Source organism: Gastrolobium bilobum, unplaced genomic scaffold (assembly GCF_033153095.1).
Source record: "Gastrolobium bilobum isolate Gb01-03AN ecotype WA unplaced genomic scaffold, APGP_CSIRO_Gbil_v1 utg25181, whole genome shotgun sequence".
Taxonomy (NCBI): domain Eukaryota; kingdom Viridiplantae; phylum Streptophyta; class Magnoliopsida; order Fabales; family Fabaceae; genus Gastrolobium; species Gastrolobium bilobum.
Genome location: NW_026899689.1, coordinates 5,325 through 77,413, shown reverse-complemented (window position 1 = coordinate 77,413; position 72,089 = coordinate 5,325). Strand labels below are relative to the sequence as shown.

At 38.5% G+C, this 72,089-nt stretch overlaps 3 protein-coding genes, 1 long non-coding RNA gene and 1 other non-coding gene across 5 annotated transcripts; 2 read left to right on the top strand and 3 right to left on the bottom strand.

Annotated features, from left to right (window-relative positions):
- Positions 1-14,890: 14,890 nt before the first annotated feature.
- LOC133292590 (small nucleolar RNA R71) lies at positions 14,891-14,997 on the bottom strand. The gene has a single exon (XR_009748942.1). It is a non-coding gene; the product is annotated as a small nucleolar RNA R71 (small nucleolar RNA).
- Positions 14,998-27,575: 12,578 nt separating this feature from the next.
- LOC133292588 (uncharacterized) lies at positions 27,576-39,204 on the bottom strand. The gene is made up of 11 exons (XM_061491017.1): positions 39,025-39,204; positions 32,377-32,505; positions 32,008-32,256; positions 31,653-31,965; positions 31,202-31,517; positions 31,020-31,090; positions 29,884-30,551; positions 29,599-29,730; positions 29,367-29,555; positions 28,776-29,008; positions 27,576-27,642 (listed from the first exon to the last, which is right to left on the bottom strand). Exons 1-11 carry the CDS (start codon positions 39,202-39,204, stop codon positions 27,576-27,578), a joined length of 2,547 nt encoding a protein of 848 aa, XP_061347001.1.
- A 20-nt stretch (positions 39,205-39,224) lies between these two features.
- LOC133292587 (uncharacterized) lies at positions 39,225-40,973 on the top strand. The gene has a single exon (XM_061491015.1). It carries the CDS (start codon positions 39,225-39,227, stop codon positions 40,971-40,973), a length of 1,749 nt encoding a protein of 582 aa, XP_061346999.1.
- Positions 40,974-41,774: 801 nt separating this feature from the next.
- Positions 41,775-43,526, top strand: LOC133292586 (uncharacterized). Its single transcript, XM_061491014.1, has 2 exons — positions 41,775-42,235; positions 42,326-43,526. The coding sequence occupies exons 1-2, from the start codon at positions 41,775-41,777 to the stop codon at positions 43,524-43,526; spliced, it is 1,662 nt and encodes a 553-aa protein (XP_061346998.1).
- A 13,741-nt stretch (positions 43,527-57,267) lies between these two features.
- LOC133292589 (uncharacterized) lies at positions 57,268-59,565 on the bottom strand. Its single transcript, XR_009748941.1, has 3 exons — positions 59,369-59,565; positions 57,860-57,931; positions 57,268-57,291 (listed from the first exon to the last, which is right to left on the bottom strand). It is a non-coding gene; the product is annotated as an uncharacterized LOC133292589 (long non-coding RNA).
- Between the last annotated feature and the right edge of the window lie 12,524 nt (positions 59,566-72,089).

Genomic DNA, 72,089 nt, shown 5'->3' with positions numbered 1-72,089 from the left:
TTGGACTTCTACAACTCCAGATACGTTAACAGTAAGATAACTACTCGACATTGTCAACTTACGTCAATAGCGAGTCTGCACTATTTTACAGCGGTCCATACTGCAGCAAAACCACTTATCTTTTTTCTCTCAGTTTTGGATATGTTATGGTTGACACCTGGAAATTCAATTTCATATATTATAAGCCCTGTTTTGAAACAAAACGAATGAGTCTGCACTATAATCAACTCTTACCGTCAATTCCATAGCAACTGGGCAGCGAATACAAACAGCAACTGCCCCATGTTTTACCTCTCATTGTTGTCCCATACTTTAAGACATTAAAGCTTACATCCTAAGCTTCGCAGCGACAGCTCATACATTCAATTTGACAAAGAATTAAGTGAGATATGACCTAGCAAAGTCATACACACTACACATACGTTTTCTTATAAATTCTGACAACATCTCCACTATTTTTTTAATAATTGAGAATTTCACAATTCCACTTGGTTATCAACACCTGATTGACACAATATTCATTCCATTCAAAGTATTTCTCAAAGATGGCTCCGCGCCATTTTCATTAAACTATCCTACAACATTTACATATATCCATTATTCTTTACAAAACATTTACATAGGAAACATAGGCCTTTCAAAACATTATCACCACTAGTTATCGCATCAAAACATATATATACAGAGATTTCACAAAACATGTAACTTTTCACTAGCAGCTCCAAGTACAACTCTAGTGTTCATCCACAGATGTCTTACCCTTATCCTTATCTTCCACTCTAAAAGTACCTGAAATATATCCCATAACGCGGGATGAGATAAACTCAATAAGCTCGGAGTTTATGGAGAAGTCTCCACCCACGAGTTCACTTCCTGCATTACATGTTAAATTCCCAAACACAGACAAAACCATATATTTTCAAATGATACAATTAAGTATTTTCACACCATTTTTACCTTTCATTTATAATACATAACTTTATAAGTTATAATTACATTATCTTACTTCACAAACAGATATTTCACAACACATACTTAAGGGTGATAAACGAGCCAGGGGTCTTTCAGGGGCCTTTGGCTCGGCTCGTGAAGGCCTGAGCTTACATGCCTAATATTGGTTGTTGGAACCAGGCTTGGACTTGTATAAAAGCTCGTTGAGTAAAAAGGCCTCAGGCTCCAATTCAAAAGCTCGGCCTTGGAGCCTCTCAGGCTGGCCCAGTATATTAATTTTTATTTTATTTATATTTTTTATATTATTTGTAATAGCCCTCTCTCTCTCCTCAATCTATTTCACCCCTATTTTATTAGTTAAATAGACTTTTTGAATGATTTTGTTCTATATTATACTGTTTGGATATACATTGAATTTATGAATATTTATGGAATTACTAGTGTTGTTGATTGTGTATTCTGTTTGGATAAATTTTTGTTGTCTTATTTTTTTTAAATAGGCTAAATTAGGCTTTTATTTTTTATAAATAAGACAGGCCACAGGCCGATAATTATATTCATAACAGGTAACAGGCTTGGTAAGGCCGACATATTTAAACACAGGCTTAGCCTTTTAAGACCAAAGCTCGGCTCGGTCTTAATTTCATAATTTCATTCTAGCAGTTATAATCAGCAAGAATATATTTCTTTCACACAATTAGATTTTACTTCAGAAAGCAGAAACTCACATCAGAATTATTCATAACACAATTTTCACAGTTAAAAAGATTAGTACTTCACACTAATCAAAATAGCCATAACCTTCAAATTACACATTCATTACAATCATAAAATCACACCAGAATATCATTTATCTCTATTGTATAGAGTAATCGGAATCAACTGAAAATCAGATGTTTTCATAGTAATATTTATTTTCAATAATTCCACCAAAGCTATCCTTTATGGATACACTCAACTTGTACGACCAAATTATTAAATGGCCTCGTATTAGAATTCTTATATATATATATATATATATATATATATATATATATATATATATATATATATATATATATATCACAACACTCTTATTCCAAATCATAACTCTTTAGATCAGCGTACTATATTTATACACTATTCTTTAATCTATTTATACAAGTAGGAGTATTCCCATTCCAATCTCTTCCATTTTGCTTCTTAAAGTTCTCATTTCTCTTAGACTTGTTTCCGTTCTGCTTCACCTGCAAGCCCTTGCTCTTCCCGTTCCAGGGAGAAGTCTTCCCATGGAGACTCTTACCTATAGTATCCTTGCCTCAGGTCCTATAATACTCTTGTATGTCCTATAGTGGTGATGGTGGTGGTGGAGGTAGTGGAGGTGGTGGAGGTCCTGCTCGAACCTCAGCCAATAATAGTCTCATCATCTCCACGTTCGCCAATCTTTTCTGAGCCATGAGATCCTCACTGGTCTTCCTCATGTACTTTTTCTCTCTCTTTATGGCCTCAGCCAACCTCTGTGGATCAGCTTCCTGGCAGTATTCAAGGTTTGCTGAAGAACTGCTAGAGCAGCTTCTACGGGATCCGGTGATGGATCATCCACTGCCCTACGGCTTCTTCTTTGACGAGCCATGATTACAACACATAACTACACCCGGAATGAGTTAGCTACGCTCATACCAGTGATGACATATGCATTATCAAAGCACTCAAAGAAGCACTCTATAGCTAGTTAACACTTAAGCAATAAATCAGTGAACATCCCGGTGAAACTGCTCTGATACCATAAATGTGACACCCCGTTGTACTCTGGTTGTTAACATACAAGATATTTAGCATACACAGCGGAACACTTTATTTTAAAAGAATAATAAAACGTCTTACAAAAATACGAGTAAACTTTTTCCAAAATATTTCTAAAACATTTTCAAAGCGTTCATCTGATATATTGCATTAGCGTAACGTTTTCGTCTAAGTCTACTAATTAAAACCACTGGCCATCACTAGTGGCCGTTGATCATCAGAATATGACATCAAGTGTAATTCCTGACGAAGTCTCTCGGACAGCATAACGGCTGTGTTTCGGATAACTAGGAACTTAGTCCCACACATACACACCTGATAGATACAATAAATTAAACAAATAGCTTGCAAGTCCCACATGGAATGCAATCCCCTCAATGGGTCAATACAAACAATACGGCTCCATGCCCAATTTAACTGAATGCATATGTAAGAACCCGCACCGTTAATTTAAGAATTAATTAAGTAATTATTAGATTAATGAAATAATTCCATAATTGACCCTAATAGTTATGATAAGGCTTAAATAATTATGGTAAGTGCTTAATATTGTTGAAAGTCTCTTTTCTGACGAAAAGTGCAGATACTGGTTCTGCCTCACGGTATAAATGCGTACCGATGAAGTATCCCGCAAAATTATGAAAAGTATGTATATGTCACTAGAAAAATATATAGGACTAGAATAACGAGTTTCAAGTCAAAATAATGAGAACTGGTGTCAGAACTGATACTGGCTATGTAAAAGTGCGTACCGGAAAAGTGCTGCGAAAAATAAAATAAAAATATGAAAAATCCTAGAAAAATAGCTAGGTTCAGAATCCTAAGTTTGAGATTAAAATACTAAGCGTAGCTATTAGTGTTAATACAGTGTGCTTAAACTTAAACCGCCTATATATATACTCTTTTTGCACACAACCGTAGGCCATCATCAGCCTCTCTACGTGGGTTCTGAGTGTGAGCTGCTGCCCTCTCCTTCTCCACCATTTCTTGACCTTCCAAGTAGCACTTCTTCATACTTTCTTCACCAAAACTCCATAACTAAGTGTGATCAAGCATTGTGTGGGAGGAAGAGGAAGTCTTGAGGGTGTGAGTAGGTTGTGTTTTCTGAGTTTGGGGGATACCACATGGTTGAGTGCTGTGAGGCCATTGTTCCTTGCTTATGTGACTTCAAGAAGCCAACTTTGAAGAGAAAGGACCATTGTGGTGTGCCATTTTCGTGCACCTTCAAAGTCAGAACCTTTGGAGATGATTGGTGAGCTCTAAGAGCAAGCTTTTCTGAGTTTTGAACCTTGGGCAAGCTTCACCTACCTTGATCATGAGTTTTCATTACTTAAAGGTTGAGTCTTGGCTTGTTAATTAGTTATTTAAGTAACTAACATGATCATGAACCTAAAAGGGTATAAAAATGCATGCTTGGACATCCTTATGTATCAAAAATGGAACCTTGGGAGTGATATCTCGCGAAATGCAGAAACTGCATTCGGTCGCGAAATATCCGGATATGATATCCGGATATTGATATCCATATATGAGGTTGTAAATATCCGGATATTGATATCCGAATATGGGACTTGTGATATCCGGATATGGATATCCGGATATGTCCCCGACAAATATCCGGATATTATGGAAATTTTGAGAAAGTGATTGTTCTGTGTAGACAGAACTGTATCATGGGTTTATGGACCCATGATTGATTAAGTTGAACTTCTGTAATGATTATCTAAGTCAGAATCTAAGTGATTAAGGGCTTATGGCTTTGTGAGAAGCCTAAAGACATGAAATGTAAAGGAAAGCGTTGTCTTATGTTATATGCTTGTAAAGTATGATTGTTGATATGATTGCTGGTCTAAAACAGATTGTGATTCTGTTGTTTGTGGACTTTGAGCTGGTTGGACTCTTGTTTGGATAGTTAGCTTGCGAGGTAAGCTTTCGTGTCCTCGGTTTAGCCATTGTTGGTTCCACCATACCCCATAGGGGGATGGTTTATATGCATAATGTGTTTTCATGTATTGATTTTGAGATGCTGTTGAGCTATTATTGTGCAACTGCTTATAATATGCATGTGTTGTTCCACCTATACGATAAGCCTGTGTATGTATGAGACATGCCATAGGGTGATTCTGTGGGTGGGTGTAAGTAGTGACTTGCACTGAATGTAGGCAATAGACGTATTTAAGTCCTGCATTTCTCTGGGAGTGTTCTTCCAAGACATTCTGCATGAGAACAATTCTCTAGAGGCCTTATACCTCTCATGCCTGCCTTTAATATCATACAACTCCTTGAGATGCAAGACAATAGAGGGAGCATCCATATGCTCATGCTGCTTTTGCAGTTCAGGCGACATGGATGCCAACATAATGCAGACTGTCAACATATTGTCATCCATGTGCTGTTTATGAGCTTCGAAATTGAAACTCTCATAACTAGCTTCCCCTTCCTTAGGAGCTACGGGTAAATCAGCATCCAGGACGTAAGCTATCTTTTCGGCCCTAAGAACAATTCTTAAGTTCCGATACTAGTCCATAAAGTTTAAACCGGTCAGTTTGTTCGTATCGAGTATTGAGCGCAGTGACAGTGGATTAATCATCTAAAAATTGAAAAAATGTAAAGATAAATTAATTAATATATTGTCGTGTAATAAGAACAAATTATTAAAGACTTTAAATAATTCACCCCTCCCACTATTTTATCTAAGTCAACGACCCTTAAAGTTTGACTTAGGGTTGTTCTACTTTTAGATTTTACCTTAGTGGGATTTTAAGAGTGCGATTAATTATTTTAACCCTCGTCTGAGACCGCAAGATTAAATTAAATAATGGGTTGATCTTTTTCAACAGTATCTCATACCCTTTCTTAACATTAGGTTGACAACTCCTTGTCACATAGTGGTGCATCTCATGCAACCAACCTAACATTATTACTCTAAGCACATGAGCCCGGCTGAGCCTGCAACTCATGTTCTCAGTTAAGCACTAAACAACACCCTAAGTGTCTAACACTTCTAATACTACTCTTACTCAACGAAACAGTGGGTCCCAACTGAGTTGTAGAGCACCACTATTTAGAGGAGGTTTGAGTAATATTGGTGGTGGGAGGTAATCATGCGCTTAATAATTTATTCCTTTTAAGGGTTCCTTTTATTTAGGGTTTATTAAGTCTCATCAAAGGCATATGTATTATTATCATCTAGTCGTAACCTATGTGAAACATCTATCGGATTACACTAGTCGTAATTGGACGTGCACGATAATACATACAAACGCGATTTGTCCAATTCATGCATACTAGTCGTTTAAAAACATAAAAGCATACATCCGCGATACACTATCTCATGCATACTAGTCGTTTAAAAACATACAAGCATATAAAACAATTTTATTTGAGACAGTCATGGTGCTCGTGCATTCGTCCATCTTGCTTCTAAAGCCACGGCTCCTTGTCGTCTAAACGCCACTAGCCTAATTCTCTAATTACAAAATAATTAAAGAAACTCCAAAACATCTTTGGAGGGACAAATGAATATACAAAATTTAAAATTCAAATTTACATCTTTAATTTAAAAAGAGCAAAATTACACCTTTAATTTAAAATTTAAAATTTGAAATTCAAACTCGGGCACCATGACCACCCCCCTTCCAATTTGCACCTGAAAAGTTAAATAACTTGCAAGCACATAATATCAAATATTACAAAACATGTTCATCCATACGTCTTAACATTTTAACAATTAAAATATCATTACAAGAATCATGATTCAAATTTTCTTAATTTTTCTCTTAATGGCCGAATTATAACAATTAATATAATTCAAATTTTGATGACTCTTTCTCAAAGAACACAAAATTAAACCACACATGCAGACATTACACCTTGTATGGCCGAATCACATATGCATATATATGATAAAATTTTGCACAAAATTTTCATGCTATTCTCATGGAACATTCATAGAGAAAAATAAGAAAACAATCAAGGCACTCGAAGTACCCCTCATGGCCGAATCATCCCTTTCAAAAAGGTGTTTCTTTTCAAAACTTTCACAAAGAAAAAGAAACAAAACCATGAACACATATAGATATATGAACCTAGCAATCACATTAACATGTTCATAAAATAAAAACTTTAACAATTTAAAGCATTGTATTGAAAATCCATATGCTAAGATTCAAGTTTTAATTCTTTAAAGAACTTTTGACCGTAAAGAACAAGTTTTTACAAACAAAGTACCATCACCCGCCGATGGTAAAGCGAATGGGCTCTGATACCACTTGAAAGAAAATGGCCTTGAAGGCCATAGGCATGTGAGGATGAAAACAAAATTTTTCAAGAGCGGAAACACACAAGCAAATAAAGATGCGTACTTTAGGACGTGATGATACCTTTGTTCGTGATTCAAAACTCCAAGATGATCAGTGTTAGGTTTGAAGGTTCAAACCCTCTAACGTTGATCCACACCACCTTACGTCAAGATGCAAGAACCCTTCTTGAAAAGCCACCAAACGAACACCACAAGGAAGGCACTTTAGGCGTCCCAATAGGAGAAGAATGAGGCAAGGTTAATGTGTTTAGATGAGTGAATTTTCAGCATGAAAAATCACAAAAGTGGCGCATGGAACACTATGAGAAAAGGCTAGGTAATTTTCAAAAAACCCTAAAGAGAACCTCACAAAAGGAAGCACACCTTGGAGATGAGAGAATGATTGAATTCAATCAGATTTTGCTCCCAAAAATCTGACCTATGTAGCGCCCAATGGTGGAGGAATAAGTGGAGTTGTTGTAATTCAAATCTAGCCAACAACCTCCTATCATATCCTCATGAGACTAAGTCTATACCTAGTCAAAAATCTGACTTAATAACCATCATATGGCCAGTCATATGGTGCGCCCTTATTCACCCCAAAAAGAGTCCAAATACATTGAGTAGTTTAATTCAAATTTGAACCAACTCACTCACTTATTCTCTCAACCAATCAAATCTGATTAGAGCCTATTTGGTTGATCATATGACCATCATAAGACCCCAAAATCAGCGCCCCAAATCAACCTTGAATGATGCCCAAAGATCGCCTCTTTATACTTGAGATTTGTTCCAACAAGATCTTATCTTATCCTTTTGTTATGAAACAACTTTTCATAGCCAATTCAAATTCGAATCCATACATTTAAATTCAAACGTTCAAACATTTAAATTCAAAACTCAAATTCAAAATTTATATTCAAAATTTAAATATTTCATAATTAATTTAACTAATTAAATTAATTAATAATGTCTTGGACCATCCAAGCCCATTACATGTACCATGCGCCCTTTCCCTCTTAGGTGAGCTTCCAAACTTCTTCTTGGGCTAACAACCTTTATTAGGCCCAATACCTTTAATGCTATATTCATCAAGACAATAAGGTGTTAGTGTGTGACCCATTAGGCCCAACATAGCCACTGACATAAATGAGCTTGGGCTCAACAAGCCCACAACCCATTTAATGACAACACAGAGCACTAGCAATGTTTTGTTTCCCCAGAGCTAGTTAGGTTAATGACATGATCATCCTATTACATATATTTGGTTACCGTATGTATTTCCTTTCGTCTTGGTTACCTTCCCTTTAAACCTAGGGTGAGGAAATGTATCAACCCTTGCGGTTTAGGGTAAGCTTTAATTCGAAATAGGGAATCTTCAATTTACTGACTCTAAAGGCAGATCATCTCATGATCTCTTTTACTATGCATAGATTCTCGAGTCCTGTAAATCTCATCCCGATTTCTCCGGTTTACAGATAACCTAATCCCTTACAGAGATTTGACGAATTCCTTCAACTTATCACCCTAGGCCTGTGCTCTTTCAGGACATGCTCAAAAGTATACCTACGAGTCTCCATGTTTCAAGCAGACGAGGTATACAATAAAAACATGCATTCTAGAACACAGTCTAGGTGACAACTTATGGTCTAAGGAAAGACATACCCAAATATTAAGAGACTGCTTTAATGATACTTTTGTAAGATTTCCTTATAGAGTCTCTTTGTGGGTCTGTTCAGTGCGAGCTATACCCTTATAGGTCCACACACGACTTTAGCTAAGACATCTCTATATCTGTAGCTCATAGGTCTTTACCTTGTATCCGAATACAAGTAGATAAGTCGTGCTAGTCTTACCCGAGATTACTGATCCCCATTCTCAGTGTCTCTAGACTAGGAACATAAAATTAGGAATAAACATCTGGTATCCTTAAATCCTCATGATCGTGATCTCATCACAGATACTCAAGAGATACCTATTTTATTCCAAGGGGTTTATCCAGTTACTCATATAATATATTAACAATAATATTGAGACAAAATATGAAACAGGATAAAGAGTGCTTATTATTTATTTGCAACAATATAAAAAGGTCCACATATGTCCTAATCTAATCAAAAGATTGTCTCTAGGACATCCATAAACTAACAATGGTAACACTTTCCAAATAGAATTTAATTTAGCTTTCTCAACACTTCATATGACCTTAATAAATAATTATTGTTATTTTTTTATAATTTACAAATTCAAATTTTTAATTGAAATTTAGGTGTGTTACAAGTAACTTAAATTACTAAGAGCTAATGCAACTGCAGAGAAGTACTCCTATGTGCTCCCTTAGATTCTATTAACTACTTTTCTTGTTACTTCAAGATGGGAATAAATTTTCTCATGTATTAATTAATATGAAAATATATCTTAATCATTCATGGACAAAGTATTGGTGATGGGGAATGAAAGAGAAAAATATTAAAAAAAGAAGTGACGAGATGATCATTGTTGATTTATATATAAATGATTATAGGTTGTGTTTGGTAGGAGCTTTCTTGAAATATAGCCAGGCATCTGAGATTGAGATTGTGTGTTGTCCATGTTTGGTACAAGATATCAAAAATATTTCCTAGCAAATCGATTTGCCCAGCGATTGATGATTGTTTGCAAAATCGAATGAAACACATTGTGCTCAAATCCCACTTCCAAGATGGTATTTGACGATAACATGAATAAAAGATGACGAAGGAGCTGCCAAAATTACCCTCTTCTAACCTAGCGCCAAAGTGAGTCCCCCTTAGCAAATCCACTTTTGTACATCCACGGAGAAGCTCCTTTTTCCGTTTATGGGTTTCACACAAGATCTACAAAGGGCGACTGCTTATGGTTTTGCATGCTTATCTTCTGTCTGGTTTGAACCATCTGGTTGGTTGTGGGAGGTGAGGTAATGCAAACATAGAACTTGTGATATTTGCTTTGTTGTTTGTTTTGTTGTTTTATTTTATGTTATGACTAATTTTTTTTCCAAATATATGTCCTCTATCCTGCTCGAAGTTAAAGCTAAATGTGGTAAATAGAACCCACGGTGACAGTCAAGTTATGGACAATTGTTTGAATTGTAATCCAAAATACTCCTTTTTACTAAATCATTCCTTTTCTTGTATGTACAGAATACTCTTATCCTTTTCACTGCATTATTTGTATATTCACATCTCAGGAGAAGCAATTTCAGAGGTGTAAAATTAGAAAAAATAAATAAAAATAGAATGGCATTAGTTACTTGTTATCCATATCTCAGGATGCAATCAATTCGTATAATTTTTTTTACATGTCTTAATTTAGGTTGGGGTAGATTGTTCATTGTTCAATTTTGTTTGGTATAATTGTGAACACTTGGTGAGTGATGTTGCAGCTCTACAAGATGTCCCTTCACTTTCTCAATATCACAATTTGCATCACCTTCCTCTTCAACTTAAATCAGACTTGGTAAGTTTAGCTAAGTTGATTCCTTTTGTATTTTGTTAAAATTATTACTTCATGATGTCGTGTGCAAATGAAATGTACAATTTGAGTTTCTCCTTCATTGGAATTTGTGAGTTAGCTTTCTCTTGATTTTCCTTCATGCTTTGTTGATTGATGTCTGATAAATAGACAATGCTGCAGCTTTGTATTTTTTATCCAAAGTTGTTTGTTGTTTCGTAATTTTCCTTTTACCTGCTTTTTTACATTGTATACCCCTGTAACGACCCGAAATTAAAAAATTATAACAAATGGAGTCGCCACCAATTTTATTTACTTTAGAAAAATTGAAAAACCCTTTATTGCAAACCAATCTATAAAATTATAGATCAAAGGTTCACGAGTCTAATTATGCTCAAGGAAGGGTGGAAACTTAATCCCACTGCACCCCTGATACATCCGTTTTAAAACGGTTACCTTAAATTAATTGTGCAAATTATTAATAGCTTTTAAAAATATTTTCTTTTCCCCATAAAATATAAATATGATTAAGAAGAGAAATAATTTATTAAACTTTATTTTAGCTTGACGGAAAGAGTTCTGCTCTGACGTATCCTCTGGTGCAGTGAGGAATTCAAAGCTACGTCGTTCTTTAGAAATATTTGTGTTTTTGATTGATTGTTTTTAAAAAAATAAAGTAAAATAAAAATAATAATGAATAGTTAATTTTGAAGTTTCAGATTTGAAGGTTTCGGATTACCAAGTACAACTAAAATAATTTTAGATGATAATTGCAGGATTAACAAGCTGTCACAACTCAGTTAATCCCTTTTAAAATAAAAGCAAGAAATTTTAAAAAGAAAAGAAAAGATGTTAAATAACCCTAGAGGTAAAACAAATTGAAATTTAATATATTTAATTTAAATAAGTTTGAGTTATCAAGCTGTCACAACTAAAATAACCCAAAAAGCTAAGAGATTAACAAGGCATCACGCCAAAATTAATCCCTAATTATAAAAAACAAATAAAATAATACAAAATAATAAACTTGAAATAGACTTGGATCATCAAGCTGTCTTAACCAAAATGACCCAAAAAGCTACGAGATTAACAAGGCGTCACGCCAAAATTAATCTCTAATTATATAAAAACAAATAAAATAATACAAAATAATAAATGTGAAATAGACTTGGGTCATTGTAACACCCCGTAGTACTCCGGTTGTTAACATACATGATATTTAGCATACACAGCGAAAGACTTTATTTTAAAAGAATAATAAAACGTCTTACAAAAATACAAGTAAACTTTTTCCAAAATATTTCTAAAATATTTTCAAAGCGTTCATCTGATATATTTCATTAGCGTAACGTTATCATCTAAGTCTACTAATTAAAACCATTGGCCATCACTAGTGGCCGTTGACCATCAAAATATGACATCAAGTGTCATTCCTGACGGAGTCTCACGGACAACATAACAGCTGTGTTTCGGATAACTGGGAACTTGGTCCCACACATACACACCTGATAGATAAAATAAATTAAACAAATAGCTTGCAAGTCCCACACAGACTGCAATCCCCTCAATGGGTCAATACAAACAATATGGCTCCATGCCCAATTTAACTGAATGCATACATCAAGTCTACATACATCAAGTCTATATTAATTCTAAAACATAACATCAGTAAATACTCCATGGCTCCAAGGATACAATCATGAGCCTAAATAAATCCGTAACATAATCTCAATACAATAATTAAGCATGTTAACGAATCTACATGCCATCATAAAGTCTCTACATAATATAACATAATCAGTTGCATCATCAACTACTCCAATGCGGGGCCTTGCCCCTAGAAGCATCACCACTGCACTGGGTACCTGAAATGATATCCCCAAACGGGGTGAGATAACAACATCTCAGTAAGCTCAAGGTTCATAGATGATCCTCTAATCCCCTAAGCCCACTTCCTGCATGACAAGTCAGATATAAAGCATATAATACAAACATACAGCATAAACATAGCATCATCATATCATCCTTGTGTAACCCCAGGTTCAAAGCCATAGATGGTTACACCTGTGCAAGGTCAAGCCATAGACAGTTACACCTGTGTGACTTCCAGGGTCAAGCCATAGACAGTCAACACAATCTCTGTATGATACAGGCCCCAGAGTCAAGTCATAGGCAGCCTACATACCATAATCACTGGCCAGGATCCTCATAACATATATCATCAGTGCATCATTGATGAACCCTTAGTTCATCATGGTTTTTAGCAGGAATTAGGATCAAATTGTGTGATTAAATGATGAAAAACAAGGTTAATGTCCTAAGATGTCCTCAATTACAAGTTCAAGAGCTTTATTGGAAATTTGTATGATTCTTGTAGGAAAAGCAAGCTTGAAAGACAACTGGAGAAGGAAGAAGATTCTGGAGCTCAAGAGGAGAAAAATTGCCTAAGTGTTGAGCGCTAAAACGTCCACACTGAGAGTTTTAGCGCCCTGTTACAGAAAGAGGCCAAAACTTGCTGGTGATGAGCGCTAAAACGTCCACACAGAGCGTTTTAGCGCGCTGCTACACTAAGAAGATGGAAAATTGCTGGTCTTGGGCGCTAAAACGGCTTGCAATATGCGTTTTAGCGCCCTAAAGTGGAAAAAGATTCTGGTCTTCACCGCTAAAACGTCCAAATCAAACGTTTTAGCGTTGGAGTCAGTTAAAGTTAGTTGAGCATTCACCAAGTTTGGACGCTAAAACGGTCATTCCTTAACGTTTTAGCGTTGAAATCAGTTAAAAGCAGTTGAGCATACGTAAAGCATGGACGCTAAAACGGCCACTTATGGACGTTTTAGCGCCCACATCAGTTTTCTGTTTTTGTTTGTAACACTATATAAGGCAAAGCCTTGACACTTAGAGGAGATCTTGGGGGATCTGAACTCTCTCTCTCTCTCTCTAAAACTTAGTCTGACTTCTCTCTAAATTCTCTTAGTTTTTGTATTAGGATTTCCTTGTAATAGTTGGAGATTGAAGACTTTCAACATGAAAATGAAGTTTGATTCTTCTTCTCTTATTTATTCCTTAGTTATGTCTGAGTAGAGTCTTTGTAGTCTGAATGCAATGGAACTCCATGATAATAATATGTTGATTTGATTAATATGATGAAGTATTTTCCATGTGCTGATTTGAGATTTTCTGAGTTAATTATTTCTATCAAAGAAGTAGTATAGAACAGGGATGTTTATATGACTTCTGTATTTGATAATCTCAACATCAGAATTCTAGTACTCAAGGGATTGATGCTAGAGTTCTGATGTAATCTTAAAACCTTAGTATTTCATGCATGTATTAAGAAAGAAATCACCAAGGGATTGGGGTTTCTGATTAATGTTTCTATCAAGGTAGTAAGGGATTACATCTTGATGATAAGTAAAAGGTTGATTAACATCACATGGAAAGGAATTCATCATATGATCAATTTTTATGAGTTATCATGGAGGAAAGTTGTTTTCTGACTACTTGTTGTTTTTATTAATTCCTAATCCATATTTACTTTGTGTCAATTTACTCAAAATCAATTTTCTGGTGACAAATTATTCATGATTTTTACAAACTCTTATTTGATTCAAATTAGTTTTCTATGGTATATTGGTGTTTGAACACAATTCCTCGTGGGAACGATCTTTACTCATCATTTTATTACTTGTACGACTAGTGCACTTGCTAAACGTCCAACAAGTTTTTGGCGCCGTTGCCGGGGAATTTGTTTTTCAACACTAACTGATACTATAGAATTCTGAGATTGCATCCTTTTATTTTTAGTATTTTAGTTTATGTTAAATTTCTGGTCAATTTTGATTCTGGTACATGCGAGGTACACTTGATCCAAATTTGTTGTTGTATGATCCAGAATTAGAAAGGACATTGAGGAAGCACAAAAGGGCAGCCAGGCTAAGGAGACAGTTGCAAGAAATTGGTGAATCAAGTACGGTTAATCAGGAAGATATAATGGCAGAGAATCACAGACCACCACCACCACAGAGGACACTGGGAGAGTACATGACTCCTGCAGTGGTTCCTCCAATTGGGAGTGTTGTGCGCCCAACAGTGGAGCCCAACAACTTTGAATTGAAGCCTGCTTTGATACATTTGGTGCAGAAGGATCAGTTTGCTGGAACCAGTGCGGAGGACCCTTACTTGCACATAGAGAACTTCCTATTGTTGAGTGATACTGTGAAGATAAATGGTGTCACACGAGATGCAATTCTGTTGAGACTATTCACTCATTCACTGACGGATGATGCAAGGAGATGGCTGCAATCATTGCCACAAGGAAGTATAACAACTTGGGATGATTTGCAAACCAAGTTCTTGCAAAGGTTTTTCTCAGCATCCAAGAGGGCCAAGTTGAAGGATGAAATTACAAGCTTTAAGCAGAAAGAGTCAGAATCTATTTATGAGGCTTGGGAGAGATTCAAGACTTTGTTGAGGAAATGTCCACAGCATGGAATTGAGGCATGGCAACAAGCAGCAATCTTCCTGCAAGGAATGACCACTAACACTAGAACCTTGGTGCATGCCACTGCTGGTGGATCATTGACTACCAAGACCCCTCAAGAAGCCTTGGATATCTTTGAGTCATTAGCATCTCAAGAATTTGATAATGCTCCAGTGGCTGACAGAAGGACAGGAATTATCAGGTTGGATGGGTATGATGCTTTGTTGGCAAGGAATGATCAACTGATGCAGACACAGAGACAACAGCAGCAACAATTAGATACCCTTATTAAGCAACTCTCTTCACAAAAGGTAGCTTCTGTGGAAACAAAGAGTGTATGTGCTATCTGTGGTAAGGGCCATGTGACAGAGGAGTGTGATTATGGGGGATCATCAGAACAAGCAGAGGTGAATGGAGTGTGGTATGATCAGAATAATCAAAGGAACTACAACAATCAGGGAAAGAATGTTTATATGCCACCATGGAAAAACAAGAATCAACACCCAGGATTCAGCTATAGTTCCAACCACCAATTGAATCCACCATTACATCCTCCACCACCACATATGAAGGAGCAGTCAAGTGATCCTGCTGCATGGGAGAAAGCGTTTGCTCAGTTATCTAAGACAACTCAGGATTATATTCAGGGTTCTACTTCATTCAGGGAAGAGACAACTGCATTCATGCAGGAGACCAGAACTTCTTTCAGAAATCAGGAAGCATCAATCAGAAATTTGGAGACCCAGATTGGTCAGTTATCAAGACAGATATCAGAGAGACCACAAGGGAAATTTCCAAGTGATACACTGGTGAATCCTAAGGAGCACTGTAAAGCAATTATGACAAGAAGTGGGTTGGTACTTCAACCAGGAAAAAAGAAGGTGGAAAATAAAAAGAATGAAGAAGAGGTTGTGGTTGAAGATGTAGTCTCTGATGATGAAGGAGAGAAAATGAGAAATGAGAAAAGTGAGAAGGAAGTAGTTGTTAGAGATGTTATAGTTGGAGTTGACAAAGAAGAGGAAGGGAAGGACAATAAGAATGAAGGAGAGGTTGAAGTTGGTAAAAATGCTTCCCCACAAAAGATGATGAAGTGGGAAAAGAAGAAGATGGCTGACAAGAAAGAACAGCCAGTTAGTTTATCTCCCTATGCTAAAGTTCCCTACCCTCAGAGGTTGAAGAAAGAGATTCAGAAGCAGCACTATGCAAGATTTCTGGATATCTTCAAAAATTTACAAATTAACATACCATTTTCTGAAGCACTGGAAAATATGCCTCACTATGCAAAATTCATGAAGGATCTTCTTACTAAGAAGAGGAAATTAACTGATGGTGAGACAGTGGCCCTAACAGCAGAGTGTAGTGCCCTAATCCAGAAGAAGCTTCCAACAAAAATGAAAGATCCAGGAAGCTTCAGTATCTCTATTGCTATAGGAGATGTGGAGGTGGGAAAGGCATTGTGTGATTTGGGAGCCAGTATAAACTTGATGCCGTTGACAGTATGTAGAGCTTTGGGAATTAACACTTTGAAGGAGACCAATCTTATTCTGCATCTTGCAGATAGATCTATCAAGAGGCCTGAAGGTGTGGTTGAAGATGTCTTGGTCAAGGTAGACAAGTTTATTTTTCCAGTGGATTTTGTGATTCTTGACATGGAGGAAGAGGATACAGAAAGTCCTTTATTGTTAGGAAGACCCTTTTTAGCAACTGCAAGATCTTTGATAGATGTTGAACAAGGAAAGTTGTTGCTAAGGGTGGAGGAGGAAACAGTCACAATTGATGTATTTGAAACCATCAAGCATCCTGTTGATGTGGAGGATTGTTTTAGATTGGATGTGATACAGGAGGTTGTGGAAGAAGTGAATAAAAAAGAAGAATTCCCAGTTGAGGAACAAAGATCAGAAGAAGAGATAGGTACAGAGGATTACCAAGAAGAGCCAGAAGTGGAAGAGCTTGAGAAGAAGATTGATGACATTCCAAAAGGAGCACCTAAGGTAGAACTTAAGGAATTACCTTCACATTTGAAGTATGTGTTCCTTGGGGATGATCAAACATATCCAGCAATCATTAATGCAATGTTGTCTGATGAGGAAGAAGGGAAATTGATTAAGGTACTCAAGAAGAACAAAATGGCTATTGGATGGCAGTTTTCAGATCTCAAGGGTATTAATCCTTCCTTTTGCACCCACAAAATATTGATGGAAGAAGAGGTCAAACCAGTAAGGCAACCACAGAGGAGACTCAACCCCACTATGAAGGAAGTAGTGAGGAAGGAGGTGGTGAAGTTGCTTGATGCTGGGATGATTTACCCAATTTCAGACAGTGCTTGGGTGAGTCCTGTGCAGACCGTGCCCAAGAAAGGGGGGATGACTGTGGTGAAAAATGAGAACAATGAGTTGATTCCCACAAGGACAATCACTGGCTGGAGAATGTGCATTGATTACCGGAGGCTGAATAAGGCAACCAGGAAGGATCATTTTCCACTTCCTTTCTTGGATCAGATGCTAGAGAGGTTGGCAGGACATGCTTTCTATTGCTTCTTGGACGGTTATTCAGGGTACAATCAGATAGCTGTGGCACCAGAGGATCAGGAGAAGACTGCTTTTACATGTCCATATGGAATATTCGCATACCGGAGGATGCCTTTCGGTTTATGCAATGCTCCTGCCACATTTCAAAGGTGCATGCTTTCCATTTTTTCTGATATGATAGAAGAATGCATTGAAATTTTTATGGATGATTTTTCTGTATTTGGTTCTGATTTTGATGTATGTCTAGGGAATTTAGATTCTGTTTTGAAAAGATGTCAAGACTGTAATTTGGTTTTGAACTGGGAGAAGTGCCACTTTATGGTGACAGAAGGTATAGTTCTTGGACACAAGGTGTCTAGGAATGGAATTGAGGTGGACAGGGCAAAAATTTCTGTGATAGAGAAACTTCCTCCACCTGTAAATGTTAAGGGTGTGAGGAGTTTTCTTGGTCATGCAGGATTTTATAGGCGGTTCATAAAAGATTTTTCAAAAATTGCTAAGCCCTTATGCAAGTTATTAGTTAAGGATCAAGAATTTCTGTTTGATGATGAATGTTTGCATGCATTTCATGTTTTAAAAGAAAAGTTGACCACTGCACCTATCATGATGGCACCTGATTTTTCATTACCATTTGAATTAATGTGTGATGCCAGTGACTATGCCGTAGGAGTGGTATTGGGCCAAAGAGTGAATAAATTGTTGCATGTCATTTACTATGCCAGTAAGATCTTAAATGATGCACAAAAGAATTATGCTACTACAGAAAAAGAATTACTGGCTATTGTGTATGCATTTGACAAATTCAGGCCATATCTGTTAGGATCAAAAGTTATTGTTTACACTGACCATGCAGCTTTAAAGTATTTGTTGAGCAAGCAGGATGCTAAACCCAGATTGCTCCGCTGGTTGTTACTGTTGCAAGAGTTTGAGGTAGAAATCAAGGACAAAAAGGGAGTTGAAAATTTGGTGGCTGATCACTTATCCAGGATTACAGAAAAAGAGCTTCAAGAAGGGCCGGAAGTAGTGATCAGAGAAGAGTTTCCTGATGAACATGTTTTGGCAATATGTGCTGTAACAGAGATGGTTGGGGATAAAGTCTTATCTATCAGTACACCACCATGGTTTGCTGATTTTGCCAACAATAAAGCTGCTGGATTGATGCCTAAGGATTTAACATGGCAACAGAGGAAGAAATTTCTGCATGATGTTAAGAGGTATATTTGGGATGAGCCATATCTTTTCTATAGATGTTCAGATAGTGTGATCCGACGGTGTATTCCAGAGGAAGAACAGAAGGATGTGTTGTGGCATTGTCATGGTTCTGCATATGGTGGACATTTTGCAGGTGAGAGAACTGCAGCAAAAGTTTTGATGAGTGGCTTCTACTGGCCCACTTTGTACAAGGATGCAAAGAAGTTTGTGGAGGCATGTGACAACTGTCAGAGAACTGGGAATATTTCTAGGCGACATGAAATGCCGTTGAACAATATCCAGGAAGTGGAGATCTTTGATGTTTGGGGTATGGATTTTATGGGACCTTTCCCTTCTTCCTACTCTAACAAGTATATATTGGTGGCAGTTGATTATGTTTCCAAATGGGTTGAGGCTATAGCTACACCAACCAATGATTCCAGGGTGGTGATTGCTTTTCTGAGAAAGAATATATTTTCAAGATTTGGAGTCCCTAGAGCTATCATTAGTGATGGGGGCACTCATTTTGATAATAGGATGGTGGAGTATGCCTTGGCTAAGTATGGAGTGAGGCACAAAATAAGCACTCCATATCACCCACAGACTTGTGGTCAGGTTGAGATTTCCAACAGGGAATTGAAGAGAATATTGGAGAAGACTGTTGGGAATGCTAGGACCCAGTGGTCCAAGAAACTTGATGACACCTTATGGGCATACAGGACCGCTTTCAAAACTCCTATTGGGATGTCTCCATTTCAGTTGCTGTTTGGAAAAGCATGCCATTTGCCAGTTGGATTGGAGCACAAGGCTTTGTGGGCTGTGAGATATCTGAATTTTGATTCCAAAGCAGCGGGACAGAAAAGATTATTACAACTGGATGAATTGGATGAGTTTCGTTTGTCTGCTTATGAAAGTGCCAGTTTGTATAAGGAAAAGACAAAGCTATGGCATGATAGGAAGATCACACCTAGAGACTTCAAGGTGGGGGATCAAGTACTTCTGTTCAATTCCAGGTTGAAGCTGTTCCCAGGGAAGTTAAAGTCTAGATGGTCTGGACCGTTTGTGGTAAAGGATATGAAACCATATGGGGCTGTAGAAATCAGTTCTTTGGATTCGGACAGAAGTTTTACAGTCAATGGTCAACGATTGAAGTTATATGTTGGAAGTGCTGTGGATAGGCAACTACTGACAGTTGCTCTATTAGAGGTAAAATAGATCATAACCGTCAGGCTCGTGACGTTAAACAAGCGCTGAGTGGGAGGCAACCCACTGTACTAGGTATGTAATTCCATGTTCATACCATATCCATAAGAGGAAGAAGAAAAGGAGAATTTTTTTTTTTTTTTTTGAAAAATCAAAGAGAAATTTTATACTATGTGCTGGGCGCTAAAACGTCAACCATGACCGTTTTAGCGTCCCCAGAGTTCCATCATTATGAAACTCTCTGGTTGTGCGCGCTAAGACGTTCATTATGAGCGTTTTAGCGTTCACTGACAACACCAATCCATGCACTCTGGCCAACAGCGCTAAAACGCTAAGTCTGACCGTTTTAGCGCTGTGCTGCACAAAGTGTGTATTTTTCTCTGGACAAGGACGCTAAAACGCTGGTAAGCCAACGTTTTAGCGCCCTGTCACTAATTCGATATAACAGAGTTCCTCTTCTCTTTTCCTCTTACATTCTTATACTTTGCCTCTGTTCTCCACAACGCAATCCTTATCTCACATTTGTATCATCCATCTTCGTAGTTTCTTCCACATCTTCTCATCAACATCAAGGTATGTAACTCATCTCAATTCCCTCCATCACTTATCATATCTGAAGCATGCAATTATTGGGCATTTTCTAGGGCATTCACATGTTGATTGCCTGTATCTTCGTAGGATTGCATGTTGATTTAGTTTTATTGGTATTATTCTCCTGAACTTTTGCTTTTGACTGGTATTTTGGGAATGAGACAACAAATCCAGTGAGTGTTGGTTCTCAGTTGTCTTCAAACAACAACCCAGCGTACACACACACAAGGTGTTCGTGGAAATGCCTGCCCCAAAAATTGGCCTAGTGCTAAAACGCTCAGTGTGGCCGTTTTAGCGCCCGTCCAGTTTTTTTTTACACACATTAAGGTATAGCGCTAAAACGCTCAGTGTGACCGTTTTAGCGCCCGTCCAGTTTTTACACACGTTTAAGGCCAGGACGCTAAAACGCTCAGTGCGACCGTTTTAGCGCCCAGGCCCTGTTTCATACAAAATTGAGGGTCTACATTATGGCATTGTGGGGTTGTAATTCATACATGTTTTGATCAAAATTCCCCACTACAAGAGTTCTAAATCTGGAATTGTGGAATTGGATTCATGATATGTAATTGTTTGACATTTGGACTGATTTTCTCTTGTTGTGTAGGCACAATGTCTTCTCCTTCTCAACCAGCTCCTGCTACAAAAGGGAAAAAGAGATTTAAGAAGCGAGCACGAGTGAATCAAGGAGGAGATACTGAAGCTGAGTTTACCCCACAGTTTGATGCTCACTTTTGGAAAAGTGAGGAACATGAGAAAAAGGTATACTGACAAGACTTCCAAGAGGCCATTTGTTAGAGAAAGAAAATTTGTTCTAGAACAGGATGAATATCCCCAGTTTCAGTCTCAGCTGAAGACCAGGGATTGGGCAACTTTTGGAAGAATACTGGGTGATAGCAGTCCTAACATAGCAAGGGAATTCTTTGCTAATGCATTTAATGGAGATCAAGGAGGCCAGAGGACCTTCACTAGCTGGGTGAGGGGAAAGAAAGTGAAGTATGATGCTCACACTATCCAAAAGCTGCTGAAGATAAGGTTCTGTGACTATATCCACAATGCCAGTTGTGAGTTCAGGAGAAACTGGCAGAATATTGAAATTCCACCAAGGAGGAGTGACCCAAACTTTGACACCTGGACCAAGATGGGGGCAGCTGAGCCTATTTTGCAGACTATAGCCAAACCTGGTGAAACTTGGGAGTTAACCAAGGATAAGGTTGCTCCTAAGTTGATTTGGTTGAGGCATTTAAATGGTGAGGTAGAGTCTGGTTTCACTTTGTAATCTCAAATGTCATGCCCTCTTCCAACCAGGCAGAGGTTATCCTGAAGAGAGCTGTCCTGATTCACACTATCATGACAAGGGCGAAGGTGGAACTTCCTATTCTCCTTCAGGACAGCATTTATGATATGGCTCACTCTGACAGTGACTCTGCTGCTTTGGGTCACTGTTCCTTGATTCAGTTGCTTTGTCAGAAAGCTGGTGTAGATGTTACTGATAATGGGGCACCAACCAAATTGCACCCTACAATTGATGCCGCAATGATTACAAAGCAATTGAAAATAGGAGGAGGGGAGGTCACAGGATTGACTCCTGGTAGGAAATCTACAACACAGAGTGATGATGAATTCGAAGAGAGGTTAAGGACAGGGGAGCAATGGGTGGTGAACACTGACTTCCGAATGAGACATTTGCGCAGGCGTCTCCGGTTTATGCAGTCCAGCCAGCACTCATTTCAGACATATATGGTGACGATGTTGTAATCTATATGTGAGGCTCAGGGCTTAGATGTTATTGATTATCAGCCTGCTGTATACCCTCATTCTGATGAGGAGGAAGCCTTTGAGGCAATGGCCCGGACTCACTATGCTGATCATGTGGATGGAGCTGCGCCTACTGATGGTGCTACATCTTCTCATGCTGCACCCACTCCAGAGAGACAGCCTGGTGTTGATGCTACTACCACAGAGACCACTGCTGCTGCTGCTGCTGATACTGGTGCTATGGATGAGGACATTGGTATTGATCCTGAGTACAACCCCTTGCCTACTGCTGATCCAGGCTCATATTTGGTGTTTAGTGATGATGAAGAGTCTACTGACTAGACTTCTCATTTTGTTTTTATACATTTTCTGTTTTATGGTTTTATTTTGGATATTTTTAGTTGATTGTGGTATTATTTTCATTTTGTATATTTGTTAGTACATTGAGATTCTCTGTTTGAATGATGCACTTTTAAATAGTACTGATGCTATTTGTTGATATGTGTATGTGTTTCAGAATTTGTCAACTGCTTTTTAGATTTAAATTAGTTGCTGGGGACAGCAACGTTTAAATCTGGGAATGGGGTGTGAATGAATGACATGATTATGGTGGAATCACACAGTTGATGATGACACACAGTTGATGAGCCACAAACAGGGAAACATCTCAATCCTTTCTTTTAAAATTCTTGTGAATATAGTTTTAGGTAGTTTAGGAAGTGTTTTATATGTACAAAGGTTGGATTTAGAGTTGAGATGATGTGAATTTTATGAGGATAGGATGATCAAAGTTTTACATGATGGATTAAACATTTTTTGATGCAATTTGAAATCCCTGCATATGTGCTAAATGATATGTTTGCATGACTCATGTTATGTGAGGAGTAGAGAGATCAGGTTGATGTATATAGAGGAATTCAAGCATGCACTCTGAACTGTGAGACATTGAGCCTATACAAAATTTTTTTTTTTGTTCAGAGAGCACTTCACTGTATGAGTAACTCTAGAACTTGCCCTGTTTCTAACTTGAAATAGTTCATGGTTTGTAAAGTAGAGCTCATTGAGGCATTTTTCTTTTGAACCAAATTTTCTTATTGCATGGAAGCCTTAAGCCAGAATTTTTGTGATAAAACTAAGAGCCCTGCACTTATTCCAGATCCTAAATTTTCAGATTATGTGTTCAGATAAGGGGTAAGGAGGAAGGCTCTGTAGGAAAGGTGTTTCTGCAATGAACAAAAATATTAAGTGTTAAGTGTTGGAAATTTGGAGAAAAAGAAGAATGCAATAAAAAAAAAGGAAAATGAGGAAGTAAAGGGACAAAGTGCTTGGTTTGGAAAAGGAAAAGAAAAAGGAAATGAGGAAAAAGGGAAATCAAAACAACACAAAGTGTTGAAAGTTGGAAGAAAAGGAGGAAGGAAGTTCAAGAAAAAGAAAAGTTGTAGAAAAGGTGTACATAGATAAATTCAATAGTGATCCTCCTCTTATCTGAATCTGATCCATTTATCTAACCTTCTGCAACATCAAATCCTACCTTTAGCCAACTACATGCCAAGCCATTTTTCCTTCTTCTATACAGAATCCTATTCTTAGTCAAGTTATACCACCAAAGCCTCTTTTGCTCTGCTTATGAATCACTGTAAGTATGGAAAGTGAGAAGATGGGCAAGCTTATAGTAGTTTGAGTGCAGTGGAGATTGAGTGATGAGTACACCCTTAGACACTAGAATGCAAGAGAGTTTATTCTCACAATTTTTGAGAAGTTCCAAGTGAGGGGGTGTTTTGTGTTGAAGGTCTCTGCATTTCATCTTACTGATCTGTTGAAAGTCATTGTAATGAGGTTAAGCAAGTCATAGTAAAAGATAGATTGCTGGGTTGTTAGATTGTATCTTGGAAAGTTGATCTGTCATATTTCAATCCAACCTCATAAATTTCATGTGTAAAGAATCTCAAGTCTTTCTCTGTTTTTAAAGTTATTGCTGAGGACATCAATATTCAAATCTGGGAATTATGATGAACCCTTAGTTCATCATGGTTTTTAGCAGGAATTAGGATCAAATTGTGTGATTAAATGATGAAAAACAAGGTTAATGTCCTAAGATGTCCTTAATTACAAGTTCAAGAGCTTTATTGGAAATTTGTATGATTCTTGTAGGAAAAGCAAGCTTGAAAGACAACTGGAGAAGGAAGAAGATTCTGGAGCTCAAGAGGAGAAAAATTGCCTAAGTGTTGAGCGCTAAAACGTCAACACTGAGCGTTTTAGCGCACTGTTACAGAAAGAGGCCAAAACTTGCTGGTGATGAGCGCTAAAACGTCCACACAGAGCGTTTTAGCGCGCTGCTACACTAAGAAGATGGAAAATTGCTGGTCTTGGGCGCTAAAACGGCCTGCAATATGCGTTTTAGCGCCCTAAAGTGGAAAAAGATTCTGGTCTTCACCGCTAAAACGTCCAAATCAAACATTTTAGTGTTGGAGTCAGTTAAAGTTAGTTGAGCATTCACCAAGTTTGGACGCTAAAACGGTCATTCCTTAACGTTTTAGCGTTGAAATCAGTTAAAAGCAGTTGAGCATACGTAAAGCATGGACGCTAAAACGGCCACTTATGGACGTTTTAGCGCCCACATCAGTTTTCTGTTTTTAATTGTAACACTATATAAGGCAAAACCTTGACACTTAGAGAAAGATCTTGGGGGATCTGAACTCTCTCTCTCTCTAAAACTCAGTCTGACTTCTCTCTAAATTCTCTTAGTTTTTGTATTAGGATTTCCTTGTAATAGTTGGAGATTGAAGACTTTCAACATGAAAATGAAGTTTGATTCTTCTTCTCTTATTTATTCCTTAGTTATGTCTGAGTAGAGTCTTTGTAGTCTGAATGCAATGGAACTCCATGATAATAATATGTTGATTTGATTAATATGATGAAGTATTTTCCATGTGCTGATTTGAGATTTTCTGAGTTAATTATTTCTATCAAAGAAGTAGTATAGAACAGGGATGTTTATATGACTTCTGTATTTGATAATCTCAACATCAGAATTCTAGTACTCAAGGGATTGATGCTAGAGTTCTGATGTAATCTTAAAACCTTAGTATTTCATGCATGTATTAAGAAAGAAATCACCAAGGGATTGGGGTTTCTGATTAATGTTTCTATCAAGGTAGTAAGGGATTACATCTTGATGATAAGTAAAAGGTTGATTAACATCACATGGAAAGGAATTCATCATATGATCAATTTTTATATGAGTTATCATGGAGGGAAGTTGTTTTCTGACTACTTGTTGTTTTTATTAATTCCTAATCCATATTTACTTTGTGTCAATTTACTCAAAATCAATTTTCTGGTGACAAATTATTCATGATTTTTACAAACTCTTATTTGATTCAAATTAGTTTTCTATGGTATATTGGTGTTTGAACACAATTCCTCGTGGGAACGATCTTTACTCGTCATTTTATTACTTGTACGACTAGTGCACTTGCTAAACGTCCAACAATCATCATAACATCAAGATCATATAACATCTATATGAATGTGAATGAATGCACATATACATCATACCATATACTCTCAAACAATACAACCATAATTCCCACCATCATGGTGGGGACACAAGAGAGAGGAGTCAACTAGAACTAGGAGCTTACCTCAGGGAGCTTAGCACAAGCCCACATTCCAATATAATACGTATGCTCCAACAAAATCCTCAAGTGCATGGTTCTCTAGGCACACCTAGAGTAGGAACCATTCACATCATTACTTACATATTAATTAATCAAGTCATATCCACGAAATAATCATTTAATGATTCCACTTTTCATACTCATATGCCAATAATATGCCCATTACAAGTCTAGACCAATTATTACATAATTACGTATTTTAGTGCAATATTACAAGCCACCTAAATCTTCAATTACTTACATAGCTTAGAATCGCATGCAAGGCTCACTTAGGTAACTTAGATTATTTTCAACTCATCCAAGACATATATACGATTATTATAAGTTACTAAGGGTTCCCATAAGCCCACTTAGCTTAAATATCATTTTTACGGTTTTTCTATAACTGTACGTGCTTCTGTTTTCTAGTCACTGAGTGCAACTCACATGTTATAAAATTCTCATCTTTTAGTATGTTAATCTAGACTCAATTAAATTTCCAACAAGGTATCACATGCCTCATATGGAGTTTTCTAGCTCCGGCTATCACCATTTGAAGTTGGACAAGCAAAGCTCTTTGCCACCTCCGAACAGAGCCCTAAACATCCTTTACCATTTCTGCGATTCTGCAAACTATACTACACCAATTTGTCTCAAAGTTTGATGCAGACAACTAGACAACTTTATATTTAATTTGACACATTATGAGCTTAATTTGAGTAAGAACAGAGGGAGAAACAATTCGTGAAAGTTCTAGCCATGTACAGCCCCTGCACATGGCCTCCCAGGGCAGTCCTCACACAAGCAAACTTACAGAATGATATGCATCTTCAATTGGTACCAAATTTTGACAACATGTAGCTACCATCTCAAGCTTCAAAATGATATAAGGCACAACCCTATATGACCTCTGTGAAGGGAGATATGCTCTCCTCAATTTCGCCTAAAAACTGGTTATTTAGCCCTAAATGTGTTTACTTAACAAACCTTAATTAGTTTTGATTATAAATCCTAATTCACTTTAATTTTTGGATTTTTCTATTATTAAGTCACTTTATGAAATCCCCTTAGTCACATTATGTCATGATATTTAAAGTTCACTAATTGCTTGATTAGTGCACCTAAACCCTACATAAGTCTAATTTTAGAGTTTAATCATTAATTAGTGTATTATGCATAATCCACTTCATTTAACCACTAAATTAATGTCCTAATTAGGTCTTAATATTAATTTTAACATAGTGACCCTATCTTAAGCATACATGGCCAAATTATTAGTGTGCTAATTGGGGTTTTTAAGCTTATTTCTTAATCCTTTCTTTAGCTAATTAATCCCTGCCATTAATTAATCCACTAATTCATCATTTTCTTATTTTTAACACAACTAAACCCTTATATACTTAAGGGGGGAGATTTGATATGATAGTGTCATTAGGGTTTAAATTCCATCCTTAAGCAATATTAGTGTTCTTAAGCTTAAAGGTTGCATTTTAACATTATCCTTGGTTCAACTCATGATTCTCCACACTTTCCAACATCAAGAACTCATTTTTATCAAATTACAACATCAATCCCATAAAGAAAGCATGTTGGCCAAATCATATAGGTGGGTGTGTGAGAGTTTTGGTCACCATTTTCCAAGTAACCATGCTTACTTCTTCAAGTTAGCTCCAAGGCTTCAAGCTTCCACTTTTCTCGAACAAAGATGCATCCTTTCCACCAAGAACCCACCTTTAACAAAGACTCAAAGTTAAAATTCAAGAACACAACTCAAAGGTGGGATTTTCAAGGAAAATATTCAAGAGACTTACACTAAAACTCAAGGAAACAAGCACCAAGGAGTGTTCTTCCAAGAGAACTCAAAATAACATCTCCATGGCATGAAAAAGCTCCAAAACCGCTGCTGTATGGGAAGGTTTCCACCATCAAAATTTGGCTTTTCAAAATAAAAATAGGATAGTCTTGAAGAGGATGATGAGGGGAACAACTTTGGTGAAGAGTGTTTTGGATTTTGATGAAGTTTAGGTGGTGGAATCTTAGAGAGAAGGTGGAGAAAATTTGAAAACCTCCAAGGTAGAGAGAGAGTGAAGTGGGCTGCTGATGGGAAGGGAAAGGGAAGGGTCTCCTTATGTTTTTAGGGTTTTTGCCATGTCATTAAGTGACTTTCTGTCATTTAGTGACACCCGGTGTAATTTTTCTCTGAACGGTTATCAAATTTCTAGTCGGAAACACACGAGACTCTAAATTTCAGTAAGTAACATTAATTTTGTCTAATTATCATATTCATAACTTAAAAATTTGATTAGTCGATCATAGATCCACTAACAGTTGTTTAATTGCACTATAGTCTTTACCAGTGTTCTTAACTGTACCCGGATTTCATAATCTTCTTAACTTTAACATTATTGGTCTAATTATGACTTGTTAGACATATATTGGTCTTTATTTCCATTTTCTCATCTTTTTCTCGTTCCGGGATTCTACCGGCTGCTTCTACAGCAATACAAAATACCTGGCAGAAGTGACTTTTCAAAAATACCCCAATATGGGTATCAGTCTTCAACAAATCATATCCTAATCTCATTAATGATGTTTATATCATTAGATTAGCTCTCTAACTATAATTTGCTAACTTGGAGGTTTTCTACTGACTGTTACTGCGTCAACAGTCAAAATTAACAGATGAAAATTCACCTGTGCAAAATACCCTCAATATGGGTATCAAAATTCTTAGAATTTCATTCTCATTCTATTTATGACCATAAGGTCCTCATTATAACCCTATAATTTAAAAGTCATGTAATTAGGGTTATTATATTCACCACACCTTTTAAAAAGATTTTGTCCTCAAAATCAGAACATACCTGATACCAAAGTCGGGATATCGCCAGAGAATATCATCCTCCTGCTCCCATGTGGCATCCTCAGGTGTCAATCCTTCCCATTGAATCTTTATCATGGGAATAACTCTATTTCGAAGCCGTTTCTCATCCCGAGCAAGAACCTTAGAAGGTCCAACAACGAACTTCAAATCGTTCTTAACCTCTATGTCATTAGGCTGTACAATGTGTGAATCATCATATATATCTCTGCGGAGCTGACTCACATGGAAGACGTCATGTAGATTCGCCAAGTTGGGAGGTAGAGCAAGTTGATACGCCACCGGTCCGACCCTCCTATTATCTGGTAGGGCCCAATGAACCGTGGACTCAACTTCCTCACTCCCAAGGCACGACCAACACCTGTGGTGGGTGATAATCGGATGAATACATGATCTCTTTCAGAGAACTCAATGGGTCTGTGCTTGGCATCATAGTAACTCTTCTAACGACTCTGGGCTTTCTTCAGCCTATCTCTGATCATCTCAATCTGCTCTATAGTCTCTTGGACCAAGTCTGGCCCCAATTGCTGTCATTCTGCAATCTCCTTCCAACAAGTAGGTGCTCTACACCTACGACCATACAGGCCTCATAAGGAGCCATGCCCAAACTGGCATGATAACTGTTGTTGTAAGAGAACTCAACCAGTGGCAGGTACTTGTCCCAAGCATTACCCTGCTCAAGCACACATGCTCTCAGCATGTCCTCTAGTGTCTGAATGGTTCTCTCTGTCTGACCATCTGTCTGTGGAGAAAGTTTTCTTGACTGGAATAAAGTGGGCAGATTTAGTCAATCTATCAACCACAACCCATATGGAATCAAATCCAGCCTGACTTCTCGGTAATCCAACAACGAAGTTCATGGATATACTCGTCCACTTCCACTCCAGAATATCTAATGGCTGTAACAAACCAGAAGGCTTCTGATGCTCAATTTTCACCTTCTGACAAATAAGACACTTATTCACAAATTGGGCTATATCTTTCTTCATCCCAGACCACCAAAAATTCCGTTTCAAATCTTAATACATCTTGGTTGCACCTGGGTGAATGGTGTACTTACCCATATGGCCCTTTGTTAACATTTCTTCTACCATTGGCCCATTTGGAACAATTAACCGATCTTTGTAGTATTTCACATTAGAAGCATCGGTAAACACAAAATCTTTCCCTTTTGTAATTTGAATCCCTTCGTCAAGCACTTGGATTGCTTTAACTCTCTCCATTAATGAATTTCGGACTTCAACTGTAGCCATGAAATATGAAGTCTCAAGTGGTGTCACAGAAATTCTCAAATCTCTGAACTTCTCAATCAATTCATACTCTGCAATCATCATGCTAGCCACACTCGTAGTCTTCCTTCTCAAAGCATCAGCCACCACATTGACCTTTCCAGGGTGATACTGAAGGTCAAACTCATAATCCTTCAGAAATTTCATCCATCTCCTTTGCCTCATATTAAGCTCTTTTTGATAGAACAAGTACTTCAAGCTTTTGTGGTCAATATAAACTGTGAAAGTAGCACCATACAAGAAGTGCCCCCATATCTTCAAGGTAAAAACCACAGCCGCTAACTCAATATCATAAGTATGGTAGTTCTCCTCATGTGGTCTCAACTGTCTAGAAGCATAGGCCACTACCTTTCGCTCCTGCATCAACACGCACCCTAATCCATACTTAGATGCATCACAATAGATCTCAAATCTCTTTTTCGGGTCAGGAAGAATCAAAACCGGTGCGGTAGTCAACTTATCTTTCAATTCTGGAAAACTCACATCACACGTAAGGGTCCATGCAAATGGCATCCCCTTTCGGGTCAACCTAGTCAATGGCAAGGCAATTCTGGAGAATCCATTAATAAACCACCTGTAGTATCCGGCTAAACCTAGAAAACTCCAGATTTCATTAACACTCTTTGGTCTCTCCTAATCCAGCACAACTTCAATTTTACTCGGATCAACAGCCCTCCTGCAGATGAAATGAGGTGTCGAAGAAACTGGATCTCATGCAACCAGAATTCACACTTGGAAGGTTTTGCATATAACTGATCCTCCCTCAAAATCTGTAAGACTATCTTCAAATGCTCTACATGCTCTTCTTTGTTCTTGGAGTAGATCATAACATCATCAATGAAGACCAATTTTTTTTATTTAAGTAAGGTTTGAAGATTCGGTTCATACTCATGAATACCGCTGGGACATTTGTAAGCCCAAATGGAATCACTAGATACTTATAGTGCTCATATCTATATCAGAAGCCGTCTTTGGAATATCTTCTGCTTTTACTTGGATCTGATGATATCTGGAACCAAGATCAATCTTCAAAAATAATGAAGCACCTTTAAGCTGGTCTAGCAAATCATCAATGCGAGGTAAAAAGTACTTGTTCTTCACAGTCACCTTGTTCAATTACCGGTAATCCATGCACAACCTCATAGTTTCATCCTTCTTCTTTAAAAAGATAATTGATGTTCCCCAAGGAGATACACTCCGTCTAATGAAATTCTTGTTGGACAGATCTTCAATTTGCTTCTTCAACTCTGCAAGCTCTACAGGTGACATCCGGTATGAAGCCAAAGAGATAAGCCCCACACCAGGCACTAAGTCAATGGAGAATTCAATCTTCCTTTCTGGTGGAAACTGTGGGATCTCTTTTGGAAATACATCCTCAAAGTCACATACAATCGGTATACTAGAATTTGGCTCCTTAGAGACACCAACCAATCCTCCTTACAACACTGATAAATATGGGGAGTTCTTCTTCTTATTCTTAGCAGAGAAATAATTCTTTCTGCTACAACAATCAATCATAACTCCATGTCTGACTAGCCAATCAATGCCTAGAATGATGTGCAGATTCATACCCTCAAGCACAATCAGATCAACCACATACTCCTTCTCTTTATAACTAAACTTGACTTCCTTACACATCAAAGAAATGGAAACCAAGTCTCTGGTGGCAGTCTTCACTACCATAGGAGGCGTAAATGCATACATAGGCAAGTTCAAACCATTTGCAATAAAACCCAAAATAAAGGAGTGGGTCGCTCCTGAGTCAAATAATGCATCAAAATCATGGCCATCCATCGAAATGGTACCTCGGATCAGATTTGGAGACGTCTCCGCTTCCTGCTGGGTGACATCATAAACTCGTGCAACTGAAGGTACTAGATGCTCCTAAATAGTAGTGCAAGTCAGAACAGCATGCATAGGAACAACCTGAATAGTCGCAACCTGTCCCCTTTTCCTGGGGCACTCTTTAGCAAAATGTGTTGCTTGACCATAATTGTAGCATACATTCTGCCCAATCCGGCAGACACCATAATGAGGCCTCCCGTACTTAGCACAAGTAGGAGTATTCCCATTCTCATCTCTTCCATTTTCCTTCTTAAAGTTCTCATTTCTTTTAGACTTGTTTCCGTTCTGCTTCACTTGTAAGCCCTTGCTCTTCCCGTTCCAGGGAGTAGTCTTCCCATGGAGAATCTTACCTATAGTATCCTTGCCTCAGGTCCTATAATACTCTTGTATGTCCTATAGTGGTGATGGTGGTGGTGGAGGTAGTGGAGGTGGTGGAGGTCCTGCTCGAACCTCAGCCAATAATAGTCTCATCATCTCCACGTTCGCCAATCTGTTCTGAGCCATAAGATCCTCACTGGTCTTCCTCATGTACTCTTTCTCTCTCTTTATGGCCTCAGCCAACCTCTGTGGATCAGCTTCCTGGCAGTATTCAAGGTTTGCTGAAGAGCTGCTAGAGCAGCTTCTACGGGATCCGGTGATGGATCCTCCACTACCCTACGGGTTCTTCTTTGAGGAGCCATGATTACTACACATAACTACACCCGGAATGAGTTAGCTACGCTCATACAGGAGATGACATGTGCATTATAAAAGCACTCAAAGAAACACTCTATAGCTAGTTAACACTTAAGCAATAAATCAGTGAACGTCCTGGTGAAACTGCTCCGATACCATAAATGTAACACCCTGTAGTACTCCGGTTGTTAACATACAATATATTTAGCATACACAGCGGAAGACTTTATTTTAAAAGAATAATAAAACGTCTTACAAAAATACGAGTAAACTTTTTCCAAAATATTTCTAAAACATTTGCAAAGCGTTCATCTGATATATTGCATTAGCGTAACGTTATCGTCTAAGTCTACTAATTAAAACCATTGGCCATCACTAGTGGCCGTTGATCATCAGAATATGACTTCAAGTGTCATTCCTGACGGAGTCTCACAGACAGCATAACGGCTGTGTTTTGGATAACTGGGAACTTATTCCCACACATACACACCTGATAGATACAATAAATTAAACAAATAGCTTGCAAGTCCCACATGGACAGCAATCCCCTCAACGGGTCAATAAAAACAATACGGCTCCATTTTAGGAATTTAATTAAGTAATTATGAGATTAATGAAATAATTCCATAATTGACCCTAATAGTTATGATAAGGCTTAAATAATTATGGTAAGTGCTTTATATTGTTGAAAGTCGCTTTTCTGACGAAAAGTGCAGATACTGGTTCTCCCTCACGGTATAAATGCGTACCGATGAAGTATCCCACAAAATTATGAAAAGTATGTATATGTCACTAGAAAAATATATAGGACTATCATAACGAGTTTCAAGTCAAAATAATGAGAACTGGTGTCAGAACTGATACTGGCTATGTAAAAGTGCGTACTGAAAAAGTGCTGCGAAAAATAAAATAAAAATATGACAAATCCTAGAAAAATAGCTAGGTTCAGAATCCTAAGTTTGAGATTAAAATACTAAGCGTAGCTATTAGTGTTAATACAGTGTGCTTAAACTTAAACCGACTATATATATACTCTTTTTGCACACAACCCTAGGCCATCATCAGCCTCTCTACGTGGGTTCTGAGTGTGACCTGCTGCCCTATCCTTCTCCACCATTTCTTGACCTTCCAAGTAGCACTTCTTCATACTTTCTTCACCAAAACTCCATAACTAAGTGTGATCAAGCATTGTGTGGGAGGAAGAGGAAGTCTTGAGGGTGTGAGTAGGTTGTGTTTTCTGAGTTTGGGGCATGCCACATGGTTGAGTGTTATGAGGCCATTTTTCCTTGCTTATGTGGCTTCAAGAAGCCAACTTTGAAGAGAAAGGACCATTGTGGTGTGCCATTTTCGTGCACCTTCAAAGTCAGAACCTTTGGAGCTGATTGGTGAGCTTCAAGTGTGTGTTGAACTTCTGTAATGATTATCTAAGTCAGAATCTAAGTGATTAAGGGCTTATGGCTTTGTGAGAAGCCTAAAGACATGAAACGTAAAGGAAAGCGTTGTCTTATGTTATATGCTTGTAAAGTATGATTGTTGATATGATTGCTGGTCTAAAACAGATTGTGATTCTGTTGTTTGTGGACTTTGAGCTGGTTGGACACTTGTTTGGATAGTTAGCTTGCAAGGTACGCTTTCGTGTCCTCGGTTTAACCATTGTTGGTTCCACCATACCCCATAGGGGGATGATTTATATGCATAATGTGTTTTCATGTACTGATTTTGAGATACTGTTGAGCTATTATTGTGCAACTGCTTATAATATGCATGTGTTGTTCAACCTAGACGGTAAGCCTGTGTATGTATGAGACATGCCATAGGGTGATTCTGTGGGTGGGTGTAAGTAGTGACTTGCACTGAATGTAGGCAATAGACGTATTTAAGTCGTGCATTTCTCTTTATCCTGTTTCGTATTTTGTCTTAATATTATTGTTAATATATTCTATGAGTAACTGGATAAACCCCTTGGAATAAAATAGGTATCTCTTGAGTATCTGTGATAAGATCACGATCATGAGGATTTAAGGATACCAGATATTTATTCCTAATTTTATGTTCCTAGTCCAGAGACACTGAGAATTAGTAATCTCGGGTAAGACTAGCACGACTTATCTACTTGTATTCGGATACAAGGTAAAGACATCATGAGCTACAGATATGGAGATGTCGTAGCTAAAGTCGTGGGTGGCCCTATAAGGGTATAGCTTGCACTGAACAGACCCACAAAGAGACTCTATGAGGAAATCTTACAAAAGTATCATTAGAGCAGTATCTTAATATTTGGGTATGTCTTTCCTTAGACCATAAGTTGTCACCTAGACTGTGTTCTAGAAGACATGTTTTGATTGTATACCTCGTCTGCCTGAAACATGGAGACTCACAGGTATACTTTTGAGCATGTCCTGAAATAGCACAGGCCTAGGGTGATAAGCTAAAGGAATTCGTCAAATCTCTGTAAGGGATTAGGTTATCTGTAAACCGGAGAAATCGAGATGACATTTACAGGACTCGAGAATCTATGCATAGTAAAAGAGATCATTAGATGATCTGCCTTTAGAGTCAGTAAATTGAAGATTCCCTATTTCGAATTAAAGCTTACCCTAAACCGCAAGGGATGATATATTTCCTCACCCTAGGTTTAAAGGGAAGGTAACCGAGACGAAAGGAAATACATACGGTAACCAAATATATGTAATAGGATGATCATGTCATTAACCTAACTAGCTCTGGGGCAACAAAGCATTGCTAGTGCTCTGTGTTTTCATTAAATGGGTTGTGGGCTTGTTGGGCCCAAGCTCATTTATGTAAGTGGCTATGTTGGGCCTAATGGGTCACACACTAACACCTTATTGTCTTGATGAATATAGCATTAAAGGTATTGGGCCTAATAAAGGTTGTTAGCCCAAGAAGAAGTTTGGAAGCCCACCTAAGAGGGAAAGGGCACATGGTACATGTAATGGGCTTGGATAGTCCAAGACATTATTAATTAATTTAATTAGTTAAATTAATTATCAAATATTTAAATTTAGAATTTAAATTTTGAATTTGAATTTTGAATTTAAATGTTTGAACGTTTGAATTTAAATGTATGAATTCAAATTTGAATTGGCTATGAAAAGTTGTTTCATAACAAAAGGATAAGATAAGATCTTGTTGGAACAAATCCCAAGTATCAAGAGGAGATCTTTGGGCATCATCCAAGGCTGATTTGGGGCGCTGATTTTGGGGTCTTATGATGGTCATATGATCAACCAAATAGGCTCCAATCAGATTTGGTTGGTTCAGAGAATAAGTGAGTGAGTTGGTTCAAATTTGAATGCAACTACTCAATGTATTTGGACTCTTTTTGGGCTGAATAAGGGCGCACCATATAGCTGGCCATATGATGGTTATTAAGTCAGATTTTTGACTAGGTATATACTTAGTCTCATGAGGATATGATAGGAGGTTGTTGGCTAGATTTGAATTGCAACAACTCCACTTATTCCTCCACCATTTAGCGCTACATAGGTCAGACTTTTGGGAGAAAAATCTGATTCAATTCAATCATTCTCTCATCTCCAAGTGTGCTTCCTTTTGTGAGGTTCTCTTTAGGGTTTTTTGAAAATTACCTAGCCTTTTCTCATAGTGTTCCATGCGCCACTTTTGTGATTTTTCATGCTGAAAATTCACTCATTTAAACACATTAACCTTGCCTCATTCTTCTCCTATTAGGACACCTAAAGTTCCTTCCTTGTGGTGTTCGTTTGGTGGCTTTTCAAGAAGGGTTTTTGCATCTTGACGTAAGGTGGTGTGGATCAACGTTAGAGGGTTTGAACATTCAAATCTAACACTGATCATCTTGGAGTTTTGAATCACGAACAAAGGTATCATCACGTCCTAGAGTACGTATCTTTATTTGCATGTGTGTTTCCGCTCTTGAAAAATTTTGTTTTCATCCTCACATGCCTACGGCCTTCAAAGCCATTTTCTTTCAACCATCACACTTTGTAGCAAGGACCGAGACAAGTACAAGTCAAAACTTTAACATATTCTCGTGTACCAAAATGTGTCACCCAATTTGTACTAAGGATGTGCACAACTTTCCGAAAATGGTTATTATTTTTTAATTTTTATTACAGAGAATGTAAATGGATAGAAAACTTGTTTGGTAAAATCGATTTATTTTTTTATTCCCGAGATGAACCGGTTTAATTTTTGTGCTGAGGAATAAAAAAAAAGAATAAGAAAATTCTAATTTTTATTCTCAGGCATAAAATGAAAAACACTTATCTCTCTCAATCACACTTCACCACTACCATCATCACCACCATCATCATCCTGACACGACCACTGCCACCATCGTCACTGCTCTTGTCACCACCACCACCACCACGATGTCACCGCCACCATCACTACGACCTCCACACATTTCCACCATCACTACCACCATGCCACCGTCACCACCACCACCACCGCTACCATCACTGTCACCATCATCATCACCACCATAGCCACCATCGCCATCACCACGCCATGCCACCACCACCGCCACCGCTACCACCAATGCCACCAACTATCACCACAATCATTGCAGTCATTGTCGTCACCACCACCACCATGTCATCATCACCACCATTATCACCATCACGCCACCGCCACTACCACATCATATGGAAAGGAAAGTGATGATCCAAAAAAATTTCATGCTTAATAGAAAATATTTTTTATTATATTATTTGTTGTGTTATCAAACGCAATTTTCATTATCAGAATAAAAATAGAACAAGTTATTAAATATATTTTTTTTTCTCGAAAATTGTTCTAAGACAAAAATATAAAAGAATTGTTTCTTTTAAAAATCAGTGTCAGGAAACAAAATGATTGTCATGCACACCCTTAAAAAAATGTGTCACACAATTACCCAATCATATTACTTTTAGATGCATTTATTATTTGCAAATTAGCTTAATCAATGCGCTGTTTTACACAAATTACAAATTTGATTCATAGATTTGTCCCCTATGACCAAAGTGACAAAAGGAAAGAGTGAAAACAATAATAATGGCATGCAAAAGGAAAAGAACCGAAAGAACTGCTTGCTGGTGTTGTGAGACTTGCGATAAATTTTCTAATGATTTCCAACATAAATATGACACATCTCAATCATATGATGATGACATATGTCACATTTGTGGGACCTTTTCCGGATGGCCCAAACGCTGAAGCGACCCAGCTGTTCAGGCTTAATCCTTAGCCCCAACCCGCGTCAGCCCTAAGGGCTGACGTGGACCCTCACATCCTTCAACCTTGCAGCACGTCCAAGGGATACACCGAAATGTCCCATCTTGGGACGCTAACCACCAAAGGAAACCTCCACAGGCACCACAAAGGGAAACTGCCCCTTTGCCCAGTGCTGACAACGCCAGATGCAGAAGGCGCAGCGCTGCCACAATGGCAGCGCCAACCACGCCCAACACTGCCATCATGGGAGTATATCCCAAGGAGGGTTGACCCCCTCCTCACCAACCCACAAATCTTCCTTATAAATAGCCCTCATGGGCACAGCTTAAGAGCTATCTTATGTATCGTTATACTGCCCATTTACTTTGAGTCATATTGTCATCTCCACTTACCTATTGCTGATTATCTTGCTATTGCTTGGCATAATACCTCTTAGCCTGGTCTGTACCTAAGCTAAGGGTATCTCCCATACAGTGACTCATCCCTAAAGGGAACATAGTAGGCTTATAGATCCCAACGGTACATTGGCGCCGTCTGTGGAAAACTATAAACTTCTATTCCCATTCTCTTACCAACGATCCATCTGACGAATTTTTTCCATTTTACTACCAAACAACCGCCGGACGCCTTTTGCAACTGAACATGGTTGTCACCACCAGGAGAGCAGAACAAGCCAGGGCAACGACGCCAGAAGGCCACGTACAAACAGTACACTCAAACTCCCTGCCATCCATGCATTCAGCTCCAGCTGAGCGAGCCGCGTGAGAGGCCTTTCCTCATGTGCTACAGTCTGTCGGTCCGCAGTTGCCAACATCTGGCGCTAGGATAGCCCAGCAGAATCATCGTGTAGCCATGCGTGAAATGCAGGGGGAAAACTTGGTCCAGAACCAACCACCACCCCAAGGGTTCATTTCGGCCGCGGGAGAGGCCCTTCCTCATGTGCTACAGTTCGTCGGTCCGCGGTTGCCAACGTCTGGTGTTAGGATAGCCCAGCAGAATCATCGTGTAGCCATGCGTGAAATGCGGGGGGAAAACTTGGTCCAGAACCAACCACCACCCCCAGGGGCTCATTTCGGAATGCCATTTCCCACAGCTGCTCCACAAGCTGTCCACCTCGCCCACCATCCACTACCGGCCAAAAGTCAGCCCGTAGCAATGTACAACGACCATAGAGTTCCTGTGGTCGTCTCATACCCCCTAGACCATACACGCATAACATGGCTGCCCCATTCCAACAACCCTACCAGACTGGCTTCCCATTCTATGGATACGCCATGCAACCCCATAATATAGCCGTTCCTCAACCTTAGGCATCTTGTCTGAATCCTGATCGGCAACCTTTTGGCGCTCAACAAGCTTTTCACCAAGCCCCAGCCCTCTCATACTCGGTAGAAGCCCCGCAAATGCCTCATCCACAACCAGACCAACATGTACACATTCCCAATATCAGGCTAACGCCTGCTCACACGTTAGGGCGTAACAAACATTTGACTGACAGTTTGAGGCTGACCCCCATACCCCTCGGATTCAAGGGCCCTTCTAACATCGCCACGTATGTTGGCGACGCCGATCCTTTTGAGTGGATCCAGAAATTCGAAGAAGCTATGACACTCCAAGGCGAAACAGACCTTCTCATGTGCAGGACTTTCCCAACACTTTTGGGAGGGAGAGCGCTGACATGGTACACCACCCTACCAACTGGCAGCATCGCGTCCTGGGATGATCTAGCAAGCAAGTTCCAGTCCCATTTTGTAACTAGCCGCCATGTGCCAAAGTCCGTCCATTCCCTTGAGAAGATTCGACAACAATCGGGCGAGTCCCTTAGATCCTTTCTTGACCGTTTTGATAAAGAGGCCCTACAAGTGCAAGGCCTAGACCCAAAGGTGCAGGTACATATACTCCTGTCAGGCTTACGACAAGGAGAGTTCGCGTCTGAACTTGCTCGTCATGAGATTACTGACTTAGAAGAAGTCAGGGAAAAAGCACAAGAATTCATGAGAATTGAAGAATACAAAGGGAGCCGAGCTGGTGACTCCCACAATCAAGAAAGGACGGTCAGTAAGGGAAAGAACCACACTGATGAAAGTAGAAAGGGTTACCAAACATCCACTCGTTCCACTCGCCCTTCAGAACGCCGGTCACACAGTGTCCTACAAATCGAATACAAAGAGGAACCCAAGAGTAACCAACGGCCCCCGCAGCCAACCCGAGAAGCCGCATCATATTGCAAATTTCACCGCAGCAACGGTCACAGCACGGAGGAATGCAGGCGCCTCAAGGATGAGATTGACGAACTCATCAAAGGTAGTACTCAAAGGCGTGGAGGAGATAGTGCACGTTCTTCAGGAAATGGAAGGAGACACCGTGATCGTAGCAATTCCCCAGATAGGAGGAGGACCAGTCAGTCCAACACTCGATCTCACCGCGAACGAGACAACAGAAAAGATTCGCCACAAAGAGCCAGAGCCCAAGCAAGCCCAAGCTGCGGAGGAAGGCGCGAGGAAGAAGAAGAAGACTCTGCTGTCATCAAACATGGAGTGATCAACATGATCTCTGGCGGATTGAGCGGAGGAGGAGAAACGTCGAACGCCAGAAAGAAGCACTTAAAACAATGCTTGGCGGTTGCAGGCAAAGTGATCAGCAAAGTAAAAGACGAGCATGGTACAGCCAGGCCCAACATCGTTTGGGATAGCAGCGATTTGGGCGACGTTCTCCCAGGACATGACGACCCGCTCGTCATTCAAGCAATAATTGCCAACTTTGGCATTAACTTCGTATTTGTTGATCACGGAAGTTCCGCCGATATCTTATTCTTACCATGTTTTAAGGCGTTAGGATTTACGGTTAATGATTTAACTCCTGTCGCAGGTGAACTCTCAGGTTTCAATGCTACCACAACCAAGCCACTGGGAGTGATAAACTTACGACTCTCCCTTGGAACGCCGCCAGCGTCGCGGTCTGCAGACATCCAGTTCCTGGTGCTCGACACGCCATCAGCTTACAACGCCATTCTTGGCAGAAGGATGTTCGCCGCCTTTGAGGCGAGCGTCTCACACCCTCATTTGGTGATGAAGTTCATAGCAAGAGATAATAAAGTCGCCACAGTGCGAGGAGATCAAATAGTAGTCGGAGCTGCTACAACATATCCTTGAGACCAATGACCAAAGTTACCTTCAAAGGAGAGATGGCACCCCAACAGAAGCCAACCCCGCCTGCAGAAAAAAGTCCCGGCAAGATGGGGAAAGAAAACAACCAGTGCTTCTTGGTAGAATTCGACGCCAGAGACGACCCAAGAGTGGAGCATGCCAGGCCCACGCCAGATGGAGCATTGGAAACCGTTGGATATGCCAGGTATTGACCCCAAAGTATGCTACCACCGTTTGTCGGTGGATCCTAAAGCAAAGCCAGTTTCACAGAAGAAGAGAAAGTTTGGCTTTGATCGCCAGAAAGTCATTGATGAGGAAGTTAAGAGACTCCATGACGCCAGGTTCATCAGGGAAATCAAGTACACAACTTGGTTGTCCAATCAAGTATTAGTAAAAAAGCTGAGTGGCGCGTGGAGAATGTGCGTCGACTACACCGACCTCAACAAGGTCTGCCCTAAAGATGCCTATCATTTCCCTAGCATCGACCAGTTGGTCGATAATGCATCAGGTTTCAAAATGCTATCTTTCATGGACGCATATTCTGGCTATAATCAAATTCCGTTACTGGAGGAAGACCAAGACAAAACGGCGCTCATCACCCAGAACGCCAACTACTGTTATATGATGATGCCTTTCAGATTGAAGAACGCGGGCGCCACGTATCAAAGGATGATGAACGAAGTTTTCAGAGATCTGATCGGTAATTGCATAGAAGTCTATATTGACGACATGATCGCCAAATCAAGAACGCTTGACCAACACTTGTAAAATCTCCAAGGCGTCTTCGGAAGGTTGAGAAAGTTTAACATGCGCCTTAACCCCAGCAAGTGCGCTTTCGGTGTTCCTGCAGGCAAATTCCTAGACTTCATGCTTACAGAGCGAGGTATAGAGGTTAACCCAGACAAATGCAAGCCAGTCATTGAAATGCGAAGCCCGCAAACAATCAAAGAGGTTCAACAAATGACTGGAAGGTTAGTAGCTCTCACCCGTTTTCTGGCAAATTCAGAACATAAATCTCTTCCTCTTTTTGGTTTGCTTAAAAAAGGGACCACCTTCCGGTGGTCGGAAAAATGTGAGAACGCCTTCCAGGAGTTCAAAAGGGCTCTCTCTTGCCAACCAGTACTCGCCAAACCAGACCATGGAGAGATGTTGTATTTGTACCTCGCCGTAGGTACTGAGGCGATCAATGCAACCCTAGTCAAAGAATCGAAAGAAAGACAAAAGCCTGTCTACTTTATCAACAACGTCTTACAAGGAGCTGAGCTTAGGTACCAATAAGTTGAAAAGGTTGCCTTGACACTTATCTTTGCCGCAAGGCGGTTAAGACCCTATTTCTAGTGTCATCCAATCACTGTCAGGACAAATCAGCCAATCCGCCAAGTTTTGCATAAGCCAGACCTAGCTGGAAGAATGATGTCTTGGGCGATAGAACTGTCAGAATACCAAATTGTCTACGAGCCAAGAACCGCTATTAAGGCTCAAGCCCTAGCAGATTTCATCGCCGAAATGACGCAAAGCCCTTCTTCTGAGAATCTGTCAGCAGAAACACCTTCATCTGGATTTTGGAAACTATATGTCGACGGCTCATCAAGCGCCAAAGGATCAGGCGCTAGAATGATAGTAGAAAATCCGGAAGGCGTGGCTGTTGAACATTCCTTGTCTTTTGAATTCAACGCCACAAATAACCAGGCTGAATATGAGGCCATGATAGCTGGCCTGCTCCAAGCAAAAGAAATGGGTGCCAGACGTGTCAAAGTCTTCAGTGACTCCCAGTTAGTAACCTTTCAGATCTCCAGCGAGTACCAAACCAAAGGACCGTTAATGTGCAGATACCTAGAGAAGGTCAAAGAATTGATTGGAAGTTTCGAAGACGTGAAAGTGGAGCATATCAGGCGTGCAAAAAATACCCGGGCGGATATTCTCGCCAAGTTAGCAAGCACAAAAAGCCCAGGGAACAACCGATCAGTAATCCAGCATAACATGCCAAGCCCATGCATCGTGATGAGCATTTCAAATTCGCCAGATGAGGCCGCCAAAGAAACCTGTACAACGCCCATTATCAATTACTTGGCCGAAGGAATTCTGCCCAGTGACGAGAAAGAAGTTCAAAAAATAGTGCGACAAAGCGCGCATTTCGGCCTAGTGCAAGGGCGGTTATACAAGCATGGACTCTCAACCCCACTCCTAAAATGTTTGAATCCCAATGACGTTCAATACGTGATAGAAGAAATCCATGAAGGAATTAACGGCCATCACATGGGAGGTCACTCGCTGGTAAAGAAAGCACTGAGAGCAGGGTTTTACTGGCAAACCATGGAGCGTGATGCCCATGAGCACGTCAAGAACTGCGAAAAGTGCCAGAGATTCGCTGATGTACACAGAGCACCACCAGAAGAGTTGACGTCAATCACCTCGCCATGGCCTTTCTACAAATGGGGAATTGACATCTTGGGTCCTTTCCCCATGGCGCCGGGACGAGTCCAATGGTTGATTGTCGCCATTGACTACTTTACCAAATGGGTAGAGGCGGAACCCTTAGCCACAATTACGTCTGAGTAGCCTACAGATCCGACACCATTTTGCCGCAGTGGAACACCCTCAGTCCAACGGTTTAGTGGAGTCGACCAACAAAATGTTGGGAAAAAGAATCAAGAAGAGGTTGGAAGCACACAAAGGAGCGTGGTTAGATAACCTTGACAACGTCCTGTGGGGATATAGGACAACCGCCCAGTCATCCACCAGGGAAACGCCTTTCAAGCTTACCTATGGTGCCGATGCCATGATCCCTGTTGAAATAGGCGAACCCTCCTGGCGACGAGAACACGTCACTGAGGTCGCCAACACCCAACATTTGAAGGAAGCACTGGACTTGCTGGACGAACTAAGAGGGTATGCCGCCCAAAATGATCGCCAGACAAAAGAAAGATCAGCCACTTATTACAACAAGAAGGTCATCCCTCGAAATTAAAACAATCGCCAGGTCACTAATTCTCTGTCAAAGTTAATTGATCAACTAACGGGACGGTTCTCACCCCCGCCACAGTTGGACTGAGATGGTTCTCACCCCCAGCCAACGCTCAACTAACGGGACGGTTCTCACCCCCGCCACAGTTGGACTGGGATGGTTCTCACCCCCAGCCAACGCCCAACTAACGGGACGGTTCTCACCCCCACCTCAGTTGGACTGGGATAGTTCTCACCCCTGCCATAGCTGGACTGGGATGGTTCTCACCCCCAGCCAACGCCTAGTTAACTTACGAAAGGAAAGTCATTAATATGTTTAAAAAGTAAGACCAAAGCAGGGAAGGAAAGGAAATTCATTAACTTTTTTAAAGGTCAACTACAAGCCCGCGGATGACATGCCAACCACGGACAAAAAGCGAAGAAAAAACTAGGAGCCTAAGTCTGTATATTTGCTGTAATCGTCTCAGCATCTTGCGCCTGATCGGTAACGCCCTTCTCAACAGCTTGAGCATCCACCGCCTGCTCCAACACGACCGACCCAGTAACACCACCTTCACTTGCTATACCAGGATCAACCAAAGTCTCAGTAACAGGTTCAGTCGGACCGCCACGCCCAGTATCGCCCTCCTCGTGATCATCATCACTATTAGCATTAGTGGTTGGAAGCATTCCCCGCGCACCTTCATCGTCGTCAGTTTCAGGCGCCGCCTCGACCACCCTGATGGCGTCACCCTCAAGACGTTGGATAATCTTGCCATCCTCCACCTCATAATCAGGAGTGAAACCAGTCAAGTCGACGCCAGGATACCTAACGGAAACTTGTTAAAGGGCGTTATTAAAAGAATGGTACATCAGGTTAGCAAGAGCCTCCTCCAATTTTTCCACTTGCCCTGTGGCTTTTTTGAAGTCCTCATCTTTAGCATGAAGACTCCCCTGAGCAGCAAACAAGTTGGCAGACAACTAATCCTTCTCAACCTGGATAACTTCCTTCTCCTTCTTGATGTCCTCTAGTGACTTACTGAGGACATCCTTCTCATCAGGCAGCCGTTTGACATCTCCATCTGCCTTCTTCAGCCGCTCAGACAACGACTGGATAGAAGTTTTCTTGTCAGCGATCTTTTTACCAAGGCGCCCAACCTCAGCAGTAAGACCTTCCACTTGTTGCCCAAACTCATCAAGGCGATCCTCCTGCAAGGAGCATCGTTCATCGACAGCAAGGGCGATCTCCTGCATTCCCAAGATGCGACCAACGACCACTTGGGTGCAATCCTTAAACTGTTGACGATCCAGGCGTGGGGGGGCCACCATCTTAGGACGCCCAATGTTAGGAAATCCTTTAACAAGGTCCCTTTCCGACAAGGTAAGGGCCCTGCCAACAGGAAAAGCAACTGCAGGAGGAGGGGAATCTTCAGCCCCCGAGGTCATGCGAGCCTGGTCACCCTCGATCGAAGGGGGGTTGCCCGCCTGGTCACACTCGCAGGTGCTACCACCAAATTGCCCACCCTTTGAAGGTTCGTGGCATGCAGACTTTGAAGCTCGAGGCGGTGTTAAACTTGCATCAGCGCCCCGTTTCAGACCAGACCCCCCCAGGACAGGAGATCCGGATCCCAGCGTCGACTCGCTCGCTGAGGAGTTACCCACCACGCCCGTAGGCTCTTTAATTATAGGGTGATTGGCTCTCTTCTTCAGCTCTTCCGCAGGAATGTCAGCAGCAGAACAAACTTTGGTCCTCTTGATCCTAGTTTCTTGAGCTTTTCCCTTGCCCGTATTCTTTAGAGCAGGGTTGGGCTGAGTTTGAGCATCGCCCTGCCTGGCTTTCAGCCTCGCAGTCGCCTCGCGTGCAAGATTCAACATCTCCGCCGCCATGCTCCCGACTGCAAACAGTAAAGGAAAAGTTAGTAAAGACCGCCTAGTAAAGAAAGACGTTAGAAGAAAAGTTAGAAGAAACATCACAGGGTGTTCTGAACTAAAATTGGGGACATGCAAGCCCAAAACCCCTAAGGATGTTGTTTCTCCTTCCTTCCTTTAGTTGGCTGAACTGTTAGTATCAAGGGAATGAAATGCCCTCCCTGACTTCGTGTTTCTTCTTGGTTCCTCACGGTAGTTATGGAGCCTTCCATCACTGCATGCGGTTGGAAGCTCAAGCCTTTGGAAATGTGGGAAGGATAAAGATAATGTTCGGGAACTAAGTGGCTGTCTTTCTCAACCACTTAGAGAGAATGTGGTGACTTGCAAGAACAATGAGGATGGGAGGGAGCTGCCTCCTCTTGGATGATACTCGTTGGCCGGTTTGGGAACAGATTGGACACACAACAGAGGTACAAATCGGAATTCATGCTCTTTTTCTTGCCTCCCACCACACCTCCATGGCACAACACCTGCTTCGAAGACCACCGGCCCAGACTTTCCTTTACTTCCACAAACCAGTCAACCACCCTTACCTCCTTAGGAGTCAAACTTCCAAATGTAGAAGAATACTGACCAGCGGGCGTCTCGTAATGGGTTTTAGTTCAGTACAGGGGAAACCGACACTCTCTGCTCGCCGGATCAACAAAGAAAGGAAGCTCCCCATCGCCCAACACGGGTTCGATCCAGAAAAAAGGTGTGTTTCCAATTCTTATACGAGTTGGCGTACTGGGAAAATATTGATCCTAGCGCGGTACCCGCCTTTAACGAAACCCACCCAAGTTTCTTCTTTGAAGGAGACACCTGGAAGCAATAAATGAACAACCGTACGGAGTATTCCCATCCGAAATACCGACATATACTCTCAAAGACCCGAACGAACGCCCAAGCGTTTGGATGCAGTTGAGAAGGTGCAACTTGCAAGTGGGATAGTACTCGCATCTCAAACTCAGTTAGCGGAAACCTCAATTTTTGATCCGTAAAGTGAGTCTTGTATACCATGAACCGCCACCGAGATTTTACCGCATTGCTAGGCGTGTCACAAGCCCGACGATCACTCCTGACTGCGAACGGCTGCCACATCGCCTCACATGCACCATTTTCAGTAATAATGAAGCTAGGCTCTGATTTGTAGTGGCGACGCAAAATGTCCCGTCAGCATAACTTGATGACGAAGTAGCTAACTTCGTGTCAACCTGTAACACCCCGTATATATCCGGTAATGTTATCATGTTATCGTATTAAGTTGCGCTTAATTAAAATTGCGAAATATCTTTTTCTTTTCAATTATGATGTCATTAATCATTATCAACTTGCTTATTAATCAATTAATAAAACATCGCCTGTATGCAATTGCAATAAAACAGCTAACTGAAATACCTCATTAATTAAATAGCATAATGTATGTCTCTAGTCACGGAACTACAACACGTAGACTAGACCAACTATCAGTTTATACAACTCGACTCAAAAGTACTAACAACATAGTGGCATGGACAACTCCCATGCTCACCCAAATAAGGCAACAAAGCCCAACATAAGTCTCTACTCAAAACATAAAGAGCAGAAAACATAAATAGCATCCAATCCAGTCATGTCAACAATACAGCATAAATATCATAATAGCTAAGCTCTGGCCTCCTGCCGCCAGAGGCATCAGTCACCATACTACCTGAACCTGAAATAAGCATTCCCTATGAAAGTAGAATTGGCCTTGAAGGCCGAAACATGCGTGAGGGAAAAACAAAATTTTTCGCAAGCGGAACACACATGCATATCAAGATACATACTTTAAGACGTATGTCATACCTTGTTCGTGAAAACTCAAGATGATCAACGTAGGTCTGAAGGGTTCAGACCCTCTAACGTTGATCCACACCACCCGCGTCTAGATACAGGAACTCCTTCCAGTAAGGCCGCCGATTGATCACCACAATAAGGCTTGCTATGCGCTCAGTGTGTGATGCAGGAGGCTAGGTAAAAGTGTTTAGAAGAGTGAAGTGTTCTAAGAGAAAAAAAACTCACAAGGGGCGCATAGATGAGTAGAGAAAGGCTTGGCTTTTTCACAAAAATCTAAGGAGGAACTAACTGCTACTTAAGCACACAAGAGGAGCCTTTTAAGTTTCAAATACAAATCAAATTTTTCTCCCAAAAATCTTATCAAAAGTGGCGCCCTTGGGGAGAGAATAAGTGGAGATGTTGCATTTCAAAAATTGCCAACAACATCCCAGAATATTCTCATGAGACTAAGTTCAAAACCTAGTCAGAAATCTGATCATGAATCATCATATAATCAGCTATATGGTGCGCGCCATATAGCCTAAAAGATGACCAGATACATTTGAGTTAGTTGCATTTCAAACTTAAATCAACTCACTCAAATATTCTCCCAACAGATCGTATCTTCTGGAACTGATTTTGATGATCAAATCTAGCCAAAATCAGCACCCCATTATCCTTGGATTATGTCCAAAAGATCTCCTCCTGATATGTTCCAACAAGATCTCATCTTATCCTTTTGTTATGAAACAACTTTTCATAGCCAATTCAAATTCGAATTTCAAACATTTGAATTCAAACTTTCAAACACTTAAATTTTAAATTCAAATTCAAATTCAAAATTCAAAATTCAAATTTCAAAATTCAAATTTCAAAATTCAAAATTCAAAATTCAAAATTCAAAATTCAAAATTCAAATTCAAAATTCAAAATTTAAACATTTGATAATTAATTTAACTAATTAAATTAATTAGTAATGTCTTGGACTATCCAATCCCTTTACTTAGATCCATGCGCCCTCCACCCTATCTGTGGAGTTCCAAACTACTTCTTGGGCTAATAACAATTGTTAGACCCAATACCTTTAATGCTAGAGCATCTAGATAATTAGGTGTTAGTGTGTGACCCATTAGGTCCAACATAGCCACTGACATAAATGGGCTTGGGCCCAATAAGCCCACAACCCATCTAATGACAACACAGAGCACTAGCAATGCTTTGTTGCCCCAGAACTAGTTAGATTAATGACTTGATCATCCTATTACACATATTTGGTTGTCGTATATATTTCTTTTCGTCTCGGTTACCTTCCCATAAAACCTAGGGTAAGGAAGCGTATCAACCCCTGCGGTTTTTGGTAAGCTTTATTCGAAATAAGGAATCTTCAATTTACAGACTCTAAAGGCAGATCATCTCATGATCTCTTTTACTATGCATAGATTCCCGAGTCCCTGTAAATTTCATCCCGATTTCTCCGGTTTACAGATAACCTAATCTCTCACAGAGATTTGACGAATTCCTTCAGCTTATCACCCTAGCCCTGTGTTCTTTCAGGACAAGCCCAACAGTATACCTATGAGTCTCCATGTTTCAGGCAGACGAGGTGCACAATCAAAGCATGCCTTCTAGAACACAGTCTAGGTAATAACTTCTGGTCTTAGAAAAGACATACCCAAATATAAAGAGACTACTCTAATGATACTCTCTGTGAGAGTTCCTCATAGAGTCTCTTTGTGGGTCTGTTCAGTGCGAGCTATACCCTTATAGGTCCACCCACGACTTTAGCTAAAAAATCTCCATATCTGTAGCTCATGAGGTCTTTACCTTGCATCCAAATATAAGTAGATAAGTCGTGCTAGTCTTACCCGAGATCACTGATCCCCATTCTCAGTGTCTCTAGACTAGGAACATAAAATTAGGAATAAACATGCAGTATCCTTGAATCCTCATGATCGTGATCTCATCACAGATACTCAAGAGATACCTATTTTATTCCAAGGGGTTTATCCAGTTACTCATATAAATATTAATAGTAATATTGAGACAAAATATGAAACAGGATAAATAGTGCTTTTATTTGTGACAATATAAAAGGTCTACATATGTCCTAATCTAATCAAAAGATTGTCTCTAGGACATCCATATACTAACAAGCTCCCACTTGGCCTAGAGCCAATCAGACCTAAGTCGTATACCCAAAGCCTCATAATGACTATCATGTTTTCTCTGAGAAACAGCCTTTGTCAGAGAATTGGCCAGGTTATCATCTGTGGGAACATAATCCATCTTTACAGCCATCCTATCAATGATTTCTCTAATCAGGTGATATCTGCGGAGCACGTGCTTAGATCTTTGATGAGACCTAGGTTCCTTTGACTGCGCAATGGCTCCAGTGTTGTCGCACAGCAACTGTATGGGCTCATCCACGCTTGGAACCACCCTAAGTTCAGATATGAACTTCTTGATCCACACGGCCTCCTTAGCCGCTTCTGAAGCAGCTATATATTCAGCTTCTGTCGTTGAATCTGCTGTTGTCTCCTGCTTGGAACTCTTCCAAGATACTGCCCCACCATTTAAGGTGAATACGAACCCTGACTGTGACTTGCAGTCATCTTTGTCACTCTGAAAGCTGGCATCAGTGAACCCTTTCACAGTTAGCTCATCAACCCCACCATAGACCAGAAACACATCCTTAGTTCTTCTTAAGTACTTAAGGATGGTCTTGACTGCCGTCCAGTGACCCTCTCCAGGGTTCGACTGGTATCTGCTCGTAATGCTTAAAGAATATGAGAGATTTGGTCTCGTACATATCATGGAATACATGATGGATCCAATAGCCGAAGCGTATGGAATTCCACTCATGCGATCCTTCTCAGCCTGTGACTTAGGACACATGCCTTTGAAAGATGTACCCCATGACTGACGGGAAGAAAACCCCTTTTCGACCCTTCCATGCTAAACCTCTTTAGCATCTTGTCAATATACATGGATTGAGATAACCCCAGCAGCCTGTTTGATCTATCTCTATAGATTTTTATACCAAGTATAAAGGCTGCCTCTCCCAAATCCTTCATGGTGAAGCTTTTCGAAAGCCACTCTTTCGTTGTTTGTAATGTGGGGATGTCATTTCCTATTAACAATATGTCATCAACATAAAGTACTAGGAAGACGACATTACTCCCACTAACCTTCTTGTAAACACAAGGTTCATCCTCGTTCTTGATAAAACTGTTACTCTTAACGACTTCATCAAAACGAATATTCCAACTCCTTGATGCTTGCTTTAGCCCATATATCGACCTTTGAAGTTTGCATACCATATGCTCCTGATCTTTGATTTCAAAGCCTTCAGGTTGTGTCATGTACCCATTTAAGAACCCATTTAAGAAGGCGGTCTTGACATCCATTTGCCAAATTTCATAGTCGTGATATGCCGCTACTGCAAGCGTGATCCTAATAGATTTGATCATGGCAACAGGTGAGAAAGTCTCATCATAGTCAACTCCTTGTCTTTGACGATACCCTTTCGCAACCAACCTAGCTTTGTAGGTCTGAACGTTGCCATCTGCATCAGTCTTTCTTTTTAAGACCCATTTGTTACCAATAGGAACTATTCCTTGCTGTTTAAGAACCAAGGTCCATACCTTGTTTTGATATATCGAATCCATTTCAGATTCTTTGGCTTCAAGCCATCTAGAAGAGTCAACATCCTTGACTGCCTCTTCGTAGTTACTTGGTTCATCATCCTCGACAGTTTACTGATTCTCAATCACAAACCCATACCTCTCAGGTGGATGGATGCCCCTCATTGACCTACGAAGTTGTGTGTTTACTTCTCCATTGGAGAACGTCGCCTGCGGAGCAGACTTGGGTTCCTCAATCTGTTCATGTGGTTCTTGAACTTCTTCAAGATCAATCTTACTCCCACTGGCTCCTTGAGAGATCAAATCCTTCTCAAGGAACTCAACATTCTTTGACACAAACACTTTGTGTTCATCCATGGAGTAAAAGTAGTATCCCTTAGTACCTTTGGGATACCCCACAAATAGACATTTAGTACTCTTAGCACTAAGCTTGTCTGATGCCAACACTTTGACATAAGCTGGAGATCCCCATACCCTGAGGTAACTCAGGTTGGGTCTCTTACCATTCCATATCTCGTATGGTGTGGTCTGAAACGATTTAGAGGGTACCCTATTTAGAAGGTATGCCGCTGTGTCTAGGGCATATCCCAAAAACGATTTTGGAAGTTGAGTCTCCTCATCATAGACCTGACCATGTCTAACAAAGTCCTGTTTCTCCTTTCGGAGACACCATTTTGGTGTGGTGTGTAAGGTGCAGTAAACTGCGAGAGAATTCCATTTTCTCTCAGATAATCCTAAAACTCATGGCTCAGATATTCACCACCACAATCTGATCGTAATGTCTTAATCATCTTGCCACGCTGTTTCTCTTCTTCATTCCTAAACTCCTTGAACTTTTCAAAGGCTTCTGATTTATATCTCATTAGGTACACGTACCCAAATCTTGATTTGTCATCAGTAAAGGTAATGAAATAGGAGTATCGTCCTCTAGCCTCTATAGACGTTGGCCCACAAACATCAGTGTGAATGAGTTCTAATAACTCACTAGCCCCTTGGGCTTGTGACAAGTCATTTTCCCAGCTAGACAAGATTCACATTGTCCATAGGATTCCAAATCCATGGAATCTAGGTATCCATCTGCATGCATCCTAGACAATCTTGTTTCGTTTATGTGCCCTAGTCTACAATGCCAAAGATAAGATTGATTATCTATCCTAGGTCGTTTCACAGCTACATTGAGCACTTCAGTTCCCATTTCCAGAACATACAATCCATTTATTAATGAAGCAGTACCATAAACAATATCATTCAAAATGATAGAAAATGTACCATTCTTAATACTAAAAGTAAAACCATCTTGTTCTAAACAAGAAATAGAAATAATGTTTCTAGAAATGTTCGGAACATAAAGACAATTATTCAAATGCAATAAAAGGCCCGTAGGCAAAATAAGGTCGGCATCTCCAACAGAATGAGCAGCAACCCTTGCTCCATTGCCAACGCGAAGATCCACCTCGTTTCTCTCCAATCTCCTTGGACTCCTAAGCACCTGCAACATATTGCAGATATAAGAACCACAACCGGTATCCAATACCCATGAAGTCGGATTAGCACAAGAATAATTTATCTTAATCATGAAAGTACCTGAGGCAGAAACATCACCATGCTTCTTGTCCTTCACACTCTTCAGGTAGTCTGGACAATTCCTCTTCCAATGGCCTTTCTTGCCACAATGGAAGCACTCAGCATCGCCTTTGTCCTTGGATGCTTTCTTACCCTTCTTGTTGCCCTTCTTCTTCTTGGACTTTCCTTTGGGCTTAAGGGAGTCACCTTTAGCAGGCTCCTTACCCTTACCCTTACCCTTGGCCTTGCTAGGCCCACCAATCAGAAGAGCTTGTGTCCTATCCTTCTCGATAGACACTTCAGCAGTTGTTAACATACTTAACAATTCAGGCAAGCTCACAAGCATCCCATGCATGTTATAATTCATTATGAATTGACTGAAGGAAGGTGGAAGTGAGGCCAGGACTAAGTCATTACTCAGTTCGGCATCCATCAAGAAGCCTAGATTTCCTAGCTTCTTAATCAGCCCGATTATCTTAAGAACATGACTGCTAACAGACATGTTCTCAGACATCCTGCAAGAGAACAGTTCTCTAGAGGCCTCATACCTCTCATGCCTGCCTTTAACGTCATACAACTCCTTGAGATGTAAGACAATAGAGGGAGCATCCATATGCTCATGCTGCTTTTGAAGTTCAGGCGACATGGATGCCAACACGATGCATAATGCCATCGTATCGTCATCCATGTGTTGTTTGTGGGCCTCGAAATCATATTCCGCGAACCCATCTTCCCCTTCCCTAGGAGCTACGAGTAATGCACCATCAAGAACATAGGCAATCTTTTCGGCCCTAAGAACAATTCTCAGGTTCCGATACCAGTCCATAAAGTTTGAACCGGTCAGTTTATTCGTATCAAGTATTGAGCGCAGTGACAGTGGATTAGTCATACTAAAAACTGGAAAAAAATGTAAAGAAAGATTAATTAATATATTGTCGTGTTACAATTTATTAAAGACTCTAAATAAATTGCCCCTCCCACTATTTTATCTAAGTCAATGACCCTTACCATTTGACTTAGGGTTAATCTACTTTTAGATTTTACCTTAGTGAGATTAAGAGTGCGATTATTTATTTTAACCCTCGTCTGAGATCGCAAGATTAATTTAAATAATGGGTTGATCCTAATCAACAGTATCTCATACCCTCTCTTAACATTAGGTTGACAACTCCTAGTCACTTAGTGGTGCATCTCATGCAACCAACCTAGCATTATTACCCTAAGCCCATAAGCCCGGCTGGGCCTGCAACTTATGTCTCAGTTAAGCATTAACCAACACCCTAAGTGTCTAACACTTCTAATACTACTCTTACTCAACGAAAAAGTGGGTCCCAACTGAGTTGTGGAGCACCACTATGTAGAGGAGGTTCGAGTAATATTGGTGGTGGGAGGTAATCATATGCTTAATAATTTATTCCTTTTAAGGGTTCCTTTTATTTAGGGATTTTATTAGGTCTCATCAAACACATTAATATATTATCATGCTAGTCGTAACCTATGTCATATATCTATCGGTTTAGACTAGTCGAAATTGGACGTGCATAATAATCATACAAACGCGATTTGTCTAATTCATGTATACTAGACGTCATAAGCAATAAAGCATACATATCGTGATGCACTATCTCATGCATGCTAGTCGTACAAAACATACATGCAAATAAAAAAAATTATTTTGAGATAGTCATGGTGCTCAATCTTTTGTCCATCTTGCTTCTCAAGTCACGGCTTCTTGTCGTCTATACGCCACTAGCCTAAATTCTCTAATTACAATTAAAGAAACTCCAAAACATTTTGGAGGGACAAAATTTAAAATACAAAATTTAAAAATCAAATTACAACTCTAATTTAAAGAGCAAAAATTACACATTAATTTTAAAATTCGAAATTTAAATTTCGAGCACCATGACCATCCCCTTCCTTTTTACACCTGAAATGTTAGACAACTTACAAGTACAAAATATTATCATATAATATGCTTCTCACATATGTCTTGATATTTAACAATTAAACATCAAAACAAAAATTCAAATTCAAATTTTCTTAATTCCTTATTTGGCCGAATTATATATGACAATCAATATAATTCAAATTTTGTTGACTCTTTCTTAAAGAACACAAAATTAAACCATGCATGTAGCCACAAACACCTTAATGGCCGAACCATATACTAATGTATATGAGATTAATTTTCGAAAAATTTTATTACATGCTTTGCTCATGAAACAATTCATGAAAAATAAGAAAACAATCAAGGTGTTCAAAACACCTTTCATGGTCGAACTTCACCTTTCAAAAAGGTGTTTCCTTTTAAAACTTTCATAAAGAAAAGAATGATAACCATGAATACATATGGATATATGCACACAGCAACCAAATTAAGATGTTCATAAAAAACAAAAACAAAACTTTAACCGTTTAAAGTATTGTAAATTAAAATCCATACATATAAATTGAATCTTTAACTCTTTAAAGAAGTTTTAACCGTGAGAAACAGGTTCACAAACAAGGTACCATCACCCGTCTATGGTAAAGTAACCGGGCTCTGATACCACTTGAAAGTAGAATTGGCCTTGAAGGCCGAAACATGCGTGAGGGAAAAACAAAATTTTTCGCAAGCGGAACACACATGCATATCAAGATACATACTTTAAGACGTATGTCATACCTTGTTCGTGAAAACTCAAGATGATCAAGGTATGTCTGAAGGGTTCAGACCCTCTAACGTTGATCCACACCACCCGCGTCTAGATACAGGAACTCCTTCCAGTAAGGCCGCCGATTGATCACCACAATAAGGCTTGCTATGCGCTCAGTGTGTGATGCAGGAGGCTAGGTAAAAGTGTTTAGAAGAGTGAAGTGTTCTAAGAGAAAAAAACTCACAAGGGGCGCATAGATGAGTAGAGAAAGGCTTGGCTTTTTCACAAAAACCTAAGGTGGAACTAACTGCTACTTAAGCACACAAGAAGAGCCTTTTAAGTTTCAAAAACAAATCAAATTTTTCTCCCAAAAATCTGATCAAAAGTGGCGCCCTTGGGGAGAGAATAAGTGGAGTTGTTGCATTTCAAAAATTGCCAACAACATCCCAGAATATTCTCATGAGACTAAGTTCAAAACCTAGTCAAAAATATGATCATGAATCATCATATAATCAGCTTTATGGTGCGCCCCATATAGCCTAAAAGATGACCAGATACATTTGAGTTAGTTGCATTTCAAACTTAAATCAACTCACTCAAATATTCTCCCAACAGACCGTATCTTCTGGAGCTGATTTTGATGATCAAATCTAGCCAAAATCAGCACCCCATTATCCTTGGATTATGTCCAAAAGATCTCCTCCTGATATGTTCCAACAAGATCTCATCTTATCCTTTTGTTATGAAACAACTTTTCATAGCCAATTCAAATTCGAATTTCAAACATTTGAATTCAAACTTTCAAACACTTAAATTTTAAATTCAAATTCAAATTCTAAATTCAAATTCAAATTTCAAAATTCAAATTTCAAATTTCAAATTTCAAATTTCAAAATTCAAAATTCAAATTTCAAATTTCAAATTCAAAATTCGAATTTCAAAATTCAAATTCAAAATTCAAAATTCAAATTTCAAATTTCAAATTTCAAATTCACAATTCAAAATTTAAGCATTTGATAATTAATATAACTAATTAAATTAATTAGTAATGTGTAACACCCTCCCTTGTATGCATCCAAGAGAGTTGTTTGCTAAGCGGATTAGAGTTCTTTAATCATATTTTAGAGACTGAAAATCACTTTTACAATGCCAATTAAAACTTATAATTGAAATCGGGTTCGTCACAAAAATCAGAGTATACTTTCAAAATTTCTCAACTTACTAAAAATATAACTTTCCTGGCAGACCTTGCTGTCTTTAAAAATTCGTATAAAATTCACTTCAACGATTCAAAAACATATTCTTTGTAATCTAGAAACTAGACATCTGGAGCTTCGCGTTCATATAAAATAATAGTAATTTGAAGTTCGTTTGCCCCTCGAAACATAACTCGTAAAATAAGAGAGAAAGTAGTGGAAATATCACAAATGTCCTGGCTGGTAAAGTTCATAATAAATCGATCTTTCAGAATTTCTTTGCAAGGTTTATATATAATGAAATTAGACACCTGGGGCTACGCGTGCATATAAATTATAAGAAAATCAGAGGTCTGTAGCCCCAGTACGACAACTTACAATGTGCTCACAAAGACTTTTCAAAACTCAGCATTTAGATAACATGTCAAAATCCTTTTTCGCAAACGTTTCAACATCTGTTTCCAAAATACTTGCTGGTCATAAAATCGTAATGTAATAATAAAATCATAGTTCACAGTAATAAAAGCTTCTCAATTTCATACAGTCATCCATAAAATATCACATCAATAGCAGCATGCCCAAACAGTAGAAGCCAACTTCAAATATCCAAGTCCTCAAAAGCTTTTACGTCCTCCTGCCATTTTGTAAAAATAGCAGCCCCAAAGGGGTGAGAGAAAATCCAGTAGTGTGGCAACAAAACCATAATGCAACAATATTAACTAGGCACAAAATCATAAATAGTCACTTCAAACATTTAATCCTTTCCATCATATATCATAACGCGTATATAACGCCCTTTTTCCTTTACGCTCATAGCACCGTCGTGCGCGTAGCATCACATTGGGTATTCCTAATGGCTCCCATGAAGGTGAATCCCACTGTGGAACCTATGCGGACTGAAGCCAAGTGTCCCCTCTCCTGGTACCAGGCATGCCTATATGATGCATGCTCAGTCACATGTCCTCAATACAAATATATATATATTCAAGATGTCATGAATCAAGTATACATGCCATGTTATGCAATCGCACCCAACAGAAAAATGTATTATGATGTAAAATGCATGCATATATCATATCATCCTTTCATATTCTTACCATTGGATCATCATCATCATAACATACATAGAACAAATGTGAGCAACACATCACAATTCCATACACTAGCCAATAGTCACATTAGGTAATACCGCCTACACATACCTTGGCACTTTACTTTTAAATCAAGCATTCCAAACATCATCGAACAGTCCCATTATCTAAGAACTTGTGCACCTAAACAAATACATACATCAAATCATAATTTATCATGTTTATTTTCTACATATTACACGGTTGTCCCACCCTCCTAATCCTTGATTTGTGATCGGTTTCCAGGTCCACATACTAAGCGAATTTTCTGCCATTAATTTAAAATAATTTGTGTGAAATATTCGTGTAAAATAATTGAATCGGTTCCCACATAGGTACAACAAAGGTTTTCATTAAATACTTTATGTGTAAAACTTAAGTCAGAATCCATAGGTTAAACAACTAAAATTCTGCATACAATCATTGCTGCGAAAATGAAACTTTCTTCTTAAACCTGCCTGACTTACAAAATTTATATACAATCGATCTTAACAGTTTACAAAAATTTCCTTTGTTACGAAGGAAGTGCACATCTGGGGCTACGCATACATATAAAATATAGCTCAATCGGAGTTCCGTAGCCCCGGAAACAGAACTCGCAAAATGCCTAAAATTTCAGCCCAAAATCCGAATTTGACAGCATAATAGTTTTATAAACAAAATACCAGAATTAAAAGGGTTTAAAAACAGTATGAAATATTTCGAGACACGGCAAGGTAGACACATCACCATACTTATCCGGTTTCTTACAATTTTACATCAACGCAAACTGATTAGTACATAATTAATCTCTTAATAAACATCAATTTGGCAAAAATCCCATTATTCCTAAATGCACCAATTTAGTCTTACCACTATCACTTAATAATTTTATTTCCTTCTCCAACATACCCTACTGTCATCTCTTAGTCATGGTAAATAAAAATAGCATACAGCCTTCAGACTCTCTAACACATGCCAAAATTGCTAAATTTTCTAATTACGGAACAGTCCAACCCATTTAAATGGCTATGTTCTCAAAATTTCAGTTTTGGATTATCAAATATCAACACCAAAAAGGGCGGTTCCAAGGACAGAATTTATGCAATGAAAATCATCAATAAAAAGTATCCTCCTAGTTAGACATGAGGTGCGCTAAATGTGACCCTTACCCAAGCTGTCTACTCAAAGTTACATCATTATTCTGCCCAAAAGGGCAGTCCTAAGGCATGACAATTAATTCTCTTCCAATCCTAAAATAATTGTTTAAACATGTATCAACTCCTAGGCTGTACCAGTTAACAAATTTCAGAAAATGAAAGTGGCCAGCATCACTCATCCTCCTATTATACATGTATAGGCCGAACCATTAGTGAGTAGTTAATGGTTTAATTTTTATAGTTTACTCTTACTTGAGGTCATTCAGTTCTACGGCAGTCCAAGGCAGAAACAGGGAATATGATAGCAAAAACATGGTTCTCTTAAAGTTCATGTGACAACTGTTTAGAGTAGCATGAAAGAATGACAAAAATTACATCCCCCTTAGTACATGGCAGGTCGAACAAGTAAAGAAACAAAAGGGAACTCTAGACTCAGATTTACCTCCATGAATACCCCCAAGATTAGCGCTTAAAGCAAGGACAACAGCCTTCCTATCTCATTCTTCAAGGATTCGAACTCACAGCCGCATGCAATGGTGGTGCGACCCCATCAAGACAAAGTCATGTTCAAAAAAGAAAACTCACTCAACAATCGGTCCAAGGAGGGGGAAACCAGAAAACAGCAAGAGTTACCTTACCTTCTCCTGCTCAAATTGGAGCAGTGCGCACAAGAGGGGAAAAAGGATGTTGAGCTTCAACCTCCTTGCTCAAGGTTACACGGCTGGCCATAAATAAAAGGATGTATATACTTAACGTGTTGTTGTTTCCTTAGGAAGGTCACGATTTGAGAGAGGGGTGATGTAAGAAGGGAAATCAGCATTGGTTTAAAAAAAAAAAAGAAAAAGAAAAAGAAAGGAAGACATAGGGTAATGTTTTAATCAAAGTTTAGCAACTCAAGTTTTAGTCTCCTCCATTCAGCGCACAAGGGAACTCACGGCGATAGGGGTTTGGTTTAAGCCAACAATAGAGTTCCTTAATTTAGCTTACTAACAAAATTTTAAAAGCAATACACCTCACACATATCAGCGCACAAGGGGAAAGAACAATATGGACAAGATGATTGAGGGTTTCTAATAACCAATCAGATTACATGCAAAAAGAATTTCTCTTTTCCTATTGGGTGCCATGGGTGGTTGTGAGATAGGGTAGATGGGGTTTGCCATGTGGCCATTTTATGGCCAATAAAATTACATGCATACAGATTTTTATTTTTGTGAGAGATAAATAAAGTTTACTTATCACATAAAATACATTCATATTAATTATTAATTCATATTTCCACTAGGTATCAATTAAAATTCCTACCTTTATTATAATTAATTGTAATTCTATCCCTTTTTAACTAGTGTTTTGAATCTTTTAAAATACATAATTATTCACTTATAATTTCCAATAGAATAATTTTCCCAATTAAATTAATTCCACTATAAGTCATAAAATTAATTCGAAATGCAAGTATATTTCACATTCTTACTTATAATTAATATAAGTTCCTAATTATGCGGGATGTTACATAATGTCTTGGACTATCCAAGCCCATTACTTAGATCCATGCGCCCTCCACCCTATCTGTGGAGTTCCAAACTACTTCTTGGGCTAATAACAATTGTTAGACCCAATACCTTTAATGCTAGAGCATCTAGACAATTAGGTGTTAGTGTGTGACCCATTAGGTCCAACATAGCCACTGACATAAATGGGCTTGGGCCCAATAAGCCCACAACCCATCTAATGACAACACAGAGCACTAGCAATGCTTTATTGCCCCAGAACTAGTTAGATTAATGACTTGATCATCCTATTACACATATTTGGTTGCCGTATATATTTCCTTTCGTCTCGGTTACCTTCCCATAAAACCTAGGGTAAGAAAGCGTATCAACCCCTGCGGTTTAGGGTAAGCTTTATTCGAAATAGGGAATCTTCAATTTACAGACTCTAAAGGCAGATCATCTCATGATCTCTTTTACTATGCATAGATTCTCGAGTCCCTGTAAATGTCATCCCGATTTCTCCGGTTTACAGATAACCTAATCTCTCACAGAGATTTGACGAATTCCTTCAGCTTATCACCCAAGCCCTGTGTTCTTTCAGGACAAGCCCAACAGTATACCTATGAGTCTCCATGTTTCAGGCAGACGAGGTGCACAATCAAAGCATGCCTTCTAGAACACAGTCTAGGTAATAACTTCTGGTCTTAGGAAAGACATACCCAAATATAAAGAGACTACTCTAATGATACTCTCTGTGAGAGTTCCTCATAGAGTCTCTTTGTGGGTCTATTCAGTGCGAGCTATACCCTTATAGGTCCACCTACGACTTTAGCTAAAAAATCTCCATATCTGTAGCTCATGAGGTCTTTACCTTGCATCCAAATACAAGTAGATAAGTCGTGCTAGTCTTACCCGAGATCACTGATCCCCATTCTCAGTGTCTCTAGACTAGGAACATAAAATTAGGAATAAACATGCAGTATCCTTGAATCCTCATGATCGTGATCTAATCACAGATACCTATTTTATTCCAAGGGGTTTATCCAGTTACTTATATAAATATTAATAGTAATATTGAGACAAAATATGAAACATGATAAATAGTGCTTTTATTTGCGACAATATAAAAGGTCTACATATGTCCTAATCTAATCAAAAGATTGTCTCTAGGACATCCATATACTAACACCCCAAATGTGGGGTGAGATCTCTAAACAATAAATCTCAGTAAGGCAAGAGGTCCTCAAGGATCTTCCACCCCAAGCTCACATACATGTGCAATATAAGTTTAAAAGCAGTTAATCAATAACATTTCTAAAACAGTGCAATACAACAGATAATCATGTCATGTGTGTCAATACTATTCTACTGATCAGAGAAATGCAGGAATACGTTTATTACCCACACAATATGCAAGACGCTACTTGCACCCACCCACAGACTCACCATCTTGTATGACGCCACATAGTCAGGCTTACCGACTAAGTGGAAACAACACATACATATTATAAGCCATTGCACATATCAGCTCAAAAGCATTTCAAAATATCCAAAGAATGTAACACAGCATGCATATAACCATACCCCCATGGGACATGGTGGAACCACAACATGGCTAAACCAAGGACATGAAAGCTTACCTTGCAAGCTAACACCCAAAGCCAAGAGTCCACAGCTCAAAGTCCAAACACAACAGATTCACAATCTGTTATGGACCAACAATACATCAACAATCATACTCTACAAGTATACAACATAAAGACAACGCCTTGTAGAAGCTCATCAGAGTACTATGCTAAGCATGAATGATTTTCAGTGTTGAGAATTTCAAACAAGACTTTTCAGTTTCAAAAAGGAAATTAGAATCTAACTTGAATACCCCTCAATAAGATAAACAAAACACTCATCACTCAAGTGTTTGGGGTATAATCGCTCAATCCATTAGTGTAATAGTACTACCATAGGCTTGATCTTTTTGGGATTATAACATGGCCTGATTTAGGGGTAAGAATATTTGAAAAGTAGTTAATTTTATTGTGTGAGATTGAAATACATTTAACTTATTTCAAGGCTAAGTCAACTCTCAATTCAATTTATGATTTTTGTTCCTTTTTCACCACCTTTTTCTTTCTTCTTGCTAATAATTTATAGCATAAATTTTCTTTCACAATTTCTTTCTTTTCCTTTGTACATCCTCTTTTTTGACAGATTTCTTTTTCCTTTGAGGTACTTTTTTTCCTTTTTATCACTTATATTTTAATGGAAAACTTCACCTTAAATTTTCCTTGATAAGTATTTCAATCTCATTCAAGGGTGAGTCAACAGGAATATCATCTAAGTAATTTATGGAAAATTGAACAAAAATCGGTCTAAGGCTCAAAGGGGCTAGCAATGGAAAAATTTATTTTTAGGTGGGCTATTTGGCAAAGTGGTTAACAAGAACAAACGTGACTTTATCATTTTGATTAATGCATGCATCACAGAGAACCAGATCAACTTCTAGAATACCACTACAGTGAGGCCTCTAAAAAAAATTAACTGTTTAGGCTCAAACCTCACGGGCTATAGTTTCAAGCTAGAATCTAATCCTAATTTTCACATCAAAGTATTATCTAAAAATTCTCAAAATCAAAATCACAAAATCGAGCAGACATACTCTCTAGATAATATTCAATGCAATGTCATGACAGGAAAAAAAATCATTATGAATTCTCACAGTGTCACCTATGCCTCCAAGAGTCTACTCAGATTTATTAACTAATTCAGCTCATGCTATCTTGAAAAAATATTCAGAGACCAGTAGAATAAGAAAAGAAAACTAAAAACAAAATAAAAAATCAAAAGGTAAAAGGTAAAAATAATAAAAATAAATAAATAAATAAAAAGGGATTGAGATATCTCCTTTGAATTCGAAAATTCTGTTAGGTGTCCCTCTCTTGGTGTCAGTTTCTTAGTCAAAATATGCTATACGCCCTATAATTCTCAGATTTAGAACATTGATGTGCTCAGCAATAACTAAACTAGACATAAGATGGATCTATTTTGCACATTAAGAACATATACACTAGATGAAAACACAATAACATGAAGATACCAAAATCAGATAATATAGTGAGTATGTATCTCAATACAGTACTAAAGAAAAAAGAAATAAAATAAACAAAAAATAAAATAAAATAAATAATACAAAATAGAAAATTGATTGGGTTGCCTCCCAATTAGCGCTTGTTTAATGTCACGAGTTTGACATTGACAGATGATCAAGGTGGCTAGTAGCAAAGAACCAATGCTGGCTTTTTTCCCTTGGTTATAGTCATCTTTTTGGATTTCTTTATTTTAACCTTGGGTTTGCTTTTGGTTCTTAATAGATGAGGACTCTTGAGCTTTGTTCTTCCATCTCCCTTATCTTCAACAAATTGTGCTTGTACATCTTAGGGAAAGATTGTTAGTGATGAAGAATTAATTGTAAAATCAAGAATACTTACCTGGTCTCCATCCACCTTGTGAATTGCCTCATCTGTTAGATCATCTACCACTACATTTGTGGTGGCCAAGAATGGTTCTTTAAGAAGGTGAGCAAAAGCAGGATCCACATCCATATCAATGACTACAAAATTTTCTCTGTACCCAAATTTGCTCGCCTTCATCGGTATATTTTTAGCAATATTAACCAACACTTGAATAAAGCGATCGGGCAATTGTAGAGTCATCTTCACGGATCTTATATGCTTTATTCCCATTTTCTCTAATAAGGTCATTGGCACTTGATTCGCATTGGTCTCAACATCTCATAAGGTTTTCTCAATATGTATGTCTACCATGGGGCCAGGGGTGTTAGTGCTTCTTTCGCTGCATGCCTCAATTGAATTCACAAGATTAGCTTCCTCGCATTCTTCCTCATTTGAAAATCTCATCTCTAGCTCCTCATAGTCTACATTTTCTTCAGTTTTATACTCCTCCAATTCAAGTTTTCATCATGAGAATGTAGGAGGGTAATTGCCATTGGAGAGGGGGACTCTTCCCTATATGTTCAATCTTCTTGCTCTTCTCTTACTTCAAATTATTCTTCAACTTTGGATTCTTCTTCTGTAGTAGATTCCTCCTCGGTTTCGAATTCTTTAGTAGCTTTTGTCACATCCTGATCCTTCAAGTATGAATTTCCCTCAACGTCTTTCGTGATTTGCTTGAGAAGAGGTGCGACATTTTCTATATAATTCTCTTGAGCTAGAATGGATGACTTCTCCTCAGCTTCTTGTTCAACTATTGGCTGGGCCTTGAGTGCCTGATATTCTTCGTAAACCACTATCTCGATCAGCGCAAGAACTTCTTCATGTTTCCTAGTGTAAAGTGGTATTTTAGCTGCTAGATCTAATTTTATTCTTGAAAGTGGGCACATACCGTTGTATAAAATACGAACAAATTCCCAATCTTCAACTGGGCATTTTCTGCATAATCTCTTAAGTGTACCCCAAGCTTGATATAAATTTTCTCCTTCCTTTTGTGCAAAGGAGTCGATCTCCTTTTTAGTCTTTGTGGCTTTGGATGGTGGGAAATATTTGCTCATAAATATGAATTTTATGTCCTTTCATGTGGTGATGCTTTGTCGAGGTTGAGACTTCAACCACGTCTTAGCTCTACCTTTCAGAAAGAAGGGAAACAAATGGACCTTAATAGCCAGCAACCTTAAGGTTGAAACTAAGGACAAATATACAAGAAATACACGAATTGAGGAAAAAATATACGCACAATATATCATGTAAAGAAAGGAAAATGCAACACAATTGATTTTAATAAATAGAAAAATAAAAGGATCAAAGTAAATAATTAAAAATTATTGACAACTTGAACAATTTACAATAATAAACTTGACTTTCCAAATACTTCACAATGAAGTTGCCATCTATAACGACTCTCCGGAAGGGGCGCCGTGAAGAGAAGGCTACCGAAATTATTTAAAACTAATTAAAACATGAAGTTAGTAATTTTATTTAAATTGGAATTTTTTATTTATTTTTTTTAAATTTGTCTTCGAAATTGTTGTTGTTGTGGGTGTGTGTGTGTGGGGTTCATCATACATAGGAAATGAAAACTTCATCTCTGTATACCGCATATTCATCTACTAAAAAATGGCTATCTTTGATAATTACACGAATTATTAACTAAATAGAAAAAAGTCGCTTTTCTCCTACAATAAGATAAAAACAAAAATAAAATATAAAGAAAAATAAAATGTAAAACTTAAATATTCGCTTGACAGGAGAAATCACGTTATGATATATCATTTAATAAAACAGGGAACTCAAAGTCCTATAATCTTAATGAAATAAAGCAAACAAATATAAATTAGATGTTTTTAATTTGAAAAGATTTTCTTAAATAATTTATTTTCAGTTTTGTTATTATATTTTCTTTACTTTTCTTTTTTAATAAAGATAATCACAGACAATGATTCTATTACTAATGCAACATATTATTTTCTACCTAACAAGAAGTAAACAAAATTTCTTTATTCCTGAATTATGAAGATGGATTCTTTGAAAACTACACTAAATCTGAAAGTAACATTTAACACTAATTAAATGTAACATTGCATGTGATTAAAGTAACATCAATCTATAATTACCCGAATATGCTCAATACCTAATCCACTTTATTGATTGCCAAATCAAATGAACGAATAAACAAATAGCCATATGATAAACGAGGGATTAATTATATCTACTCATTAAGAAAAAGGAAGAAAATAGTGACCGTAAACAGATTAGGTCTTTTTCTTATTGGTCTTTCTTAACCACCAAATTCAAACCGAGAAACATATATGATGTCCAAATTGGGCCTTTGCATAATTGCAGCATTGCTCATATAATCACGCCAAAACCCACTATAAGTAAAAGGTTATAATATCTCTCATAGTATAGAAAATAAAATTATTTTCTATATATATAAAAAGGGAAATGCATCTGTCATGTTGCATGACAAATGAATAGTTGTCATGTTAAGAAAAAGACAAATTATATATTATTAAAAAAGTGAGATGACACATTGTTCAATGAATTTAACTTGTTTTTTTCTTAACATAACAACTATTCATTTATCATGTAACATGACAAATGCATTTCCCATATAAAAATATGTGGGGCCTTATATTTTATTTTTCTCTCTTCTTTTCACATTGCTGCACATGGGCTTTATGCACTTTTATGTGTGTATATGAGATAAATTTATATCCAACAACATTAGAATAATTAAACCTATAAATAAAACGGCAAAGAAAGTTAAACTCCAGGAAATATTCATGTTCAGACTACAGACATTTCAGTGGATAAACAAAACAATTATTTTTTACATATTTGAACAGCTAAATTTGAAATTTTCAAACTTACTAATATCTTTCAGTTACTTGATTACCGGAAATTGAAATAATAAAAAAATTGACTTTTCTTACCTCAATATATATATATATATATATATATATATATATATATATATATATATATATATATATATACGTAGGATCCTTTGACACCGGTGTCAAAGAAAAAGTTTGACACCTCATCTGAGAGCCGTTAGATTAAAAAAAATCAATGGTGTCACATGCTTACAAATCAGAATCGTTGATTTTTTTTAATCTAACGGCTCTCAGATGAGGTGTCAAACTTTTCCTTTGACACCGGTGTCAAAGGATCCTGTCTCATATATATATATATATATATATATATATATATATATATATATATATATATGAGCTTATCATTTCTCAAGCTGTTTGAGATAATTTTATCTTCGGCTACTAAATCATAACCGTACAAAGATAGATCAATGGTGATAAAGGAAGAGAGAGAAAAAGGAAATCATAACCATTCAAAGGTGAATCAATTAATATAAAAAAATAAATAAATAAAACGATGTAGTTTTGGGGTAGCCGGTGATAAACTTATCTCAAGCTACTTGAGAAATATTTTTCCCTATATATATATATATATATATATATATATATATATATATATATATATATATATATATATATATATATTTCTGAAACTGCTTGAGAAATATTTATCTCCGGTCACCCCAAAACTACGTCGTTTTGTTTATTTATTTCCTTATATTAATTGATTCACTTTTGAATGGTTATGATTTCCTTTTTCTCTCTCTTCTTTTATCACCATTGATCCAACTATGTACAATTATGATTTAGTAACCAGAGATAAAGTTATCTCAAGCAGTTTGAGAAATGATAAGTCCTATGTATGTATATACTTATATATGTATATGTATATATATATATATGTATATGTATATAAGTATATATATATATATATATGTATGTACATACATATATACATACATACATACATACATACGAAGAGGCATGACTTTTCACAAACGAAGAGACACGATTGTTCAGAAATGAAGAGACATGACTCTTCCAACTTCTTATTCATAACTCATTTATATAACAATATATATATATATATATATATATATATATATATATATATATATATATATATTGAGATTAATGTTTTTCAAGTTATAGAAGATAAAATTATCTACTACACATATATAAAAATATACGGCTCATGTTTTTTTTCTCTCTCTTCATTTTATATATAGGCCCACATGGGCCCTACACACTTTTATGTATATGTAGAAGATAAAATTATCTCCCATAACACAAGAAATCTAATCCCACAAATCATCGTGGTATACGATTGCTCCAATTGGAAAATGTCAGGTACAACTAATAAGGAGCACATTGCTTTTGATGTTTGAAACATGTTGGATAATGTAACACTGTTTTGGTGTTTGAAACAGCCCCAGGGGAAAATTTGTGACGATCCCAGGGCAATGTGGAAGCAAAATATAGACAACCAAAACACATTAAATGAGAGTCTGAGGGAACTTTAGCAAAAAGAACATGAAAAGGAGACACATTTTTAATGATAGGACAAGGAAGACGATTTATAAAATAAATAGATGTACAAATGCAATCAAACCAACGAGACAAAGGAACATTAGATTGAAACAACAAAGACCTAGCAACATTTAGAAAATGCTGGTGTTTTCGCTTAATAATAGAATTGTGTTATGGACGATCAATGCAAGAGTGAAATGAGACAATGCCATTGGAAAGAAAAAGAGAGTCAAAACTAAATTCAGAGGCATTATCAGAGCGCACAGACATTATTTTTTTAGCAGCGCTATTACCATTTATATGTTTAATACACCGGGTGCACATGCAGTGTTAAGCTTATAATAGATACACCTATAACAGAATGTAATAAAATACAATTACAAAATTATCCTACAATTAATAATTTACCCCAAGTTCTTTCAACGTCTCAAAGCTACTAAGTTTGATTATGGTTTCAACTGGGTGGTGGTTCAACCTAGTATCTCGACTGAATCGATGCACGGTTTGAGTTCAATAACATTGAACAAAATAAGAAAATCCCACATTGAACATAAAGTCAAGAAAGAAACAACATTCATTGATAAATTTTAACACACTTCCTATCCAACTGATTTTGGATAGTAATAATTGATGTAGCCACATAGTTTCCAGGACTTCTAACTCATCTTTATTTTTGGAAAGAAAAAGCCACAATAACATCTTGTTTATCAACGTATACATATAATAAACACTGATTCAGATGATCATTGTCTTGCTTGCATTATTAAAAATTCATCGTAAAGGAAGGACCTGATCCACTAAACTTTTCCTGCATGATTTTGGATAATTTTTCCACCATTGAAGGAGAAATGTAATTCACCCAATCCCCTACTTCGGCCTTACGAAACAAGTGTTTTTTTCCAAAAGTTCCTGCCAGTTTATTTACCTCCAATTCCTTTATCTTCTCAAAACTGCACAACTTTATAATGTTTTCAATCACTCCACTATTTTCCTCGTCTTGAGTGAAAGGACAACCCAGGAATTCAGCCACTCTTTTCACTTGAAAATTTACATCTTGTTTAAGATCCTCATACTTCAAGAACATAACCTTGTGTGGTCTAGCTATGCTCTCTGATAAAGGGTTGAACCCTAAATCAGAGAGAAAGCTAAATGTGTAACCACCAATGCCACGTCACCATTTAGAATTATAAAGACTAACTCAGTAACATGTATAACCGACCCTAACATTCTGTTACATTTCTATTAACATCACAGTAACTATTCTTTACAATGTGTTGTATCTACCCACTATGTACCTAATGAATATTAACAACAAAGTCTTTTACCCAACTAGGGGCTCCACTCCTCCTCTTCGTATCATTACCCCCATCTTGCAAAGCAACCTTGTCCTCAAGGTTCAAATGAGGGTACTACTGTTTAAGGTCCTGCTCATTCTCTTAAGTGGCATCCTCTGGTAAGGCATGAGACCACTGGATCAAGTATTGAGTGCCAGAAATTTTTTTGCCTGAACCCTAGCGAGACATAAGAACAGCAGCAGGTTCTTGAACAGGGCAATTCCATGACTGAGAACCGGTAAAGTTGGAACCAAATTAGGGTGATCACCCTTGAAGGGTTTCAAGACCGAAACATGAAAAGATGAGTGTATTTTTCTTCCATGTGGCAGCTGCAATTGGTAAGCTACTGGACTCAAAATGCGGACAACAGGGAAAAAAACAAAATACCTCTTCGACAATTTCTGGTTGTGTCTTTTTGCAACCGTGAGCTGCCTGTAAGGTTGCAGCTTCACAAAGACCAGATCCCCTACAACAAAAAAGATGTCCTTCCTATGCTTATCTGCTTGAACCTTCATCCTATTTTGAGCTCTTTGCAAATGATTCTTAAGTTGAGCTAGCAACTCATTGCGATGAGTTAAAGTGGAGTCTACAGCTTCCACCCTCACCAAGCCTTGATGATAATAAGGAATCAGTGTAGGTAACCTCCCATATAATGCTTGGAAGGGACTCATGCCAATAGAAGAATGATAGGCTGTATTATAATGCAACTCAGCCCATCCCAAATAGAAAGACCATCTATGATTTTCATCAGAACAGAAAGCTCGAAGATATTGTTCTAAATACCTGTTTGTATCCTCTAATTGTCCATCAGATTGAGGATGATATGCAGTGCTTGTGTGCAGCTTTGTTCCACTAAATTTAAACAACAAGGTCCAAAATTGACTCAAGAACACACTGTCTCTATCAGAAACTATAGTTTTTGGGTACCCATGGAGCTTCACTACCATATCACAATACAGTGCTGCCACTCTTGCTGCTGTATATGGATGAGATAATGCACCAAAATGTGCATATTTTGTGAGACAGTCTACCACTACAAGGATCACAGAAAAGCCACGGGAAGGTGGAAGTCCCGTTATAAAATCCATGCTAAGATCTTCAAAAACTCCATTAGGATTGGTAAAGGCTACAACAATCCAAATGGCGGAGTGGTGGTTGTTTTAACAAATTGACAAGTAGCACATTCTTTGATGAACCCAGTAACATCCTTCCTCATATTTGGCCAATAAAAGGAAGCCGATAAGCGAAGAAGAATGCGTGTCACCCCAGCATGGCCCCCCAACAAGGTAGCATGAGCTTCAGACAGTAGCTCTTGCTTCAATTGAGAATTGGAGCTAAGAAGGAATAAAATCCCATTCCTCTCATACACACAGGGATCAGAACACTCACCTTTCTTCAATTTTGAATGAATAAGTAGCAATTCAGGGTCTGTGTTGTTATCTTGCTTAATCTGATCAACAATTTTGAAGGAAATTTCTTAAACAAGTGCTAAGCAGGTACCAGTATCCTCTGCTTCATCTCTTCGGGACAGGGAATCAACAACAATATTAGTGATACCAGGTTTGTATTCAATAGAAAAATCGTACCCCATCAGCTTGTAGGCATACTTCTGTTGCTCCAAAGATTGGATGGTTTAAGATAAGAGCTCCTTTAGACTTCTGTGATCAGTTCTAATTATAAATCTAGAACCCAACAAATAGTGGTGCCATTTTTTAACAACCTCGGTCATAGCAAACAGCTCCCGAACATATGTTGATGCAGCCTTCATTCGGGGACCCAATTTCTTGCTGAAATAAGCTATTGGTTTATTTTTTTGTAGCAGTACAACACCAATCCCAAATGAAGATGCATCTGTTTCAATTATGAAAGGTAAAGAGAAGTTAGGTAATGATAAAATTGTTGTGGAAGTCATTACTTCTTTCAACAGGGAAAAGGCCTTTTCAGCATCAACACTCCACACAAAAGCATCAGTCTTCAAGATATCAGTAAGAGGAGCTGCCACACAAGCATATTGTCTAATAAAACATCGATAGTAGCCAGTAAGCCCTATAAACCCTCTCAACTGCTTGATGTTCTTGGGTTGAGGCCATTGCATCATTGCTTCTATTTTCCTTGGGTCAGCCTTGACTCCTTCTCCCGAAACCAAGTGTCCCAAATAGTCTATCTCTGACAAAGCAAAACCACACTTGCTAAGCTTCACCATAAAATGATTTTGCTGTAAACAGGCCAATGTTAACCGAATATGATCCAAATGTCGCAAGAAAGATCGACTATATATTAAGATGTCATAAAAAAAAACTATGATGAACCTTCTCAAATAGGGTCGAAACATTTGATTCATAGCCGATTGAAAAGTGGAAGGAGCGTTGGTCAATCTAAATGGCATCACCATGAACTCATAATGGCCATCATGAGTAC

What these genes read in the sequence shown, in the direction of transcription:
- LOC133292588 (XM_061491017.1), bottom strand. Translation starts at nt 39,204, where the DNA reads ATGAGAGGGCTGGGGCTTGGTGAAAAGCTTGTTGAGCGCCAAAAGGTT. An exon ending in AGCCATGTTATGCGTGTATG is followed by an intron (nt 32,506 to 39,024) that starts GTCTAGGGGGTA and finishes GAATACTGCCAG; the next exon opens with GAAGCTGATCCACAGAGGTT. An exon ending in AGGTTGTGCATGGATTACCG is followed by an intron (nt 31,091 to 31,201) that starts GTAATTGAACAA and finishes TCTTGGTTCCAG; the next exon opens with ATATCATCAGATCCAAGTAA.
- LOC133292587 (XM_061491015.1), top strand. Translation starts at nt 39,225, where the DNA reads ATGCCTCATCCACAACCAGACCAACATGTACACATTCCCAATATCAGG.
- LOC133292586 (XM_061491014.1), top strand. Translation starts at nt 41,775, where the DNA reads ATGCGCCTTAACCCCAGCAAGTGCGCTTTCGGTGTTCCTGCAGGCAAA. An exon ending in TTACAAGGAGCTGAGCTTAG is followed by an intron (nt 42,236 to 42,325) that starts GTACCAATAAGT and finishes AATCACTGTCAG; the next exon opens with GACAAATCAGCCAATCCGCC.